Source organism: Bubalus bubalis, chromosome 14, assembly GCF_019923935.1.
Source record: "Bubalus bubalis isolate 160015118507 breed Murrah chromosome 14, NDDB_SH_1, whole genome shotgun sequence".
Classification (NCBI taxonomy): domain Eukaryota; kingdom Metazoa; phylum Chordata; class Mammalia; order Artiodactyla; family Bovidae; genus Bubalus; species Bubalus bubalis.
The window spans coordinates 78,151,708-78,223,796 of record NC_059170.1 but is presented as its reverse complement, the minus strand read 5'-3'; the positions used below and the strand labels follow the sequence as shown (position 1 = coordinate 78,223,796).

The 72,089-nt window shown below is 42.5% G+C and overlaps 2 long non-coding RNA genes and 1 pseudogene across 4 annotated transcripts; 2 read left to right on the top strand and 1 right to left on the bottom strand.

Annotated features, from left to right (window-relative positions):
• Positions 1-32,496: 32,496 nt before the first annotated feature.
• LOC123329097 lies at positions 32,497-36,314 on the bottom strand. The gene is made up of 3 exons (XR_006544244.2): positions 36,111-36,314; positions 35,503-35,659; positions 32,497-32,801 (listed from the first exon to the last, which is right to left on the bottom strand). It is a non-coding gene; the product is annotated as an uncharacterized LOC123329097 (long non-coding RNA).
• An 85-nt stretch (positions 36,315-36,399) lies between these two features.
• LOC123329291 lies at positions 36,400-58,174 on the top strand. 3 transcript variants are annotated; one of them, XR_006544706.2, is made up of 4 exons: positions 36,400-36,455; positions 38,271-38,464; positions 53,057-53,153; positions 53,811-58,174. It is a non-coding gene; the product is annotated as an uncharacterized LOC123329291 (long non-coding RNA). The 3 variants fall into 3 exon arrangements; XR_006544707.2 differs by having other exon boundaries at positions 36,405-36,455; positions 38,317-38,464; XR_006544705.2 differs by lacking the exon at positions 36,400-36,455 and adding an exon at positions 36,471-36,911.
• A 9,429-nt stretch (positions 58,175-67,603) lies between these two features.
• Positions 67,604-67,729, top strand: LOC112578935 (annotated as a pseudogene).
• The last annotated feature ends 4,360 nt before the right edge of the window (positions 67,730-72,089 follow it).

The window sequence follows — 72,089 nt, the reverse complement described above, 5'->3', positions numbered from 1 at the left end:
AAAACAATACCAGACTCATCTAAGTAACTGTTTTGAGAGTAAAATGAGATTGTCAGCATTAAAAAAAAAAAAAGCACAAGACCCTAGTTCTTTGAAAGACACCATAAAGGAAACTAAAAGGCAAGCCACAAGCTGGAGAAAAATTTGCTCACCATAGGTAACAAAGGACTTGAATCTAGAATTATAAAGAACTCTTACAGATCAATAATTTTAAAAAATCTAACTTTTAAATGAGTAAAAGACTTGAATAGACACTTCACAAAAGAATATATATGGATGGCCTGTAATCACATGAAAAGATGTTCAACAACATTAATCACAATAAAATATAAATTAAATCCATAATGAAATACTAGTATAAATCAGTCAATCCTAAAGGAAATCACCCCTGAATATTCATTGGAAGGACTGATGCTAAAGCTGAAGCTCTAATACATTGACTACCTGATGCTAAGAGCCAACTCATTGGAAAAGACCTTAATGCTAGGAAAGACTGAAGACAAAAGGAGAAGGGCATGACAGAGGATGAGATGATTGGATGGCATCATGGATCCATTGGACATGAGTTTGAGCAAACTCTGGGAGACAGTGAAGGACAATGAAGTCTGGTGTGCTGCAGTCCATGGGGTTGCATAGAGTCAAATGTGACTTAGCGACTGAACAACAATAGCATACTAATTAGAATGTCTAAAATAAGAAAGGAAAAAAGACTTGACAGTATTAAGTGTTGGCAATGATATGGAGCAACAGGAACTCTCATGCCTGCTGGTGGGAAGGTAAAGTCAAGCAACTACTTTAGGAAACAGTTTGACAGTTTCTTATATTGTTAAATGTGCATTTATCATATGACCCAACCATTCCATTCATAGGTATTTACTCAAAAAGGTGAAGCTCTTTAACAAAAAGCTTTATATGAATGTTGAGAACGGCTTTATTCATATTTACTCAAAACTGGAAACAACCTGAATGTTCATCAACTGTTGAATAGATAAACTAATAATGGCATCTTCATGCAACCAGATACTGCACAGTGATGAAAAGGGAAGCCTGAAAACTCTCTCTAGATGGTAAGCTGGGGCAATCATAGGTTCACTTTGTTTGTTTTCCTTCTCTTTGGGACCATTGCCCTGCTCTGTTTGTTGTAGAATCTCTGAAAACCATCGGATTGGATCAGTCGCTCAGTCATGTCCAACCCTTTGCGACCCCATGAATCACAGCATTCCAGGCCTCCCTGTCCATCACCAACTCCTGGAGTTCACTGAGACTCACATCCATCGAGTCAGTGATGCCATCCAGCCATCTCATCCTCTGTCGTCCCCTTCTCCTCTTGCCCCCAATCCCTCCCAGCATCAGAGTCTTTTCCAATGAGTCAACTCTTTGCATGAGGTGGCCAAAGTACTGGAGTTTCAGCTTTAGCATCATTCCTTCCAAAGAAATCCCAGGGCTGATCTCCTTCAGAATGGACTGGTTGGATCTCCTTGAAGTCCAAGGGACTCTAGTTGATGAGGGGGCATTCCAGTCCTTGTTACTCCATTGCACCTAGAAGCTGAAATTCCAAATGGGTGCATTTTACTTCATGTACATTGTACTTCAATAGAGGTCACCATGCATTCTCATTCATGAGGCTGCACCATAGGCTATTCATTCAGGGTAGCTTTGTAAGATTTGCCATTGCTGTGTGTGGGCTGGACGATAACAGGGCAGACTGGCTACAAACTGCAGAGCAGTATATTATTTATCCATTTGCATGCTTGCATCTCCCATGCAGCCCTACAGCTCATATCATGGCAGAATTGGCTGGCTTTGTCTGGCTATGCTTCCAGTAGGTAGGAAGTGCTGGAGAATCAATTCCTCCCAGAGCAGCCTCAAGCAATGGCTTGTGGGAGCTGGTGCACAGATACTGTAGCTACTTCTCTCTTCAGGAAGGTGACTCATTCTACATTCTTCCCCAACTTATCCAGCAAGATCAGTCTCAGCTGCTCACAGTGGTCACTTGCTTGATGCTGTCCTATCCTGTGTTTAGTCACTCAGTTGTGTCAGACTTTTTGCAACCCCATGGACTCTAGCCTGCCAGGCTCCTCTGTCCATGAGGATTTTCCAGGCAAGAATACTGGAGTGGGTTGCCATGCCCTCCTTCAGGGGATCTTTCCAACTCAGGGATCAAACCCAGGTCTCCTGCATTGCAGGTGGATTCTTTACCCTCTGAGCCACCATAGACACCCAAGAATACTGGAGAGGGTATCCTACCCCATCTTCAGCGGATCTTCCTGACCCAGGAATTGAGCTGGGGTCTCCTGCATTGCAGGTGGATTCTTTACCAGCTGAGCTACCAGGGAAGCCCCATTTGCTTGATACAATATCCTTTATTCACTGCCTTTCATATCCTATCTTGCATTTTCCTTCCTCTCCTACACATAATATTTCCGGGGATCAATGCCCAAATAAGCACTTTTAATTGAATCCTTGTCTCAGGGTCTGCTTCTGGGGAATCCTTGACTATGAGAGCACCCAACTGTACCTAAAACAAAATCAGGCTTCCCAGTGGTCAGCTATTCCCCATTAGAGAAGACTCAGGGCCCCACAATTCTCTGCTTATCCTTGCCAGTGATCTCACACATGAATGATGTTGCACATGCCTTTGAGGGTGAAAGTACCAAATGGGCATCCTTTTCTAGAGGGCAATATTGGCAGTAAATACAGTTTTGAGGATGCTTATCATTCTTGGTTTACTTTCATTTCTAGAAATGCTTTTACGAGAATAGATGAGAGACTGTGCAGTATTTGATGCTTTGCAGTGAAGCTCTGTCTTTAATGTCAGAGAAATGGAAGCAACCTAGGTATCAACAACAGGGTAGGTGGAAATGAGAGCACACTCCTATAATGGCATATATTGTCATCATTAAATGCATGTTAAATATTAATATATTTTGATAAAAGAAGATGTTGTTGTGAGGTGCAAAGGCAAGTCATAAAGCAATCAACAGAGTATGGTCTTCTTTATTGTCAGTTTTGTAGTAGATAAAGGAAATTTCTGGTTCGGCTTAACCCCTGCATAACTCAATGCCTGCTTGACTCTTCAACACATCTTACTGGACCCATTTGAGACCCACATTCCAAGAGTAAACTACAAATGCAGATGGCATATTCCATACCATACTCTAGTGGTAATGACCCATCCCATAGTGATTTTTCAATCCCCTTCCGCCGCCAATCACAAGGAGCCTTTTGGTTCCTCCCTTATTTGGGGAAGACTTCCTCCTCATTGTGGTCTGTCTGGCTCTCACACTCTGCATCAGTAGAGACCAGCTGACCTCTGTCCTGATGCAGCTTTCTTTGCTCATTGGCCTAAACAGAGACCCTTCTGGGGTTTTAGTTATTCTGTGACATATTTGAATGTAATTTCTCATTAGTTGTAGTCAAACATATATTACCTACGAGTCTTCTCTGACTACCTTTTGCATGCCATACACATGTAAATATGTACCATTGAGTTACTGACCCCAGGGGACAGAGGACCTTGAGGAATTGATTTGAATTAGAGCGAAAATTCTTCTACCTCTGACCTTGTCTCCATCTGTTTGCTCTTTTACTTTTTTCCTTCCTGCATTAGGTCCCAGCTGAGCTATAGGTATGAGAGTGGAAGAGATGATTCAGCCATCTTCAAGGAGAGTCTTTTGAAAGTGGCAGGTCTGTGAGTAAGACTTGGGATATAAATAAAAACAAATAGTCCAGAGTTTATTCCATGACTGGGTATATGAGAGAGATATAGTCAGAAACATTTCAAGCCACCTAAGCTAAACTTGCCAATTAACAGCTGAGGGAGAAAGCCCAAGAAAGTGCTACATGATTTTCTAAAGTCTAGCAGTTAACAATAATGAATAAGAACCATAGAGTATTTGCATTAAGTGGAACCTCAAAACTTTTCTATTTATTTACTCGGGGGAGAAGCTCCCTGTCATTGCAACCTCTTGTTTATTTTTAAGGGGGAAAGAGTAGGTGGGTTTTCATTAAAGTCATTTGTGAGCTGGAGGAACCATTTTGAGAGGACTGAGTCTAAAACCAGGCTATGGCCTCCGATGACCTGCAAGACATTTGAAAAATACCAAGCCTCACAACTCACTTATTACAAGTTCTGATTACACAAGTTTGAGGCGGGGCTCAGGGAGATGTGGGCTTCCTTGGTGGCTCGGACAGTAAAGAGTCTGCCTGCAATGCAGGAGACCCAGGTTCCATCTGTGGGTCAGGAAGATCCCATGGAGAAGGGAATGGCTACCCACTCCAGAGATTCCTTGGACAAGGAATTCTGGTGGGATCCTGGTGAGCTACAGTCCATGAGGTTGCAAAGAATTTGACACAACTGAGCAACTAACACTTTCACTTTCAGGGAGATGTATTTTAAAGTTTTTACCCAGGTAATCCTCAAGGCAGCAAAATGTTAGACTCTGGCTGACAAAGCTTTGGGCCATCTGGGGCCTAGAGGACAAGAGAGGTGGGGAGGGAAAATAGGAGATTTACTCACAGAATATAGGCCACTTCTCCCTTCCAGAACAAATTCATTATCCACCCTGGTTGGGACATAACTCTCTTAAAGGAGGAAATAGAATCTACACCCTTGTAGAAATTTTGCCAGTTTGGGTGGAGATGAGTTTGGGGGCTGGTACACAGTCTTCCTGTTCTCTAATATGATAAACAGAAACAGACTCATACACAGAGAGAGCAAACTTCTGGTTACCAAAGAGGAAGGGAGGGGAGGGATGAATTAGGAGCTTGGGATTAGCAGATACACACTACTATATGTAATAGATAGTCAACTAGGACCCACTGTGTGGCACAGGAAGCTGTAGTCAATATCTTGTAATAACTTAGAATGCAAAATAATCTGAAAAGAATATTCATATAGAAGACCAAATCAGTCAGTTCTAAAGGAAATCAACCCTGAATATTCACTGGAAGGACTGATGCTGAAGCTCCAATACTTTGGCCACCTGATTTGAAGAGCAGAGTCATTGGAAAAGACCCTGATGCTAGGAAAGATTGAGGGCAGGAGGAGAAGGGGACAACAGAGGATGAGATGGTTGGATGGTATCATTGACTCAATAGGCATGAGTTTGAGCAAACTCTAGGAGATAGTGAAGGACAGGGAAGCCTGGAGTGCTGCAGTCCATGGATCGTAAAGAGTCAGACACAACTGAGTGACTGAACATCAGCAACATGTTTGTGGTTGATTCCCAAGTAGATCAAACAGTAAAGAGTCTGCCTGCAGTCCAGGAGACATGGGTTCATTCTCTGGACCAGGAAGACCTCTGGAGAGGGGCATGGCAACCCACTTCAGTATTCTTGCCTGGAGAATTCCATGGTCAGAGAAGCTTGGTATGCTACAGTCCATGGGGTCACAAAGAGCTGGACATGACTGAACAACTTTAACTTTCATATATATATATATGCATATATATATCTGAATCACCTTGCTGTACACCTGAAACATGGTAAATCAGCTATGCTGCTAAGTCACTTCAGTCGTGTCCGACTCTGTGGGACCCCATAGACGACAGCCCACCAGGCTCCCCCATCCCTGGGATTCTCCAGGCAAGAACACTGGAGTGGGTTGTCATTTCCTTCTCCAATGCATGAAAGTGAAAAGTGAAAGTGAAGTCACTCAGTTGTGTCCAACTCTTAGCGACCCCATGGACTGTAGCCCACCAGGCTCTTCTGTCCATGGGACTTTCCAGGCAAGAATACTGGAGTGGGTTGCCATTTCCTCCTCCAGGGGAATCATCCTGACCCAGGGATTGAACTGGTGTCTTTTGTGTCTCCTGCATTGGCAGGTGGATTCTTTACCACTGAGCCACCTGGGAAGCCCAGTGGGAAAGCAGCCATAGACAAATAATTGGCTGTATTCCAGTAAAACTTTATTTAAAAAAACAGGTGGCTGGATTGGGCCATGGTTCACTGACCTCTGGTATGGGACATTTGAAACATTCACGGTTAATGTACAGAGGAACAGAATAGTCAGTATGCTCACTAGACAGGTCTGGATTTGAATCCTAGATTGTCCACTAACCAGGAATGTGATCTTGGACTAGTTACTGACATTAGCAATAAAATGCTAATAAAATCACCACCTTGTGGGGTGGTGGAAAGAGGGCTGGTTCAAGTCCTGGATTGATCTTCAACCACTTGTAGTAATCTGGCCAAGGTATTTACATCCCTGTTTCTGAGATGAAACATGCCTGTTTTCTAGAATTTCTAGAAATTAGACTTCAGCTGTGGGGACCTGTGGGCCATGCTCAGCTAACTGATACATTTTTAATTGGCTTATATAGTTTTTTAAAGACATAAGCAGCACTGTGTATGAATGTTTTTTGATATATTGTATGTTTTCATTTATCTGAGATGACTACTGTGCTGTCTTTTGATTGAATAGTTTCACATTTTAAAATTTCCTACTTGTCATCTATAGGTGTTTAGATTTATGACCCCTTTATGGAAGGAGTCAAAAGTCTTGTCAGACTCGGAAAAGAATGTGGCTCTCCCACTCTCAGAGGATGACGTCAAATGTGTTTTTAGTGTATGTTTCTGTGGAACTAGCCCTACAAGACACAGTGGTTTGAAAAAAGTCATGCGTTACTTCTGAGTCTTGGAGTTAGCCAGGCTGCTCTGCTGATGCGGGTTGGGTTCGGCTGATCTCCCTGGGCTCTCTCTCATGCTTAGCTGGGGGAGGGCTGGGGTAGGTCTGCCTCAGTATCACTCTACTCTCCTGTATGTGTCTCATAATGCTCCCACAGAACAGTGGAGGCGTGTACTGAGGGAAGAGGGAAGGCAGATACTGTGCTTTTCAAGTGTCTGCTTGCGTCTGGTTTGCAGCTTTCACATTGGCCAAGACAAGTCAGATGGCCAAGTCCAGACTCAGTGTGTGAGGTCACTACCAAAGTCACAGGGAGGAGTGCAAAACTGGGGCTATTAATGCCATGAATCTTTCACAAACAGGAAGGCAATAGTTTGTATGAGGGGAATGGAGGCACCATTATTCTCTGTCAATTGCTGAAAAATGTGGTACCTTCCCCTAGTCAAAGACAACCGTGAGTGTGGGTGTTTGAGTACCTGGTGTGTATGGAAGAGATGATGTTTCATCTTTTCTCTCTCCCTCCTAAAACAAGAGTGAAGAGAGCTTTGGAGACCTTTGAGAAACTTTTCTATTAGTCCTTTTGGGAACTGTAAGACGATTTTTAAGGACACTGTCAACTGATATCTTTTGCCAAATAAACACAGCCTTCCTTTTTGACGTCTTGATTTTGACATCAAGAGCTGCCTGAATTCTTAACTTGGAATTCATTTTTAGAAAGTTGGCCATTTCTTTCTTCCTGGCACAAGCCAAGAGAATACACTTATTTTAAAGGTGAGAGTGAATTTTAAGAAGAAACATAGATTGGTTATGCTTGCAAAGTAGAAATTGTGTTTTTCAGAGACCTGTGTTCAAGTGGCGATAGTATAGTAAAAGATGTGGATCAATATTGAGTTTGTAAATCTTTTCCTTTGCACACAAGTGATGCTGATCGTGTCCCATAGGAAGCACTGAGATAACATTCTGAAGGCTGAAATGCTGAGACTACATATCACTTTATTTTTCAGAAGATAACTTAGGGTACATTAAGGAAAAAACACATTTTTTCCAAAGCATTGTGTCTGACTTTTTAATGGAGATAAACAGTGCCAGAGAACAGAACTCTCAGTCCATCTTTCAGCCACTGGGTTGGCTAAATGCTTAAGCTCACAGGAGAATAACGAGAAGGAGGCCACAGCTGAGAAAGCTGAGTCCACTTGATGTCAGAGCAGAGTCCACTGGCCTGATGATGAGTTCCTTGACATGCAAAGTGAGGTCCATGGATATCACATCACCTGAAAGCTGATCTCCACCCACCCTTGACTCCACCCGGACCTGCTAAATCAGTTTGCATTTTCTCAAGACTTCAGGGATTTGTGTGCACAGGAGTATTTGAGGAGCACTGGTTCATCATCAATCATAATATAAATTAGAGGCTACATCTGGCTTTAATAGAAACATTTCTAATAATGATCCTGGATCTATTATCATTGGGCCTCCTTTTTTACATCCATCTGAAATGGATCAAGACCTTATGCCTTATGGTCCTTCCCCCAGCCCACCCCACCCCATGTCCTCTCCCTGCCTTTTGTCTGTGGAAAAACTTTAGCCAGAGAATAAGTTTAATCAGAGAAGAGAGAAAATGCAGAAACAAAGGAAAGCACTCAAATAGGACAAAACAATAGTTTGGACAGTAGGCAAAGTCAGGGATCATTAGTTCCTCCTCAAGGGCTAGAGATAATATATTGAGCCATGTCCTGTGAGCTGTCTTGTAGATACTGAAACCCCCACCCAGGTGGAGAGGTTAACTACATGATGACCAGACTGTAGCCATGACATAAACTGCCGTAATTCCGAGAACTGGCCTCAAGGAAATGTGAACAAAATGACCCTGGAACTGAAGATTAACCGTACCTAAAACAATCAAGATGCCGCTGTTCAGACCACCAATGACCAATTTTAAGCTGACTGTCAGAGCTGCCTGTACTGTTTCTACATGTAGCCCCTTCCCTCAGCCTATAAAAACTTGCCCACTGGTTGTCAGGGGAAAGGAGTCAGCCTTTGGACAGGAGTCCCCCCGCTCTCCTCCAGTTGCTAGTATCCAAAATAAAACAAACTTTCCTTTCCGCCAACCTGACTCTTCTGGCTTTGGAGTGGCAAGCATCCAGACCCGACCTTCAGTTACATGTCTAACGGGGACTCATACCTCTCTTTTATGTTTTCCAAAGAGGGTGAGGCCACCAAGCTGTGGCTCTGGTAAGTACTTTGAAACAAGCGAAGAGACATAAATGTTGGGTCTAATTCTTTAAGGAAGTACTTGGATCTGAACATCTCAGTTCAAGTCTTAGATGCTGAGGAAGCTAATGGGACCGAGAAATGCTGTTCTACCTTCATGATGCCAGGTATATCCAACTGCCCACCCTGGGAACTGGTATTCTAGCCACTATGTCTAGAATCTGTTCCATCTGTCAGTGATGAACCCTCCCTTCAAAGGCGGATCTGAACACCTGTCACTTGATTCCCTCTGAGATTTTGTGAGTGATAATGTCCTCTGACAGGCAGCTTCAGCATCACCCAGGGGGTTGTTGGAAGTGCACTGCTTCTAGCTGGATGCCCATCTACTGAACTGGAACCTGCAATTTGGTGAGATCTTCCCTAATTCTTGGGTAAATTAGTGTTAGAACAACACTAATCTAAGTGAATATTTCTCAGCCTTGGCTGCATGTTAGAATTCACTGTTGTTGTTCAGTTGCTAAATCGTGTCTGACACTTTTGCAACTTGGACTGTAGCCAGGCTCTCTGTCCATGGAATTTTCCAGGCAAGAATACTGGAGTGGGTTGTTATTTCCTTCTCCAGGGTATTTTCCCAACTCAGAGATTGAACCTGAGTCTCCTGCATTGGCAGGTGGATTTTTTTTACCATTGAGCCACCCGAGAAACCCTAGGGTACAATGCATGTGTGTGTGCTCAGTCATGTCTGACTATTTGCAACATCATGGGCTGCAACCCACCAGGCCCTTATGTCCATGGAATTTTCCTGGAAAGAACACTGGACTGGGTTGCCATTTCCTCCTCTAGGGGATCTTCCCCATCCAGGGATCAAACCCAAGTCTCTTGTGTCTTCTGCATTGGCAGGTGGATTCTTTACTACTGGCACCCCCTGGGAAGCCAGGAATTCATTGGGGGTTTTAAATACCTGCTAAGTCACTTCAGTCATGTCCGACTCTGTGCGACCCCATAGACAGCAGCCCACCAGGCTCCCCCGTCCCCAGGATTCTCCAGGCAAGAACACTGGAGTGGGTTGCCATTTCCTTCTCCATTTAAATACCTAATATTCTAATATAATTGGCTTTAGAGTGGGATTGACCCCTGCCATCTGTATGTTTTAAAAACTTCTAGATGATACTTTGAGATTCTATTTGGGGGTGCAAAATGAGACCCAGATGAAGGCCAGGAAGAATAAAACAATACAAGGTTTAGAAATATTTGGCATTTGAAGTGAATTGGGGTTCAAATGTAAGAAGAGTAAGAAAAAGAAGTGATGGCAGACAAAGAAAGTGGAGGCAAGTGAAATCCAAATTGTGGTAATGGCAGAGGACCTTTGGGCAAATGCTAGACCTCACATTCAGTGTTAAGTTATATGTGCTGCTGTGATATTAACCATTCTATCATCTGGGAACTGTAGTAAAGGCTACAGGTGGTTGGCTTGATTTTTGGCAAATAAGGAATAAGAGCAGTGTCCAATGCCTGAGTTTATATAGAAACTATGCATTAAGACTGGTGTGATGATGTAGCTTACAGACTCAGGGTGCCTGATTAGATTTTTAATTTCAGATAAAGCATGAAAACCTTTTTAGTATAAGTGTACACCATGGAATATTTGAAATATCTGAAATTTAAATTTATATGCATGCCCTGTATTTTTATTTGCTCAAGCCAGCAACCTTATCATGAACTTGCAACTCATTCAAGAGAAGTAGGAGCTGAGGGCCAGAGGCCATCATGAGAATGTTAGTATTGACTTGGGCAGAGACTTTGGCAAAGACATTGGACTTAAAATGATCTGAGACATCTTACCTACATTTGGTTTGAATCAGAACCAGATGTATTCAAATCTTTATTCTCCATTTTTCAGTTTTATTGCATCTCTCCACTTTCCCCACTCCTGTTCACCTTTGCCTTTCTTTTGTTTGTTTTGTAAAGCGAACTTTTTCTTGACTTGCTGTATATTGTTTTTTCTCAGCTTCCTCCAGTTTTAGCTAAAGCACAGCTCTGATTCTTCCAGTCAATTCAAATTCCTTGGTATTTTCGGACTGGCTCTTATTTATTTACTGTCTTCTATGGCACTGCAACACTGGGGGTTGGGCCATAATTTTACATTTCTAAAGTTCTCTTGTTCTTCGCTATTTGGTGATAGACCCTAGTTTCCTGTGGGCAAGAAAAAGAGTCAGCTCAGGGTGGTGAGAAACATCTGGGGGTGGAGCGGAAAACAACAGCAAAATGAAAACAAGAATGCTGTCTGCAGCCAACTCCCACCAACAACCCTCTCTCCCCGTGCAGTCTACAAAGAGCTTTCTCAGATGGAGTGGTGAGCAGGCAGGGGACCTCTCTCGAAGCCACCAAGTCTGTTGATGTAGATTTTATTTTCTTTTGAAAACTACCTGAAGAATAGCCTTGTGAAACATCTTTCAAGAGTTACCCCAAACTGTGGGCAAGCTCAGGTGGTAACGGAGGTGCAGAGAGAACAGAGGCACCCTGGCATCTTCTTTCCTTGCTTGGCCCATGAGGAGGAAAGAGAAACAGAAAGGAGTGAAACAGCCAAGTGCTTCTGAAAATGTCTTGTTTAAACCAGCAGCAGCAGCAGCACCCTGAAACTTAACGAGAAATGCAGAATCTCTGGCCTACTAACTCAGAAACTCCGAGTGGGTCCAGCAATATGTTTTTAACAAGTCCTCCAGGTGATTCCAACATATACTAAAGATTGAGAACCACTAAGACAGACAGTTCTACCTCTTCACCCTCAATAAGAAAACCTCATCTCTGTTGCCAAGTGCCACTGACTTCGTCTTGGAGATGAGGATTGCCCAGATGTGCAGGGCTGGGCTAGGGAGATGAAGGCCAAGGCTTCCTTTTGCCTAGGGAAGCTTATTCTTTAGTTGAGTAATAATAAGAAAGAGTGGCCAGGTAAGGACAGAAGAAAGAGTGCAGCCTCATCTTCTGGGATCGGGATTTGATTGATCCAGGATGGGGCCCCACCGTTGTGTTGTTCTCGAGTGTAGCCAGGATGGGGGTCCCTGCTTGAGAGCAGAGGCAGGGAGGCAGCAAACCAACCAGCTAGCCTTGTAACTTGGCCCCAATACTGCTGAGAAAGTCCTCACCCAGAGTGAACCTGGCTTGTCTCCGCACAGCAGGAATCTTGCAGTTGAGTTCAGGATCACTGATGATTCAAATAAGTGCTGTGTTTGAGTATGTGTCTCTGTGCATGCATTGTTAAAGACAAACATGAATTAAACCTAAGAGGCCTAATTCCCCCTGGTGAAAATAAGGAGGCCGGGGGGACTTTTCTGCCCCTGTCAGAACATTTACCTTAGAAAATGACAGAATGTTTACTTTAGAAATGAAGTAAGTCTTTGCTAGCTTTAGAACCAGAAAGGGCTTCTTTGAGGGCCCAAGAACAAAATCTTTGATGGTAAAACTCAAGTGAGACAGCACCCTACCTCCTGGTCTCTGGGGAAGGGCAGGAGCCTAAGTCCCTTCAAGTTGCAAAACAGAGTCCTGTTTTCTGGGTAATTAGCAACACACAGGCGCTTCCCCGGTGGCTCAGTGGTAAAGAGTCCACCTGCCAATGCAGGAGATGCAAGAGACCCAGGTTCAATCCCTGGGTCGGGAAGGTCTCCTAGAGAAGGAAATGGCACCCCACTCCAGTATTCTTGCCTGGGAAATCCCATGGATGGAGGAGCCTGGTGGGCTACAGTCCAAGGGGTTGCAAAGAATCAGACACGACTGAGCACACACATTCAAAGCAACACACAGGTGGTCACCCCCATCCCCAAGTAAAGTTAGGGTGGACTATGTGTGAGCAGTAGTCCTGTCAAGTCCTCCACCTGGAGGGCTCGTTATTGTTTATCTTGAAAACATGTTTCCCTGGTTGTGTCACTGGGCTGAGAGAACGGGGCCAGCACGACTGCTTCCTGCCTCCGTGTCTCTTACTCAGCAGGTGGCCTGTGATGTGCTTCATGCTCTGGTTTAATGCTTACCTGGTAATAACTGACTTTGTGGGGAGGATTTCTGGATTGGGAAAAGACTTAAAAAAAATTATTTCCTTTGAAATAAAAAATAAAATTATTTTATGAAAATAAAAATATAATTTCACTTGAGTCTGTGTGTGTGTGTGTGTGTGCAGTCAAACACACATGCATGTGTGTTGAAGGTAAGGGGCTGAGCATATTAGGAATCGCCCCACCCTCACAAGGCCCCATTTCTGCTGCTTATATCAATTTTTCACTTTGGTTTTCCTTGCAAGGTTTACATGAGAAGAGGCTTTGCTCTACTTTAAAAACAGGTTGAACAGCAGTGAGCGTAGTGTTTTCTGGGTCACTGTGGCCCTGGCATTCTGGGAATCCAGGGCTCATGCTAGGACCACAGCCGTCATCCTGCTGGACTTCCCGATGCATCAGGGCACCGCCTGTATGCAAAGGGAGCTGGGAAGAGGCCCTGTACCACCCACAGGGAGGGAGGGGTCCTCCCGGGATTGCACTGTAACTATAGGGTGGGGACAGGCACAGGGCAGGGGGCTGCAGGGGGAAGGCTTGCAGAGAGGCAGTGATAAAAGGAGGGAATTGGGAAATGATCTTCCCTTTGGGAACAGTCCTGTTTCTTCTGGAGCCCAAGACCCGTGGTTCCAGCCTCATTTATGATAGTGTTTCCAGTAGTCCAAGACCACGACAGCCGACCACAACAATATCCGAGCCGCTGAGAATGCGGACTGGAGTTTGCCCTCGACTAAAGACATCGGTCAGGACAGTGGCCTCTGGAGTTCTTTCTGTTGTACCTCGTAGAATTACAAGATTACTGGATGTCACGGGTGGTCTATTTTCGCTTTTCTTTTCTACTTTCACTATTGCTACCGTAGTTTTAGTGACTCCTTGATCAGTGGACAGAGAGAACACCAGACTCCAGAACTCCCAGACTCTCTCTCCACCCTTCCACCCACCACTTCACAAAAGGCCTCATTGTGTTCCCTGACCTCTGGGGCCGTGAATGGCGCCTTTATTCCAGCCCCATTTCTGAGAGTGCAGCAAGTTTCCTTAAGCCCAGTGTTTTTGACGTCATTTACACAATTAGAAAACAGAAGAGCTAGGAGGAATTCATGAAATGGTTTGATCCAACTTCATTCCTTTCCTCTCTTTTTTTGTAACAGAAATGAGGAAAGGACCAGAAGAGTCAAGAGACTTGGCCAGGATAAAGCCGTTGGTTGTCCACGGAGCTGATCTGATACCCTGAAACACTTGGCCAAAACTCTGCAGATTCTTTTTTTCAATTTTGTCCTGTTAACATTGCCATGGGAAAGCTAATGGATATACAATCCCCTTACAAGATACATGGATTTTCTCCCATTTACGTGTCCGGGAAAATTTCAGAGCTGGAACTCAGCTCTTCTCTGGTCCCCTGTCTTACTTCTTCAAACGCTTAATTCAGGGTGAGGTTTGCTGTAGAATTTGTTTGTTCAGCTGATGAATTTCCAATTTGAAAAGTTTCTGCTGCTTTGTCACTGTCCTAGCAAATGGGGGGATGTTTGTGGGAACGAAGTTGGAGTCCAGGCTGGTTAGAGGCATGCATCCTTATCACTTGTGTCTTAGAGTTGGAGGCTTATGTTTTCCCTAATCTCTAGACTAAAGTATGGGACACTTTGCTGTTCAATAGCTTCTCTTTTTAGGGAGGAAGCTCTTTGTATTTTTGCTTGTCTTATCAAAGATTTTTTTTTTTTGATGTGGATCATTTTAAAAGTCCTTATTGAATTTGTTATGATATTGCTTCTGTTTTATGTTTTTTGGTGTTTTGGCCACAAGGCGTGTGGGATCTTAGCTTCCTGACCAGGGATCGAACCTGCACTCCCTGTACTGGAAAGCAAAGTCTTAACCACTGGACCACCAGGGAAGTCTGGAAGCTCTTTGCTTTAATGTCTCTTCATCCTTGGGAATTGATTCCTTCGTCTGTATGTTCATTCTTTACCTTAGGAGGCTGTGTTTGACTTTGTTGACCTGAGTCGCAGTTTTCTTCCTCTGAGAAGACTTCTGTGACCTGTTGGCAATGTTTGTGCTTGTCTCCATTGTTTCCTGAACATACCTTAGAATAGCCTTGACATAGTGCCCTGGAATTGTTAGCTAGACTATGAAAAAGTGAAATGGAAAATTTCACTCTTACATGCATTATTCCAAGTGAAAGACATCAGACTAAGAAGGAAAGATACTGTATGATTCCATTTGTATTATATTCTGGAAAAGGCAGAACCATAGGGATAGAAACTGGATTGATGGTTTCTTGTGAGTAGTATAGGGCTTGATTACAAAGGGGCATGGGGACATGTTTGCTCTGATGAAGCTGCTCTATGTCTTGATTGCAGTGGTAGTTACAGGATTGTATGTATTTGTTAATACTCATAGAACTGTATGCCAGAAAGGTAACTTTTATTGTATGTAATTTACACCTTAATAAGTGTGATTGCAGAGAAATAAACAAAGACACAAAGAGACCAAGTCTTCAAAAAAATAAGTTCCAAACCAGTCAAAATTGCCAACTCTCATAACTGAGTTAAAATAAATATAGCCTTCTTTGTTCTGGGAGTCCACTTTTTATACTTAGAAATAAACTTCACTTAGTCTCAGAAATTAAGTTTAACATGGAGGTTCCCTCCAAGATAAATATGCAGATGGTCCCTCTGAAGCCAGCTCTATCACCCTGGCCTAGAAGGGCCCTGCAAGGAGCTGCCTCTCTTCTTCCAGAAGGGTGACCCAAGGTCCAATTTATCTTGTCTAAATGGGGATACCATACACAGGTTGGGTGGCCTCGGAACCCAAGGGGTTTGCATCTATTGAGCGGGCCGTGCTGCTGCAAATGTCCAGGTATTATGTCTGTGCAGTTGGATGGAGGACCAGCTGGAAGCTGAGAATGATACATCATCAGGGCCATACATGGCAGGCCACTGCTCAATGCTCCAGACCCAACAGAGATGCAGTGACAGAGTGAAAACCAAGGGAATCAGGAGCACTTGATGTCAAGTCAGAGTAAACACGTCAGGGATCAGGTGGAGATGCAGCTGAGTAAGTCCTGGAGAGAGCTTGTGATTAGACCAGTTGAAGGATGTGATTTTCTGCCTGTGTTGGTCAAGATGGACTCACGGGTGAGACCAGATGCATCCAAGGGCTGAGGAACTCCTAACAGAAGCCAAGAGAGATGAGCCCTCTCAGTTGCCTCCCACCTCACCTCAGGAGGCCAGTTTCTCCAGATGCTGACTGCAGTGGTGAGGTTGTGAGGAGACTGGGTTTTTCAGAAATCTAACAGAAATTTAATACTGGTTTATTTCCCTTAATGATCATCTGGACTTCTTTCTCTTCCAGTGGCCAGTGCTGAGGGGCTGCTGCAGGCTGTTCTGGGTTGTATGTCTTTGGGAGGCTGAGAAAGCTCTGAGGACTGAATCCCTTCCCTTAAAGGGATCAATCACAGGGCCTGCGGGGCCGTCTGGCCAGCACGGTTGAGGAGTTTGCTCCGAGTGACGTCCAACCCCCCTGGCCTTGTCGTCATCCTCAAGCTGTCTTGGCTGCATCTGTCTGCTCTGCAAGGTTTTTCCCAGCTGTATCCAGGCCTGTGTTTGCGTTGGGCCTGTGGTTAAAATTACACTGCTTGCAATTATCTGGGAGAAAAACTTTATCCCAGTGCTGTGCTGGCCAGTGTTTAATAACTGGCTCTCTGGGAGGAAAGGCCTTGATTTGTAGCATTTGCTGAATATCCTGGTATAGATACTCCCACCATGACTGATTTCAAGCTACCAGCCTGATGTCAGGAGCCAAGAGCTAAGATCCACCACACAGATTCCATTGCTGCCAATAACCTCAAGAAGGAAGAGATTGGAAAATGCCCTTAAAGAATCAAAGGGATGAGTTTTGAGTATTTATTACTTTTGTTTCTATTATTATGTATTATTTAGTTTCTAGAATTAGATTTTACATAATGGCTGAAATCTAAAAAGAAATGATAGAAGTAAACTTACAAAACAGAAGGAGACTCACAGAGAGTTCTGATTATGAACAAATGGGGCCACATATCTCCCGAACGACCTCTGACCCTTGACCTCTTTTTGGGAGTTCTTGACTGTCAAGATCAAATCCAGGTGTATCCCAAGGGATGTTGGCAGCTCTGTAGCTTTTCTCTGGGTCATTGAATGTAAATGATGCAGCTGGCTTGTACAGAGCTTTGCATTTTAAGACTTGATATCTCTGCCTGCTAAAGGATCAAGCCAATGTTTGACTCCCTCTGGGTTGTTGTGATTTTGGTTATTTTTGTTACTCCCATGCCTCTCAATGATGCCATGTATCTCAACTCTTTCAGCCCCTTCACTCTATAGGAAAAAAGAGATCTCCTGCTGAGGTTTTCACAGATGCTTTGTAGAGTCTGTTTGGATTTTTTTGTTGCATTTTGTGGGCAATGCATTGAGTGTTCTTTCTTATATTTGTACTTTCCTATTTTCCTCTCCAACCCTTACCCCTATCTCCACCCCAAAATAGTTTCTTTTCTACTTTTATGAAACATGCATGATCAACTCTATAGCTGACAACACCTAAAAGGGTGCTTCCAAGAAGATCCAGATTTAAGAAAAAAAAAATTATCCCCTCTCCAACTGCCTTTCTGGGCTTCCCAGGTGGCTCAGTGGTAAAGAATCCCCATGCCAATGCAGGAGGCACAAGAGACATGGATGCAATCCCTGGGTTGGGAAGATTCCCTGGAGAAGGAAATGGTAAGCCACTCCAGTATTCTTGCCTGAACAAGTCCATGGACAGAGGAGTCAGGCAGGGCACTGTCCATGGGGTTGCAAAAAGTCAGACATGACTGACACACACACACACAGCACACACACACACACAGCACACACACACAGACACACACACACACATACTGCTTGCTTTCCCCAAGTATGCTGAGGCCTCCTGAAATAAACAGGACTCCGTTTGAGCTGTGTAGTTACCTTCACCAAGCAATTTGGGTCACCCTGAGCATGAGCAACCAATGTTTGCAAACAACTATGTATGCCAACGTTTCTCTAGAGTCTCTTGTGTTAATTTATGAGGTTTTTGGAATTCCTATACCCTATTAAAAGAAATCACTCTGAAAAAATGGAGTTACCTTTAGCAATTCTGACTTCAGCCAGGAATTGTTAAGGGCTTGGCAACACTAGAAATATTTCAGGGCTTGGAGATGGGACAAAACAGGGATATGAAAGAACAAGGGCCTTGGAAGATGAACTTCAGTCATTCATACTCCACTCCAGGCTGGCCAGTGGTCCTCACAGGATGGTCAGTCTAGTGGCAGCATCAACACCACTTGGGATTTTCACCCAAAGTGCAGAACCTCAAGCAGCTCCAGAGGTGTTTAATCTCTGGGAATGGGGTCCAGAAATTCTGTGTGTCAGTAAGCCTCCCAGGGAATCCTGATACGCAGGCAAGTTTGAGAAGCTCTAAACCACTGATTGGAGATCTTCCCTTGTGGCTCAGTGGTAAGGAATCTGCCTTCAGGGCAGGAGCTGCAGGAGAGGCCAGGTCAATCCTTGAATGGGGAAGATTCCCTGGAGAAGGGCATGGCAACCCACTCCAGTATTCTTTCCTGGAGAATCCCATGGACAGGGGAGGCTGGTGGGTTACTGTCTATAGGGTCACAAAGAGCTGGACACGACTCAAGCGACTTAGCACACTTGCACTGATTCAGACCCACTTTTCTTCAACTTTTCTACATAAGTATCAGGAATTTGGATTTTATAAAATATTAGAAGTCCTCTGGCATAAGGAGAATTTAATGAGTGTGTACCTACTCCTCAACATCCTTACAATGTTTGTGCTGAAAGCTTAGATTGTGAAGTAAGGCCAGCTCTCTCTCACTATGCTGCAGTGTTCTCCTTCCTTGTGATTCTTAAAAAAGAGTAAGTTTTGAGACAAATCTTGTAAATGATAACTGTGAGTGACAAAAATGGTGCATGCTCAGTTGTGTCCAACTCTTTGCAACCCCATGGACGATAGCCTGCAAGGTTCCTCTGTCCATGGAATTTTCCAGGCAAGAATACTGGAGTGGGTAGCCATTACTTCTTCAGAGGATCTTCCTGGCCCAGGGGTAGAACCTGCATCTCTTGCATCTCCTGCATTGATAGGCAGGTTCTTTACCACTGGCGCCAGGAGATAATTGTCCATAATCCTCTTTGATCCAGAAATCAGCCATGATTCAAAGAGAATCATGTGGACTCTCAAACCTGTCACTGGTTTGCACCCATAACTGAACACCTGTCTGAGTAGGAACATAGAATATGAAGAAAAAACATACAGTGGACTAAAAAGAGGAACAACTATTGAATACCTAAGAATTCTTTTAGCTATTTTGCTGCTAAGGTAACAGAAGAGCGATTTCCCCCACCCCCATGTCAGGTGGTATATCCTGTTTAATGTATTTTGGAACCAGGGGAAAGCAAACTGCACTTCTGAAAACCTCTTAGAGTAAGAAAATTACTGGAGTAGATGTCAGAACACTTGAACCCTTGTTCTGTTCTGTCCTGGTAACTCACTAGCTGTGTGACCTTGGAGAAGGAGACCGCTTCCTGAGCCTCTGTGCTCTCCTCTGTAAATCGGGGTTGCAGTCCACCCCCTCTCTATATTGCAGGTTGTTGGGAAGATAAAATAAGAAAATGTGTACAAGTCATAGAAATATGAAGCATTGGGTTGGACAAAAAGTTTGTTTGGGTTTTTCTGTAACATCATCTTATAGCAAAATCCAAACAAACTTTTTGGCCAAGCCAGTACATAGGCAATATGGTATCCTGGGGCCATGTGGCAGAATGCCTCTCTGTACTTCCACCCCTTCTGCTTCCTTTTTGTAAAAATAAAATAGGCTGAGAGTCAGAGGAAAATCTCTGAGGACACATTGTTTCTGAGCTTTACAGGGGAGCCAGTGGCAGCAGAAGCTAAGAAACCCACACAGAACTGGCTGGCTTCTTCCGGAGGCCTAGACTGAAGTCTATAGGTTTTACTGCTACCCAGGGAGTCTCATCCATGAGGGCCTTGGAGAAGGATGCATCTACTAATCTGGGACCTGTGAGCCTTAGAGGGATTCTCTGAACTTGTGACACTTGTAAGCCTAGAAAAGAAGCACCAGTGGGCTGGGCTGCTACTGGACCTCACGTGTGAAAGGATTAGCAAGTGCACTTGGATAGGTCAGCACTGCACTTCTCGTTAGTGAGCAATTTGGAGGGTTCTCTAACCCTATACCCAGCCGTAATATCATATGCCACGGCTGGAAACAGCATCTATTTTCAGAGTTCCAAAGTCTCAGAGAGTATTTCTAGAGAATAAAACTTTCTGAACCTTGAGGAAAGTATTCAAGGACACAGTTTAACAAATTAGAATTTATTCACAACATGGATCTTAAGACAGGAATGTGCAAAGTACAGAAAGGCAAGACCAGTAATGGCTCCTGCTTTTCCATATTTATAATCAAAAGGTAAAAGGAAAACAGCGTAACAGAGAGCAAACATAAAATAGTCTGGACACAAACCATACATCAGTTATTAAAATAAACATAAATCAGCTGAATTCTTCTTTCAGAGTAGATGATCAGATTGAACTGATGATAAAATATGCATCATAAAGAGTTTATCAAATATATACCAGGGAATAAAATCAAAATGAAGCAAAGTTGAGACTATTAACGCCAGATAAAATGACATACAAGAGCAAAACATCAAACAGGTAAAAGAAGAATAAATGATGGTGAAAGTTTTATTCAACAAAGAAGATATAATAGTTGCAAAATTGTCTGCATTAAATATCTCATCTGCCATATACAAATCAAAAATAAAATGGAAACAAAAGTACATTATAAGTTTAAGGAAACTTTGGAAAAGTACTAATACAGCTGTTGATAATTGATAAGTAGCTTTCTGAATTCCAAATAGCAAATAAATAGCAAATAAACAATTTACTGAAGAATAGACTCATTAAACTCAACTAACTAGAAACATGCTACCAAATGGATAAGGCCTTTCTCTTTGTAAACTAGAAACAGAAAGTGTACATTCTTCCCTGTTTTGATGGAGCAACTAATAGTATTGATCATGTATTTAGCCACATTGAAAATCTTATTAAAATAATCCAAGGCAAGATTTTTATAGACCACATTCTCAGATTAGACTCAGTTAAGCTAGAAATCAGCAATAAAAAGGCCATAAAGGACATTAACTACATGAAAGCTCAAAGTATTCTTCTAAATAATTATTATATCCATGAGAAAATTCAGCTAAATTCACACAGTATTTAAAATACTAGGGAGAGAGTGAAGTAAAAAGAACACTTAGTACAAAAATTATGGGATGTAGCTAAGAATATATTATGCAAAAATGTCTTTATTGTTTTATCATTTATAAAAGACTATAAAAAGCAAACTTCATTTTTCAAATGAAGATATTAGGACAAATATGATAAACCAAAAAAAAGAAAAGAGGAAAGATGCAATTGTAAACTCTCAAAAAAAGAATAGAATAGAAAAAGCACAGTAGGAAGGAAACATCAAACAAAAGCAATTTCACTGAAGAGATGAGTGAGATTGAGTGACAAGAATGACTAGTGAAAAAAAACAGAAATGTTCAGTGTGTTGCATGAAGAAGAAAAACTGCAGACCCATGAGAGAGTTAAATTTTTATTAGAAAATCATATCTATAGATATAGTATAAAAATTTTATTACCTTGATAAGTATAATCAAGTAAAATGGACTCAACAAGAATTAAAATATCTGGTTAGGCAACAACCAGTAAGTTGATATTAAAATAATTACATATCTACCATTTAAAAAAATCACTAAGCCCAGATAGTTTCATAGTCAACTTTAATCTAACTTTTAAAAATATAGGAATTTCTCGGCAATTGAAGTGATTGGAGACGGCATGTAAATGACAGAAAGTTATACATTTGTTTTATTAAAATTATATAAACTCTATACAAAATCTGATAAGGCTTATATAAAAAATAAAGCTCTGAGTCAATTTTCTAAAGTGTCAGCCAAAAATTTCAGTCAAATAGAATAACAATGCCACACTCAAATGTGGCAATCAAAGAAATCTTATTCAAAGAATTTAAGGAAATTTCAAATTTCGAAATATATCAACCTACTTCCTTACCTCAGTAAATTAAAGAGAGGAAAAGCCATATGATTATACCAAAAGAAACTGAAGTACTTTATAAATCCAGCATTCATTCTCCATAAAAATTCTAGGTAAAATTTAAATAGAAGGAAGCAGGATAAAGATATACTTAATAAAAAACATGAAGATGAATGGTTGAAAATTTCCTGGCAGTCTGGTGGTTAGGACTCAGCACTTTCACTGCAGGGGACCCAGGTTCAATTCCTGGTCCAGGAATTAATAACCTACAAGCTGCGCAGTCTAGCCAAAAAAAGTGAAAAAAAGATAGTAAAACCCTGAAATGAATCCCATTAAAATATAGAAAAGTTATGGATAACTTCTATTACTATTACAACTGAACACTGTTTAGCAAGTGCTAATTGATGTAATGCTGCTGCTGTTAAGTCATTTCAGTCGTGTCCGACTCTGTGCAACCCCATAGACGTAAGCCCACTAGGCTCCACTCTCCTGGGATTCTCCAGGCAAGGATACTGGAGTGGGTTGCCATTTCCTTCTCCAGTGCATGAAAGTGAAAAGTGAAAGTGAAGTCGCTCAGTCCTGCTGGACTCTTAGCAACCCCATGGACTGGAGTCCACCAGGCTCCTCCGTCCATGGGATTTTCCAGGCAAGAGTACTGGAGTGGGGTGCCATTGCCTTCTCTGAATTGATGTAATAAAACTGGTAAATAAAATAATTAATTATTGTGTCCTTACAAAATTCAAGAGACTCCACTGAAACAACTATTAAATTCATTAAGAGAACATGAAAGTTGGGTGGGAGAGGGATTGGATAAATGTACAAAATCAACAAATAGCCTTTCTCCATATTGAAATATCAACTTATAAATTATTATTTGTAATAATGAAAAAATATATTCAGGAATAAATGAGAAAATACACATTAGAAATGAAGAAAACTATGAAATCTTTCAAAAATAAATGAGAAAACAATCATACTCCTGGGTCGGAGGATGCACTTCATAAAAATACTGATTCATTCTCCTTTAATGGATAAATTTAATGAAATTTCAATCTGAATTGAATCTGGTCAGAATAATTAAAATTCCATTGGAAAACGAAATGATTTTTAAAAAGCCAAGAAATTTTTGAAAAAGAGTAATAATTAAAATATATGTGTATATATGTATTAAATATACAAAAAGTTACTCTGTTAGTGTCTTACTGGTGCCATAACACATTACTGCACACTTGGTAGCTTCAGACGGCAGACATGTCTCCTGTCAGAGCTCTGAGTCTGAAGTCCCGGGGTCTCAGGGACCCTGCCCCGCGGCAGCTCCAGGGGAAGCCGTGCCTCGTCTCTCTCCGCGTCTGGTGGCTGCGGCATGCCCGCTCCTGACAGCGCCTCCCCTGTCTCTGTCTCCGCGGTCACGTGGCCTCCTCTTCTGCCTTCTAAGAACATCAGTGATGGCACTAGGGTTCATCCTGAGGATCCAAGGTGATTTCCTCCTCTCAGAATTCTTAGCTGAATTACACTAGTAAAGACCCCTTTCCCCAAAACAGGTAGAATTTACCAGCTTCAGGGATTAAGTCATGGCTATCTTTTGGAAGGTCATTTTCCAAGCTACCACATGCATTCAAATCAAAACCTGTGGCTGTGAGAAGAAGCAAACAGACCAGTGGACGGAATGGTCAAGAAGTAGAGCCACATACAAAGGGGAGGGATACATAGGGCAAAGGTGGGATATTTCACGTCACCAGGAAAATATGCTTTATTTGATGATTGGGTATTTACAGATGAAAATAAAACTAGATCCCTATTTCATTACCATATAAAAATAAGTCCCAACTATATCAAATTTGTGAATGGAGTGGTGGTAAAGGCTATCGTGTATTTTTATAGCTAACTTGAAAGTCAATTTACTAACAATTAAGAGATCTGAGAATGTGTGTGTCCACATTAGAGAATGGGGGAGGGGAGTTGGGGGGGGGGGGCGGCACAGAGAATAAGGATCTACCCCAAACAAAAATTATTAGTTACATCTATTCTCAACTGACATGATGAAGAGAAAACACTTTCTTTCAAAATAAGTATTTCTAAATTTATCATTTAACCTCCAATCTTTTCTAAAGTCTTGAACTTTTTTGTTTTTTGCTTTACATTTATGTTCCTAGTTTCTGGATTTATCTTGCTGAAAGAGGTATTTTCTGAGTTACGTCAGTAAGACTATTGTGGGAATTTCTAAAGTGTTTAGTTAGGTTAAGAGGCCTTTGAATTACAAAAATCACATTTTTGCAAACCGATATCCATCATCAGTTAGGACACATTCAAATCTAGGAGAGTATCACTTCCCACTTCCCTGGTGGTTCAGGGGATAAAGAATCTGCCTGCAATACAAGGGACCTTGGTTCGATCCCTGGGTCAGGAAGATCCCCTGGAGAAGGAAATGACAATCCACTCCAGTATGTTTGCCTGGGAAATGCCATGGCTAGCATAGCCTGGCAGGCTATGGTCCACGGGATTGGAAGAGATGGACACGACATAGTGACTAAACCACAACCTCCTGGTTGTTTTTTTTTTTTTTTTTTTTTTAACAAGTGCCATCACTTTTGGCTCAGGTGGTAAAGAATCCACAGGAGACCTGGATTTGATCCCTGGGTCGGGAAGAGGCCTTGGAGAAGAGAATGGCTACCCACTCCAGTATTCTTGCCTGGAGAATCCCATGAACAGACAAGCCTGGCAGGCTACAGTCCATGGGGTTGCAAAGAGTTGGACATGACTGAGTGACTAATCACACATGCACTTGAATAATAAATTACCATCACTCTTAGAGAATAGGGGCTTCTCTGGTGGCTCAGATACTAAAGAATCTGCCTGCAGTGCAGGAGACCCCAGTTTGATCCCCGAGTCCAGAAAATCCCCTGGAGAAAGGAATGGCAACCCACTACAGTATTCTTGCCTGGAAAATTCCATAGACAGAGTAGCCTGGCAGGCTACAGTCATGGAGTTGCAAAGAGTTGGATAGGACTGAAAATTAGAGAATGGAGTTAAAGAGTTGAGGAATTCTTTAGTTTACTCACTCTCATCTCAGAGAAGAAGGAACCAACGCCAAGTAATGATCCAATTGACCTTCCAGTGTCACATAGATCAGGTGGGATAACACCAACATCTCCAAACTCCCAGCCCAGTGTACTCCAGGGCCTCCCACACCCGGCCCTGCCCAAAGACTGTGAGGATCAGATCAGATCAGATCAGCCGCTCAGTCATGTCAGACTCTTTGCAACCCCATGAATCGCAGCACGCCAGGCCTCCCTGTCCATCACCAACTCCCGGAGTTCACTGAGACTTACGTCCATGGAGTCAGTGATGCCATCCAGCCATCTCATCCTCCGTCATCCCCTTTTCCTCCTGCCCCCAAGCCCTCCCAGCATCAGAGTCTTTTCCAATGAGTCAACTCTTCGCATGAGGTGGCCAAAGTACTGGAGTTTCAGCTTTTTGGGCTCCCGCAAATGGTCTATTGTCTCTACCTCTTGGGGCCTTGAATGGTTACTCTTTTCCTCTATGAAGGAGACTAGAAGTGCATTATCCACCTCCAACACCCTACTGTGATTCTTTTCAGTCTAATTCCATGGACATCACAAAGAGTTCCAAATACTCCCAAATACTAATGAAAGGCCTTAGGTAGGAATCCACTGACTATGCTGATGGATGATCAAATGGGCACAGAGGCCTGATAGGCAGGCTAATGGGGACAGGAATGGGAGACTATATCCCGAGAGATGGAATAAATAACTCACCTCATACTGGCATGCCATACACCTGTTCCTAAGTAGGGTTACCACTGTGGGGACATTTTTCCTTGTACACATAGTAGAGGGAAAATAGTCTCCCTAATCTTTCTGAACTTAATATCAGATAACCAGACCATCCCCCACTGTAACCAGATTGCCAGTAGAGAGGTCTCCCTTTCTGTGGACACTGGAGGCTAGGGTTGGGGTGCAAGTCATGTGGGTTTTGCAGGAGGTACTCACAGGGTAGTGAAGTTGAGACAGTGAACAGAAAGAAGCATGGTGTGTGTTAATGACATGTGTTAAAGAGAAGAGGTGGCAAGAATACACAGAAGAACTGTACAAAAAAGATTTTCATGACCAAGATAATAACGATGGTATGATCACTCACCTAGAGCCAGACATCCTGGAATGTGAAATCAAGTGGGCCTTAGAAAGCATCACTATGAACAAAGCTAGTGGAGGTGATGGAATTTCAGTTGAGCTATTTGAAATCCTGAAAGATGATGCTGTGAAAGTGCTGCACTCAATATGCCAGCAAATTTGGAAAACTCAGCAGTGGTCACAGGACTGGAAAAGGTCAGTTTTCATTCCAATCCCAAAGAAAGGCAATTCCAAAGAATGCTCAAACTACCACCTGATTGCACTCATCTCACATGCTAGTAAAGTAATGCTCAAAATTCTCCAAGCCAGGCTTCAGCAATACATGAACCGAGAACTTCCAGATGTTCAAGCTGGTTTTAGAAAAGGCACAGGAACCAGAGATCAAATTGCCAACATCTGCTGGATCATGGAAAAAGCAAGAGAGTTCCAGAAAAACATCTATTTCTGCTTTATTGACTATGCCAAAACCTTTGAGTGTGTGGATCACAATAAACTGTGGAAAATTCTGAAAGAGATGGGAATACCAGACCACCTGACCTGCCTCTTGAAAAACCTATATGCAGGTCAGGAAGCAACAGTTAGAACTGGACATAGAACAACAGACTGGTTCCAAATAGGAAAAAGGAATACGTCCAGGCTGTATATTGTCATCCTGCTTATTTAACTTATATGCAGAATACATCATGAGAAACACTGGGCTGGATGAAGCACAAGCTTGAATCAAGATGTCCGGGAGAAACATCAATAACCTCAGATAGGCAGATGACAGCACCCTTATGGCAGAAAGTGAAGAGGAAATAAAAAGCCTCTTGATGAAAGTGAAAGTGGAGAGTGAAAAAGTTGGCTTAAAGCTCAACATGCAGAAAACGAAGATCATGGCATCTGGTCCCATCACTTCATGGGAAATAGATGGGGAAACAGTGGAAACTTTATTTTTTGGGGGCTCCAAAATCACTGCAGATGGTGACTACAGCCATGAAATTAAAAGACGCTTATTCCTTGGAAGGAAAGTTATGACCAACCTAGATAGCATATTGAAAAGCAGAGACATTACTTTGCCAACAAAGGTCCGTCTAGTCAAGGCTATGGTTTTTCCTGTGGTCGTGTATGGATGCGAGAGTTGGACTGTGAAGAAAGCTGAGTGCCAAAGAATTGATGCTTTTGAACTGTGGTGTTGGAAAAGACTCTTGAGAGTCCCTTGGACTGCAAGGAGATCCAACCAGTTCATCCTAAATGAGATCAGCCGTGGGTGTTCTTTGGAAGGAATGATGCTAAAGCTGAAACTCCAGTACTTTGGCCACCTCATGCAAAGTGTTGACTCATTCGAAAAGACTCTAATGCTGGGAGTGATTGGGGGCTGGAGGAAAAGGGGACAACAGAGGATGAGATGGCTGGATGGCATCACCGACTTGATGGACATGAGTTTGGGTGAACTCCGGGAGTTGGTGATGGACAGGGCGGCCTGGTGTGCTGCAATTCATGGGGTCACAAAGAGTCGGATACGACTGAGCCAATGAACTGAACTGAAACAAAAGAGAGATTACGCCCAGGGCAATAGTAGCTCAATACCACTGGGGGCCTCTAGGGGCAGTGTAGAACCCAGTCCAAGAGTTGTCCTGACTACACCGCCAGAAGCAGGGGACCCACCAGTTCCCACCCCTCATCCGCTCATCGGCTGAGGCCAGCTTCAGGGGAATTGACTCCCCACTTCTTGTGACCACCCCTGTGTGGGGAGCAGAGAGTGAACCTTCAGCTGGCAGCTGCATGCAGCCGGCCACCTTTACTTGAGGACTAACGCATCTGCTACAATGACCTAGAAAGAGAGTTCACATCTTAATTTTCAACAACTTTATTTCATAAATAGGTTAGGGCTTCTAACTTGGCCTTATAAAGGTAATTTAGTCTATATTCTTAGGGAAAGTGCAAACAGTAAATTCATTCACTAATGGGCATTTGAGTTTTCTGCTCTAATATAAAGGAAAATTATATTTTTAAATTAAGGTTCTAAATTTTTTTTTTGCTATTACCTGTATTGGGAGTGGCTGGGTCCTGACCTAGAAGCTAAAGATCCATGCAGTTCACTCCCATTGTGACATTTAAGCCCCTATAATCTCATTAACAGGCAATGAGGCTCCCACAAACATTCATTTTTTAAACTGTTGAGCAATTAGAGCTGACAGAGACATATACATTAAAATTTTCAGTGCATTTGCATTGGGACTGAAAACCACCATAGTTATCCTGCTCACAAAATCTGGCCAGGAGGTCAGACAAACTCCCTTGGGTATGTGCTTCTCTAGATTTTTCTCTCTTCCTTTGTCTGTGCTTCTTACCTTTCTAGGGGCTAGACCCAAGAATGGAGGCATTAAAATCAATCTAGTTTTACTTTGTATCAGAATATTCCCTTACAATGACATACTTTTCTTTCTCTTTTTTTTAAAATTTGATGATTTTCTTCAAATCTAGACTTGCTCTTATATTATCAAGGCTGGCACATGCTTGTCACAATGCCATCTGAGGCTTGTCTTATTGCCAGGAGGTCTTAAATCCTAGTTTTCTGTCTTAGATGTAAGGGCGGAAATGTTATTTATGGGTAATTACAAAATCACCTTGCTCCATTTGATTTATTGGAGAAATTTCAATCAAGGTTTCATGCTCATCTCAAGCAGAAAACTATGCTGATAGTATTTAATGATTTTTAAATTCTGCCAACTCCAGATCTTTCTTGCTTTTAGATTTTAGATGGTGGATTTGGGGAATGTATCAAATGCACTCCATGCTATGGAGATATTTGGTAGGTCCAGAAATAAAGCCCCACCCTTCCTCTTCCCAGCAGTTGATTTGATTGGTTGTGTTTTCTGCCTGTGTGCTAGCTGGGAGGGGCCTGAGGTATCACCAAAGTTGGCCTGGCTCCTGATTATAGTATCTACTGCCAAGGTGTTGGGATGTGAATTTAACTAGAGGTGACAGGGGCAATCAAGGTCACTGAGTTAGTGATGAATTTAGTGTTTAACAAGGTAGACATTTATAGTGAGTATATATTCCATTTGTGTTATGTTTTCCAGATATGCCAAAATTATATTTTAATTAAATCTTTTTGATAATTGAGGCATATTTTCCACAGAGTGAAATGCATGGCTATTAAGTACATGGATGAGTGAGTGCATATACTCATGTAACATACACCCCAATCAAGATACTGAACATTTTCATCACCCCAGAAACTTCCTTGTAACTGTTTGCACTCAGCTCCCCCACCTTCAATCACACTTGAAGCTTCCTGTCAGTATAGGACAGTTTTGCTTGTTCTTGAATTTCATGTTAACTAGAATCATATAGCAGAAGGAAATGGCAACCCACTCCAGTATTCTTGCCTGGAGAATCCCATGGACAGAGGAGCCTGGTGGGCTGCTGCCCATGGGGTCGCACAGAGTCGGACACGGCTGAAGTGACTTAGCAGCAGCAGCAGCAGAATCATATAGGATGCACTTTTTGGTATCTAGTTTCTTTCATCTTGTGTTTGGTTTTTGAAATTCATCTTTGTAGTTGTATAAATCAAGTTTGTTTCTTTTTATTGCTGAATAGAGTTCTATTGTATGAATATACAATAAGGTCTTTCTCAAATCTCTTGTTGATGGATATTTGGATTATTTCCAATTTTTGGCTAGTATGAGTAAGGCTGCTATAAGTATTACTATACAAGACTTTTGTGGACATATGTTTTCATTACTATTTAATAAAACCTCAGAGTGAAATTGCTGGATCGTAGAAAAGGTCTATGTGTAAATTCACATCATTTTTATGATTTAGGACTTTTCCCTTAAGGTTCCATGATGAAATGTAATAATAAAAGCACTCCTAAAATTTAGAGTGAATTTTACCTATATATAGTATCCCAGCCATTTCTGTCTCTGACCAACATGCTGTTCAGTAACCCGAGGTATATCGTGCTTTTTTGGCACGTGAGGATGTCACCCAGAGGCCATTTTAAGGAGTATATTCAGCCCCTGACTTCACCCCAGTAGGATTACACCCTTGGGCAAGACAGGAGCCCAGGACATCAATGAATCCTTGTTGTGATGTCTCAATTGCATATTCAGCCTTTTCCCTGGAAGAGGCACTCTTGAGACTGGGTTCTGCATGAGCCAGAAAAAGTGATGATTGCTACGATGGCCCACAAAAGATGTATGTGAAGGGGTGCTGGTCAAAGACCTTGTAAATAGCAAAGGGGAATGTGAAGTCAAAGAATCTTTCGGAGGAGCAACTAAGGATGGAGTCAGGATTGCTTTAGAGACAAGGGTGATAGGATTTTAAAACTAGACATTGTTCATTATTTAATCTGTTGTGGTGCCCCTCCTCCCCTGTTTTCTCTGCAGCAATTTATCAGAGTTAAGCACATAATCTTCTTGATAGGGTGAGAGTAGGAGTCTTCTGGAGAAACCTTTTTTCATGCTGGGTGCTGGAAAGACATTCTATGGGGCAGAGTAGATTGTAACAGAAAGGGAACCAGCCTCTGTGACCTTAGGAATTTGAGGTCTGTAGGCTGATGGCACCCCACTCCAGCACTCTTGCCTGGAAAATCCCATGGATGGAGAAGCCTGGTAGGCTGCATGCAGTTCATGGGGTCGATAAGAGTCGGGCACGACAGAGCGACTTCACTTTCACTTTTCACTTTCATGCATTGGAGAAGGAAATGGCAACCCACTCCAGTGTTCTTGGCTGGAGAATCCCAGGGACAGGGGAGCCTGGTGGGCTTCCGTCTATGGGATCGCAGAGTTGGACACGACTGTAGTGACTTAGCAGAAGCAGCAGCAGCAGCAGGCTGATGGAAGGAGGTGTCCTTCAGTGCCTGGAGGCTCCAATACTGTTAAATTTTCATCCATTACTATGAATTGACCAACTTATAGCCTTGTGCTGGTCCAATGAATCTGTGCAGCTGTGTTCCGACTAAGGCATTGTGTGACCTTGACAAATCCATGTGACATTGCGTTTTGGCAGATTTCCTTGGGCAGTTGTGCTGGGTGAGGGTAATACTGGAGTTTGCTGCTGCTATCCAGGCAAAGGTGACGTAATTCCTTAATTAAATGGTCGAATTTCATTTTAGGCTCCCTTTTAGCCTGTGAATTTCCTGCATAAAGATCACCTAATTTGATGATGTGGGAATTTTGTTTCTTGGCCCAAATCCTTGTTGGCAATTCAACATGATTAAAGTGTCTGGAGAGCATCTTCAAGTAGAGCACCTTTGGTGTCCCATTGTCATCTGGTCCTTGAAGAGGTGTGTTTCTCTTGGCCCTCTTACTCAAACTTTTGATTGTTTATAAAACACTGCCAGTTGAGAAAGTAGCCTCTTGGTGGAGATTTTGAGAGATTAATCCATGCTTTAGTTATTTGGAGGCTAGAGGGCTATGACTTTCTGCTTTCAGGATCATGGCAGGTTACCCAAGAACAGATCTCCATGTTCTGAGAAAGTATTAGATGTCAAGATGCCCTGAGACTTACCTGGTGGTCCAGTGGTTAAGGCTCTGCTCTTTCACTGCAGGGAGCATGGGTTCAAACCCTGGTCCAAGAACTAAGAGCCTGCATGCCATGTGGCAAGGCTAAAAAGAAAAAAAGAGAAAGACTCTCCCTCCTCCACTGATGGGAATTGCAGTTTAAAAAAATTTGATATTGGATTCTAAGTTTAGTTAACTATTTTTTTTGTTTGTTTTTTTAACCAGGAACTGGACTGAATATATTTGCTCAATCTTTTGTCACCATATGTCCCCAGTCACCTGCTGAGAGTGGAAGCAGCAGGCAATTTAATCTGTTCACAGTATCATCTTGGGTCCCTTTGAATAAGAGCTTTCAGCAGCTCTGCTCCCTAATTGTGGAATTTACTACCAGTTTCTAGTCACAGTGCCCTGACTGTCTCTGCTTAAATAAGCCAAGGCTTTCTGCATTCCCAGAAGCATCTGAAACCCTCCAGTGGTGGGAGTGGGGGTGGTGGTGAAAGGGCATCTGAAAGAGCTGGGGAGAAATGAATGTTTATTGTTCAGTGCTCAGGTTTTCCCCTGGAAAGAGAGATGCACAGATTCATACTCACATTATTCTTATTTCTGTTTCAGGAAGACTGTGTAAGGAAAATAAGAGTAATGATAGTTAAATCAAGGAAAACAGTAGAGGGGAGGTGTGGAGAAGTGCAAGAGGCAAGAATGGAGAGGTGAGCAGAGCTTTTGGAAGAGCCAAGGAGGGAATGAATCAACCTCTTCTCTTATGTCCTTTCCTCACACTTCTTTGTAATTGCAGTGAATTTAGTGGCTTTCTTAAATCAGTGACATTCACATATATCATAGGCCTGTTCTTTTTGCTGAAATATTTATTTGCTTTGAGTTGGACTGTATGAAACATTAACCACAGACTTAGTAACGGACACTTAATGTTCTCTTGTTTTGCCGGAAGCCACTGCCCAAGGATTAAAGACCTCTGGGGTGGGTAGAGCCCCTTCTGATGCCTTGAACATTCCCAGAGATGCTGCAGCCAGACCCCAGACTCTGGTGGTGGCTGGCTCAAGTTCCCTTCGACAACTATCACACCCGTAAGCCTCTGAGATGTGCTCTGAGATCCAGCATTTTTCCTTTGTTTCTTCTTCATTTAATTTATTAACTGTAAGATTAAGAGAGCACACTTATAAAAATTCTGGTAAAAGAAAAGTGGTGGAAAGAGTGAGCAGATTTATAAATATGATTTCATCATAAGCTTCCCAGGGGAGTTGGAAATCCTTTGCTATTGCTCTATAAGGAGTCTATAGAAGGGCTCACGGGAAAGATGTCTCATCAGAGGGTGCAAGAAATGGTGTGAATCCCAAGGCTCCTAATGACCTGTACTAGGGACATAAATGACATTGGACAAGTAAAGATTTCAGTTTTCAAATGGTTAAACACACACAGGCACACCATCTGGACCTCAATAAGATAAGTGCTGCCATCTTGGCAGAATGAGAAGAAATGTTACTCAGGAGGCCTAGCAGAGAGCTGGGACTCTGAGACTCTCACCCAGTTTTTAATGGAATCAGATTACTTATGAGACTTTGGGCATTAAAGGCAGCATCTCTTTTCACTGCTGAGCTTGGAGCCCTTTTGTCCCTGTTATGACATGTGAAGAAAATCTGCTACAGGGCTCTCCACTCTGCACAGGGAGCCACAGTGCATCCATGGTGATGGAGTTTCCTTATTTATAATCAGATTCAGGAACCAAAATTATGTTTTCTAAGAGAAAGCAGTGTCCTTTATGCTGGGAAAATGTAACCATCTGCCTCTGTTATGAGTCAGTGTCCTTTCGAAGGAGAGCTGTTCCAGGTGAGGTGGGCAAGGGTCTGAGAACTGGACAGACTTGAAGGATAGGCTGGTCACAGGGGTCATAAAGGTTCCTGTCAGAGGAAGCAGTGAACTGAGTCAAAGCCAGGTAGGACCAGAGGCTGGGAGGAGGGCGGGGATCCCCAGCATCTCTGGTCTGGGCTGGAGGTAGAACTTGAGTTCCTGAGTTAGATGATAACTTCAAAGAGAATGGATGCTTTTACTGTTTTACTTCCTGACACCACCGCCAAGCTTAGCCCACAGTCCAGCCCATAGTGGATGCTCAGTATATATTTACTGGGAGGATGAATGAGTAAATGGATGAGGTTCTGCAGGAACTGAACAATAAATTAGGATATGTTTGTGGGTGGGGGGCAGGGAATAAGACAATGATACTACTAGTCGAGCAGGGACATTGTATCCCTTCTGGTTCCAGGCATAAGAAAGGAGGTTTTTGGAAGCAGACATGAGTTCTAATCTAATGGGTTGCTATTCTGGGTATTTATCCAGAAGAATTGAAATCAGGATCTCAAAGAGATATCTGCACCTCTATGTTCACTGAAACTTAATTTCTAACAGCCAAGATATGGAAACAACCTAGATGTCCATCAGCAGATGAATGGGTCAAGGAAGTGTGGTACATACACAGTGGAATATTATTCAGCCTGGAAAAGGGAAATCCTGCTATATGCAAAAAATTCGTGGATGAACCTGGAGAATGTTATGCTAAATGAGAGAAGCCAAACACATAAAAGCAAATACTGTATGATCTCAGTACTTAGACTGAGTATTCAGACTTACAGTAGGAGTCTAAAATAGTCAACAGAGAAGGCAATGGCACCCCACTCCAGTACTCTTGCCTGGAAAATAGTCAAAGGCATAGAACCAGAGAGTAACACAGTGGTTGCTAGGGACTGGCATGGGGAATGAGAAGTTGCTGTTCAAAGGATATAAAATTTCAATGATAAAAGATGAATAAGTTCTATGTGTCAATAGTTCACAATACTCTATTGTGCACATCAAATTTTGTTAAGAGGATAGGTCTCTTGTTAAGTGTTCTTACAATAATAATAATAAAGAATTTGTTGCAAGGATGGTTTGATATTAAACGGTCCATCTTCAGGCCCATGGGCTTTACTTTCCTGCTGGGCAGACAGAGGGCAGTGATCTGGGACTGGTTTGGAGGTAGTCATGAAAGGTCTTAGCTACGTAGATCTGAAAGGTATAGAAGCCACTTTCCTTGATTCAACTGACTCTGGAAAACTCCCATTTAAGGGCCATGTTTAAGGGTGCAGACAGAAAAGGAGCGCTGGTGTGGAAGTTTGTGCCTCCAAATCTTAGGTGGTATGTGCATGCATGCGTGTGTGTGCGTGTGTTGCCTTTAAAAGAGAATTTGAGGTTGAGTACACAAAAGGAGGTATCAGAGAAACACTTACCCCCGGAGATACACAGAGCTATCAAGAGAGAGCGTGAAACAGAGATACTGAGATATATGGACACAGAAAGGGAGCAAGAGAAACAAAGGTAATAGAAAGAGTCACCAGTAGGCCTGTTGGAATTTCTTTCCCCCCATTATTTACAACAGTTGGCATGATTGAGGATGACATGGTTCTTATCATTAATGAAAAGTCTTTAGGTCTGTTTTCTGTTAGATCTTAGAAGGTTTAGAAAAGTTAAGGTTAAAAAAGAAGACCATCATCTTCAAAATGGAGAAGAGGAACTCTAAGAAAGAGAGTCGTGTCATTATGAAATAATAAAATTATTTAAGTTCAAAAACACAGAAAATGCATCGTGATGGAGCCCAGTTCCCCAGGATCCCAGTTCCCCACCTGCTGGGTGCAGGTGATGGGACTCACCAGCAAGCCATCGTGTGGGGTGTTTTGGTTGTGAGCTCTCCCCTGAGAGTCCCTCCTATGTCTGTATCCACGTAGATGCCTGGCAGTGTGGTGACTAAAAAATATTTATGGATCAAAACATTAATGAGCAGTGCTCTTTTCTTTGTTCTTACTCACATTCAGGTGAACTCCAGGCCAGTTTTCCTCTTGGCATCTCTGCCCCACCTCGTGTGTAAACAGAAATAATTATAAATTATACTGCAGGTTAGTCAATAGGAAGTCTTCCAAACCCGGGCTCTAATTCTTCACGGGTGATAGTTCATTTCACACGGCCCTGCCAGACAGGAATAACTTATTTTAATTGGCCATCACTTGTGAACTGCAGTGTGGTCTACTTTCGAAATGACATAGGCACTTTATTGTGACTATATTTCTCTGACTCACGGTGCTCTAACTGAAGGGAGTGGGTCAGTGTTTCATCAATCATAAAAATAGAAAAGTAAAGTGGATTTCTTTCCCCAGCCCTCTCTAGCCCTCTACACAATACTCCCAGAGAATAGGTCATCACATTCAATGTCCATCCAGCTATTTTTGTAATCCCCCCAATGGAGATAGCTTAGGAGGAAAAAGCCAGAGAGACAATGATTAGGAAAGGGAAGAAGGTGAGTTCTTTTCCAAGTTTCTTTGGCCTTTTGTTAACTGCAATGGCTCAATCAAGATTCTCATAGAGTCTTGGTTCTTTATCAGAGAACATTTTGTTTTGGGGGGCTAGGATGATCATTTACCTAATGGCATTCAGACTCCTAGACCCTTCAGATGCCAGGAAGGTAGCAAAGATATGACCAAGTGTGGGCAGATGGAGCATGGGAGCGGGAAGTCCGTGTGTTCCCACTGGAAGCCTCTGTAACCACATCACCATGTGGACAGGAGACCTTGCCCTGAACCCCAGTGTCATTCTTTCTCTCCTTTAACCAAAGTCCTTTGGTTGGGAGGGGGTGGAAGGCACTCCCACTCTGCTGTTAAGAATTGCCACCTTAATAAAGACAACCTGGATGGTCAGGTGAATCCAAGTAGAGGCAGTGGAATCATGGGAATTCCTCCCACGATCACTCTGGATGCCCCCAAGATGGGTGAGGTCTTCCCTCTGGGGTTCCTATGCTACCCTTTTCCTGGGTCTCTTTGCAAATAGCTCTGTGCCACACCTTCTCTCCATAGAAAGCAGCCAAATTCTCTTCTTGGACAACATGGTTTCCAAGAAGGAGGAGTATAATTGTAAAGGAGATGTAGATATGTTTGTGGGTATAGATGTGTGTGGTTCTATCCTATCCAGAATATAAGTTATGAATATTTCGAAGATAAAATTTTAAACAATGCCCAAGAACCATTAAGGATCTAACACATAATGTAGTTGAGTAAGTGTATCTGGAGGTCCTAAGTCACTTCTCGGAGGCACCTGGTCTCCTCTTCCCTTTCCTGCAGCTTTTCTGAGCGATCGAAACCTCCACTCCCTCCCTAGCCAACCCACAGTTCTCACTACCTTAGCTGATACATTAGGGAATAAATGGAGGCTCTCATGTAAGTCTAAGGTTAGTGCCAAAATTGGTTGTATTTTGAGGCACCTTTTCATATATTTGCATAAAACTGACTCCTGTATGTGTATGTACATGTACATCATTACACATGTATGCATTTTGTGGCTGTAGATAAACAGTATAGCTGTCATTTATAAATGTCCACGAATAATCATTCTTATGTAAAACTGATATACTTTTATTTGACGTACTTTAGCAGGCAAATTTTCTTACAGATTATCATAAGACTTGTAAATATTGCCTGATGTAATTCAGTGATGTATTTCAAGTATGTTTGCTTCTTCCATATTCCTCCTAATAAATGTTACAGTTTGGTAATGAATAATTGATTCATTGAAGCATATGGGGTGGGGGCTTCTTCATTCTAGTTTTATAAAAAGTTGTTTGGGCTATTTGCCCAAGTCTCACAGATCTAGAACTGCTGGTTTAGTATTTTGGAATCATTGCTTTGGTGGCTTTCCCTGCTAATATACCTTTGGGTGACGTCTGTAAATAAAATAACTCTGAGTCACTTTTGTAACGTCCGTCTTTCAGGGTTTGAATTTAGCTTTTAAATGCTGCTCTGTGAGCATACCTTTAAAAAATGAGTTGCCCATAGACAGACATAGTACAAAGACAGAATTACCCAGTAAGAAATGCCAGGAGACATCTCTGAGCAGTTATGGAGATGAAGATGTCTGGAAAGTTTATTGCCCTTAATTTGATGGCACTTCCTCCCCTGCCCCTTCCCTCATCTGTAGGTGTTAGATCTTTAAGGGAGCTTGACATTTAGCTTGGAAATGAATATACTTTTTTGGGTTCTTCTTAACAACCAGGGTAAGTTTTCATAGGTAATTTAGCAAATGTCAAACTTTTCTAATAATGTAGGTTTGATTTATACAGCTAAGCTTGTTAATCTCACTACCTAAAGGCCTCAGAGCTTGGGCAGCTTTCAAACCAAGTTTCAGCACTGGCCTCAGATGCCCACAGCCTCCTAAAGAGACATGTGTCTTTCTCCATTTTAGCAGTTCAGCTGCTGCCTCTTTCTTGCCTACTCTGATTTTTAACCTTATTAGTCAAGATGCCAGTAGTTACAACTGCTTCTTTTTCTTCCTGATTCCTCCTTAACACAAGAGAACACATTAAAAAAAAAAAAATCACTTCTCTTGATAATCACACAATTTCCTGTCTTTCAATGATGAGACCAGGTGAACAATTTTGGTTTGTGACCAATCAGTCAAGACTTACTTGTTGAATGACATTGCATGCAGCATCCTCTATACACACAATTCTCATTTGCTTACTGAGCATCCTTTTCCATTTTTTCCGGTAACCCTTCTTTGTTCGTGTTTCATGTAACTTGGTTCATGTCAGCGTCCTCCCCAGGTGAAAGTGATTCTGCCCTCCCTCCCTTGTCAAGTGAGCCTGCCTGGCCTATTGGAACCGAACCTCCCCCTGCCCCTGTGATTGGCGGAAGATTGGCACGTGGTCTAATGAAAACCAACCGGAGCTGAGAATGACCTGAGTAAGAACCTCTTTTCCCACCTGGGCTGCTGAAGAAAGAATTGGTAAGCCCGAAACTGCACGTGTCCATCTGTGGACTGAGAATGAAGCTCCCTCAGGGAAAATCGGAGTCAGGAGATGGAGAGAGAGGCACACTTTGAGCCCTTGGATTGCTGCACCTCAAGGCAGAGTCTGCTTTTAGCCGGTTCTTCACTTTCTTTAAACCATTTTGAGTTGATTTATTTGTTGTTTACTACTGAATGAGACATGAGACATGTCCCTCTCCTGCAAGAGCTGGTGTGGGAGCTAACACTGCCAGGCTAGGTTTGACATGTGGGGAAGGAGACCTCCCTGTGAGGGAGGAGGGTTGGTGAAGGCTTCACATTTAGGATTCAGCCCTTTAGCCAGACCTTGAAGGGTGGGGAGGATTTGGAGTGCCAGAAAGGGTCCTGGTTGAGTATATTTTCCTTCTTCAACTGCACATCCCTCGTCTCTGCTGAATGTCTTCTCTCTCCATAGATACTGTACACAAATGTGTTTTATTTACTTATTTTTGGCTGTGCTGGTCTTTGTTGCCACACATGGGCAGTTCCTCTCTGTTGCCTTTTGCCTGCTTCTCATTGCTGTGACTTCTCTTGTCTTGAAGCACGGACTTAGGGCACACGGGCTTCAGTGGCTGAGGCACTCCAGCTTAGTTGCTCCATGGCGTGTAGGACCTTCCTAGATCCGGGACCAAGCCCATGTCCCCTGCATTGGCTGGACCACTAGACCTCAGGGAAATTCCCACTGATCCGTTAATGCTCCTTTTCCTGAGGATTCTGTGCTTGGATGACTTTTCATCATGCTTGGTAGCTCTCAGTTCAATCAACGCTCAGAGTTTTTGATTACCATCTTTGTACGCAGATGATTCCCAAATGCATTTCTCCAACCAAGATGTGAGTTTTGAATTCTAGCCCACATTTACAACTGGCAACAATTTTCACCTTTTAAGTCCTAGAGGATGCTCATACTTAACATATTGAACTTAAACTCATCACCTTCCTCATTCCCACCTTTTTCCTTTTTTCCAGGTTTTAATCCTAATTTTGGCTAATGTGACGCATCATGACAATAAACCCTGAGTTCAACCCAGATTCCCCCCTCTCTAAACTTAAAATAATCAAAAATTTCTTCTATTCACTCAATATCTTAGAACGTTATACCCCTGCCTTTAGTCAAGTATCTATGCAGATTTTTGCAAGAGTTTTAAATGGGTTACCTTATAACCTTTGCCTTTAATGTCAGAAAGATTTGTTTTTCCGAATCTCTTTTTATCATGTACTCAGTCATGTCCAACTCTTTGTGATCCCAGGTACCGTAGCCTGCTAGGCTCCTCTGCCCATGGGGATTTTTCAGGAAAGAATACTGGAGTGGGTTGCCATTGCCTCTCCAGGGGCTCTTCCTGACCCAGGAATCAAAAATCAAATCAGTGTCTCCTGAAATGCTCATGGATTCTTTACCGCTGAGCCATTGGGGAAATCTCCACCCCTCCCCCCCCCCACCCCCCGGCTAGTTTAAAAATATTCTTAGACCTGTATCTTGAATTCCCTGTTGCCTGACAAGATTATATTCATGGTCTGGCCACTGAATTCCTTTTCTTGCACTGTCTTTCACAAATACCAATGTATTCCCAGCTATATCAAACTAATTGTAGTTTTGAAAGAGTCAACTCCTAGGCAGATTGATAAGAAGTCCAGGGTCCCCAAGGAAGGTCTGGGGCTTTCGAAGCAGAGATAGGGGTCTAGAATTCTCAAGGAGGAGGAAAGGACAAACATCTTTTTTTCTCTACATTCCTTAGTCTTAGTCACATAAAACGTTTCTTTGTTTAAGCCTGGAATTGATGATCACATAACAAACAACTCATTTTAGACTCTGTACTAAGGATTATATAACAATGTATCCAGTTTGAGGATGGGTTTCTCCTTCCTGAAAACCTTCTGGCTAATCCTGTTATCTTAAAATGTAAATTATGACAGTGGGTCTAGTAAGATCTTTACAACCTTGAGACATTCTTTTGACTTATTGTAGTGACTAATTTAAAAAGTATCTAACTCCCTTGCTAACACTAGCAAGAGGGGCACTCTCCATCCCCCTCCTGATGTCTGAGTCAGAAGCTTTCTCTGTCCGTTTTCACTTTAATAAAACTCTGCTACACAAAAGCTCTTGAGCGATCAAGGCTGGTCCCTGGTCCCGAAGCTCTATCTTCTTCAGAGATCAAGAATCCAGCACCGTTCACTGTAAACTATCAATTTCCTAAACACAGTGTGTTCTCTGCACAATTGGTAAATTGGCAAATGATTTTTTGGCTTAGATGGGCAGCAAGATCATGCACCTGTACTCTTGTTGGTAAATCGAGGCTATAAAGCAAAGTCAAGCACACTCAGCACTCAGGACAGACAGATTAGCCATCTTCTCCAAGATGGATGGAGATTCATCTTGTGGGCTACACGGTCTTCACCAAGGGGCAGCTCAGCAGAAGACAGTCATGTATGGATACGGGGGATCTCAAGGTAGACCTTCAGGAGGATTCATGACTAGTTCTTCCTCTTAGTTGGATATATGTCAGGAATCATCTCACCTGGGCCAGGTGCCCCACGTACATCTTAGGGTTACACTGTATCTTGTAAAACAATCAGATGTGAACACAAAATCACTCTCATGAATAGGTTAATGCTGCCTTGCTCAAAATCATTCCTGAACTTGGGTTGACTGTCCAGTCACCTCTGGGGCGGTGCCAGTCAGTCTTTAGACCAGCTATAGAGATCCCGCTGCAAAGCACAGTGGTCCCCATCTTTGGGCCTTTGAATGTTCCCTATGTCTGATCTGCTCTTTTTCTCCTTCTTTACCTGGAAACTGCTACTCACCTGTTAAAACTCAGTAGGGATGCCACTGTTAGGGCCCACAAGGGGTCTCACTGATAAGATGTCCGCCTTGCAAATGAAGAATAAAATCACAGTGATCTGTGAGACTGAGCAAACTGCCCAAAGGGCATCCTGTTACCTCACTGGCACTTACCTTCTCAACTGAAGACCACCAGATTCCAGATCTCCAGCAAAGTGACCACCCCTTCAGAGAGTTTTTCATTGGTGGGGAATAAGAAGGACTCCATCAGAAAGGGAGGGCGCTGGTTCTCCGTAAGGGCCAGTCACCCTCTCTTTTCCCTCTAATAAACTTCCTTCTCTTGCCTGACTGCCCAGCTCGCCCTCTTTTTCTCTGCACTTGCCGTACAGTCACCACCTTTGTAAAGATGCCCCTGTCCTTTCAGTGTAATTAGAGAACCAGCTTTTATGTTCTTGACGAATGTTGTCCACCCCCTCTTCTAGAGCTCACTGCGTCCCTGCGATTGTCTCCCCCACCACGTTCTGTTTATCTTGGCGTCCTTGGGAGATACGTAATGTCTGGCATGTAGCAGGTGCCCATAAAGAGTTTTTGAACAAATGATCACATGAGGTGAAGGATGGAATGAGCAAGAGTAACAAATGCAGAGAGTCAAATACACACAGCTTGCTTGCGAGATCTTGTTGGGGAGATGGTGGAGAGTACGTTGCATACATAGATCGAAGAAGTCAGCTTTATTCTTGTAGTTAAATTTCTCTAAATGTACAACACTGTGAATTTGATAGGACAGAATAGCAATTATTTAAACAAGTGTGTGGATAGGTTCCCATTAAAAATGGTGTTGTAGAAATGTATTTGTTGATAGACATGGTCAACCTCAATTACAAGTATTGATATAGGACAAAATCTCACAGGGTTGATTCTGGGAATGAACTAGCTGTATTTGTCAGCATAGCTGTAACAAATACCTCTCAAATCCAATGTCTTGACCCAATAAAAGTTTAAGTGTTGTTCATGCTTAATGAAATGAGGATATTCTTGGTTGAGTGGCTTTGCTCTAGGCAGTGAACTAGGGACCAAATTGTTTCTATCTTGTGACTGTACCACCTCGTAGCTTCAAGATTGCTAACAGCAGGCAGAGGCCAGAGGGCAGGATAGTCCCCACAGGAACCTTTCCTTCTGTCTCCTTTTCTGGGGTGTGGCTGATTAGGATTACGAACCAAAACTCAGTTTCTTGGCCCTTCTGAAGTTCTAGGGGGCTAAGAAATGCGGCCTTCCTTTATGGCTAAGAGGGAAATGATGTGTTTTCATAACCACAGAACATTGTTCTTTCTGCCCTGGAAAAAGAATATGCATTTAAAATAAGCTATAGCTTAATGGAAATAATATTCACAGCTTTACGTCTGCCTTAAAAAGACCTGTAAAAAATTACAAAAGGCATGTGGCATTATTTTTCAACTGTGGAAATAGTTGCTTTGCACTCATTCAAGTGGACAGGATCATTTAGCAGCAGTGATTCTATCAGCATCACCACCACCACCATCATCATCATTATCACATCTTCATTGAAAGCTAATATGATGGATAGGTCACTACACTGGGTAATGGAGTTCTGAGGAGGTATAAAGGCCTTGAGGATCTTATAATCAAGTTGAGAAGTCAGAGTAACTACATCTATAAGGTAAATCATACTGCAAGACTGCATGTGCTTAGCGCTAAATGAATGGCAGTTGTATTTTGGAGAAATGGGCCTCCTTGAGATAGAGGCAATGGAAGCTAAGAAATACACGTGTAGAGCATTGTGGGCTGTAAAAAACCACAAAGATCTTTAGGGATGTGGGCCACCTCCTTCATTTAATAGGTGAGAGCATCAAGTCTTCTTTAAAGATGCCCCGCTTTCAGATCTTATAGAATCCTAACCCCACTCTTATCTAAGATCCTCTCTCTCCTTGAGTCTGGGCTGGCCCACTGACCTGGTTTTGGCCCAGAGAAAGTGGCAGATGTCACAATGAGCCAGCGGCAGGGCTAAACCTGGCAGCTTCTGCTTTGGTTTTCTTAGAACACATAGTCTGGGGGAAGCCTCCACCATGTACGTGAGCAAAGCCCCTGAGATGCCCATGCTGTGAGGAAGCCCAGGCTAGCCAGGCAGGGAGGCCATATGGAGAGAGAGGTACCCAGTCAGCCCTTAGCCAGCCTGGTTTACATGCCAGGTTCATGAGCCAAGCAGCCCCAGCCACACAGATGACTTCCACCCACCCGCCACTAAACACCAACCGCACAAGAGACCCCAGGTAAAAATTTGGCAGTAAGTCCGGCCAATTCATGGGCTTCCCTCGTAGCTCCGATGGTAAAGAATCCACCTGCAATGCAGGAGATGTGGGTTTGATCTCTGGGTAGGGAAGATCCCCTAGAGAAAGGAAGGACTATCCACTCTAGTATTCTTGCCTGGAGAATTTCATGGACAGAGGAGGCTGGCGGACTGCTGTTGATGGGGTCACAAAGAGTCGGGCACAAATGAGAGACTGGCACTTCCACTTTCCAGCCAACTCATAGAATCATTGTTGCTTTGAGCCTCTAGGTTTTGGAGTGGTGAGTCACACTGCCATTGACAATCAGAACAGCGAGGAAACTGGGATCACAGAGGCTGAGTGAGCTCCCCAAGGATGAGCACAGTGTGGGACAGAGGCCGGAGGATGGCCATGTTCCTCGACTGACTCACAGTCTAGTGGGTCTGGGACCAGGGCTTGACGGATGGTAGTTTGGGAAACTTGCTAAGGCTTAGATTCTGGCGCTTCACCCTCCAGTGTTCTGATTCAGTAGGGCTGAGAGTTTGCTTTCTAATGAGCTCCCAGGTGATGTTGATGCTACTGATCAGGATGCCACTGTCAGTAGCCCTGCCGTTGACCCGGCCAGAGCTGATCCCAGCACACGACTGGCAAACAGCATCTGCTTCTTTCTCACAGAGCTGCTTCACAATTGTCTGCTTGCTGCATTTCCAGGTAAATAATTGGAAAGTGCAAAGTGCCAGGCCCTGTCCAGGAAGGGCCTGATAGCAGCTGAGCTGGATTTTAGCTTTTCCAGCTGTAGGTTGAAGAAGCCCATATGGTCTGTGAGAGGAGCCCCAGTTTTTTGTGCTCTGCTTTCTCTCACTATGATACCCACGTCTCATAACCTTGTTACCCGAAGCAATTAGGGGCATCATCCAGATTTTCAGATCCATTTCCCATGGAGATACATGTTAGGCATCTCCCACAGTGAATTTAATTAGCAGAAACTCAGTTCAGCCAGCGACCTGCAGTGCAGATAACAGTCATGGCTGCCCGACAATCGCAGCTCCCTTTTCTTGAAAAATGACAAGTTTCCTAAAAGGTGGTGATGAGTCCCAGCCAGACGTCAGGTGGGGCTCTGTGCAGTCTGATTTCCTGTAACCAAGCAACTCACACATCCTGCTTCTATTCAATTTAAAGGACTCACCTAGACAGAGATGCCAGTGAAAGGGAATAATATATTGCAAACGATGGTGTTTCCTTAGCCGACCTGGGCTGAGGTTGGTGGACCTCTGCAGGTGTTTTGGATGTGATACACTGATCATATTTACTTCTGGACTTGTTAGTGGGGATTATCTAATGAGTATTTATATCTTACCTTAGTGATGGGTACACTGTGAATTTGCTTTAGCTATCTGCACAGAAAGTCAGAGGATTCTAGTCTTCTTTCCTCGTGTGTTGGAGATGAAAAGTGACCTTGTTAGGCATGAATGAAAGTCATGGGCAAACATTTGTAAGGCATCAGTGGGGGAATAAACCCCTCCTATGCAGAATATTCATGCCATTACAATACCTATTAGGTATGATGTGAAAAATTGATTGAATACGCTCCTTGTACTAGAATCCTATATGAGGATTAATGAATATATTAAGTACCAGATGGTGTAATTTGGCATTGACTAAAGTTACTGGTAAACTGAGAATTTTTAATGTCCCCAGTATTTCTGGTTTGGACTAATTGATTAATGATTAAAATTTAGCCAGGTTTTTGAACTAATGCGGCCCTGTGACTTAGGGTGGGTGTTCATGGCAGTGTGTAACTCCATCATGAGTTAGCTACAGAGGATTAGTTGTGGAAGGGGAGCTCTTGGCTCAGTTGGTGAGTGCCTCATTTTCAATTGTGTTACCAATTCACACTACCATAAGCAGCCATAGTTGAAGACATCATGCATTTCTCTTCATCATTTCCAAAGTGGAACAGTATTAAAACAAAAAAAACAAAAACAAAAACACCTCGGTCCATCTCACACATCTTAAAAATCACAACTATTTATTTTTATTTGCATTTATTTAATCACTGATGAAATATATATATTTTTCTTCTTATGTTTATGGGGTACCCACTTCTTTCTCTCTTTTTATGAATATTAAGTTTTTTTAATCCATTGGTATCTTTGTCATTCTTTCTCATTGATCAGAAAGATTTTATACAAGCGTATTGAGCCTTGAACCATGTCAATGGACATGGGCATTGAGGGAACTCAAGACTGCGCACAAACCGTGTGGCCAGACAAGTCAGTTGTGTGATGGGGTGATGGGTTTCTGTGAACCCCAACTAGGGGTTCACCCACAGAGCAAGGGAAGAATACTTGTAAAGGTGGGGCTAGCAGGTAGCTGTCTAAAGAAGCAGAAGTTTGGGGTAATGTATTACTTTAATTTACATGTACTTTATAGTCTGCGCACTTGAGAATTATTTGGAAGAGGTTTAATTTTACTAGCTGCTGAAAGCAGGAAGGTCACTAGCAACAGCAGAGAGAGCTAAGCATTTTGTTAATGCCCAGGGGCCGGGGCTATTGCAACAATGCAAGGCCAGGCTACCTGCTGGGGGAGACCATCCACGCGCTGTTTTCTGCCTTTGAGGGTTATTTGTTTTACTGCGCCAATATGTTTTTTCTAGTTAACATTTTCTGTAGAGTTATGTTTTTGCCTTAGTTTGAAAGGCTTGTAAATACAGCTTGAAGGTGCTATGCAAGGACAAGGTATTGCCAAATTCATCCTGGTGGATTAAACGTGCTACATTCACTTCTTCTCCCCTGAAACCCAAGCATACTGACCTTGTACATCTTTTGAAATATGGCAAAACTGAACTTAAAATCTGGACTTTTTCAAGTGAGTGGATCCTCATTTTGAGTAGTCCCCAAAGAACTCCTAAAATAGCCAGAAAATCTAATTTTGCTGTATCACAACCTACCTAACTTTGCCATATTTATTATGTTTGGAGTGACTTGAACGTTTAACCATTTTAATCAGTGGAAAAACTATATTTGGTTGAAAATTTAGTTTGTGATTACTGGGAAATTTGATTTATCTGTTTTAAACAACCATCTGGAGTAAGTTTATTTGTAATACGTGTCATGCATATATTTATGCTGCAAGATCAAAATCTTTAAATTGCATCCTTTTGAAATTATATATATTATATAATGACAATTGCCAACACCACAATGAAGTGATTACATGGCTTTCAAAAATGGAAACCTCATGCAGCAAAAAGATTACCATGTATAACGAACAAGTTCATTTACCAGAAATTAAGTGTGTGGTAAATGATGAGATGTGTACACTGTGAGCTGAGATGAATCTTCTATCATTAGAAATACAATGACAGCGTATTGAAATTTCCAAAGTCTAACAAAAGCAAATAGATATACTATTATCCAGCTGAAAACAGATTTAATTCATTTGTGAAAATTTTCCTTAATTATGCCATAAATATATTAAGTCATTTACAGTTAATAAAGACAGCCTGCCCCCTGGGAAGCCCCTGCAAAATACTGAAATGTGTATGTACATATGTGTATTTTTTTTTTTCAGCCAGAGAGCAGTGCTCATCTGGGTCTGCTCTGTGTACAATTTGAAGTCGTCCCAGGTAGCTTTCTGTATCTACACTCATCCCTTTACTCCACACCCTCCGTATCTTGCTGACAGCAACATTGCCTAGCCTGATGCCTTACACTTTCCCTATCAAAATAATTTCACAGGGAAAGATCTGAGGAACACAAGTCATACAAAAGAATGAGCTAATGGATACTAATTCTTCATGCATATGGCATGGCAGACCCTTCCTGTCACTGGAGTCATGACAATTTGGGTTGAAATTCCAAAACTGTCGCTTTCCACTTGACCTTAATTACTTAACCTCTTTTGAGTTTTCCTTTATGAAATAGGCTATCCATAACATTCTCATAAGGTTTTGGTGAGGATTAAGTGGTATATTTCATATAATGCTATTAATAGAGTGTGTTGCTCATGATGGGTTAATATGTTACTTCCTTCTACTATTAGTTCCTTTCTTTTGCTAATTGCAACGTGATCTTCTTGGTAATTAGCTTCTCACATCTTATTTCCTGGTGTGTCAGATAGGACAGTTCAGCTATAAGTAACATAACAGCCACCTAAAAGTAATTTGAACAATGTTTATTATTTCACATAGCAACAAGCATAACAAAAGGGGTTCAAGGGTTGGAACAGTGGCTCAGTGTTTGCATCAAGGATCTCTCTTTCTGCTTCCCACTTTCATCATATTAGATTGGTTCATTAGCTCTCCTCATGGTTGCAAGATGGTTGCTACTGTTCTAGGTATCACATGTAGCCATGACCATATCCAACTGAAGAAAAATCCTTGCAGCTCTTTTTATTGAGGTGAAAAAGTCTTCACTATTTCTAATCCCTCTCTCAGATGTTCTTCCTTTGCATTATGTCAGAATTCCCTTGCCCAAGGTATTTGCAGGGGAGATTGGGGGGTTATATTCTTTGTAGATGAAGATGGAGAAGCTCAATAGAGTCAGCAAAAATAAGACCAGGAGCTAACTGTGGCTCAGATCATCAACTCTTTATTGCCAAATTCAGACTTAAATTGAAGAAAGTAGGGAAAAACCACTAGACCATTCAGGCATGACCTAAATCAAATCCCTTACGATTATACAGTGGAAGTAACAAATAGATTCAAGGGATTAGATCTGACAGATAGAGTGCCTAAGGAACTATGGACAGAGGTTTGTAACATCTTATAGGAGGCTGTGATCAGAACCATCCCCAAGAAAAAGAAATGCAAAAAAGGCAAAATCGTTGTCTGAAGAGGCCTTACAAATAGCTGAGAAAAGAAGAGAAGTGAAAGGTAAAGGAGAAAATGAAGATAAATCCATCTGAATGCAGAGTTTCAAAGAATAGCAAGGAGAGATAAGAAAGCCTTCCTCAGTGATCAATGAAAAGTGGGAAAGACTAGACATCTCTAAAATTAGAGATACCAAGGGAACATTTCATTCAAAGATGGGCTCAACAAAGGACAGAAATGGTATGGACCTAAAAGAAGCAGAAGATATTAAGAAGAGGTGGCAAGAATACACAGAAGAACTATACAAAAAAGATCTTCATGACTCAGATAACCATGATGGTGTGGTTACTCACCTAGAGTCAGACATCCTGGAATGCAAAGTCAAGTGGGCCTTAGGAAGCATCACTACAAGCAAAGCTAGTGGAGGTGATGGAATTTCAACTGAACTATTTCAAATCCTGAAAGATGATGCTGTGAAAGTGTTGCACTCAATATGCCAGCAAATTTGGAAAACTCAGCAGTGGCCACAGGACTGGAAAAGGTCAGTTTTCATTCCAATCCCAAAGAAAAGCAATGCCAAAGAATGTTCAAACTACCACACAATTGCACTCATCTCACATGCTAGCAAAGTAATGCTCAAAATTCTCCAAGCCAGGCTTCAACAATACATGAACCATGAAATTCCAGATGTTCAAGCTGGTTTTAGAAAAGGCAGAGGAACCAGAGATCAAATTGCCAACATCTGTTGGATCGTAGAAAAAGCAAGAGAATTCCAGAAAAAGATCTAATACTGCTTCATTGACTACACTAAAGCCTTTGACTGTGTGGATCACAACAAAATGTGAAAAATTCTTAAAGAGATAGGAATACCAGACCATGTTACCTGCCTCCTGAAAAATCTGTATGCAGGTCAAGAAGCAGCAGTTAGAACCAGACATGGAACAACAGACTAGTTCCAAATTGGGAAAGGAGTACATCAAGGCTGTATATTGTCACCCTGCTTATTTAACTTATATGCAGAGTACATCATGTGAAATGCCAGACTGTATGAAGCATAAGCTGGAATCAAGATTGCCAGGAGAAATATCAATAACCTCAGATACACAGATGACACCACACTTATGGCAGAAAGCGAGAAAGAACTAAAGAGCCTCTTGATGAAAGTGGAAGAGGAGGGTGAAAGAGTTGGCTTAAAACTCAACATTCAAAAAATGAAGATCATGGCATCTAGTCTCATGACTTCATGGCAAATGATGGGGAAAAAATAGAAACAGTGAGAGAGTTTATTTTCTTGGGCTCCAAAATCACTGCAGATGGTGAATGCAGCCATGAAATTAAAAGACATTTGTTCCTTGGAAGAAAATCTATGACTAACCTAGACAGCATATTAAAAAAACAGAGATATTAGTTTACTGACAAAGGTCCATCTAGTCAAAGCTATGGTTTTTCTAGTAGTCATTGGACCATAAATAGCTGAGAGCTGAAGAATTGATGCTTTTGAACTGTGGTGTTGCAGAAGACTCTTGAGAGTCCCATGGACTGCAAAGAGATCAAACCAGTCAGTCCTAAAGAAGATCAGTCCTGAATATTTATTGGAAGGACTGATATTGAAGTTGAAGCTCCAATACTTTGACCACCTGATGTGAAGACCTGATTAATTGGAAAAGACCCTGATGTTGGTAAAGATTGAAGGCAGGAGGAGAAGGGGATGACAGAGGATGAGATGTGTGGATGTCATCACTGACTCAGTGGCCCTGAGTTTGAGCAAGCTCTGGGAGTTGATGATGGACAGGGAAGCCTGACATGCTGCAGTCCATGGGGTGGCAAAGAGCCAGACATGACTGAGAGACTGAACTGAACATGGTGGGTTATAGGAGCTGAGAGTTTGTCTTATCTTAGTTATGAGTAGGAAATATCCATACAGGGGTCCAAATTGATGAGTCCAGGATGGATAAGGAGCTGCAGAGAAAATGAAGAGCAGTGATACCTCTATTCCAGCCAGAGACCCAATTGTGAGATTTTGGGGGTTTGAGGAAAACACCAACCATTCTAGATTGGCCATGCCTGAATATTTATGCTTTGTTCATTGGTTGTACAAATATTCATTGAGAATCTTTTTTGAGCAGACATGGGGCTAGATGCTGAAAATTTAATGGGTGCCAAGATAGTCCCTGTCCTCGGGGAGCTCCTGTTCAAAGTGACTAAGGCAGCTCTGTGACAACTTTGCTCACTTCAGTTTATTGGGCTGTTTCAGTAACATGTTCCATGGTATACTAGTGGTGAGCATGGCTCCTGGAGCTTTGCATGGAAGAGGGGTTATCAGGAAGTGTCCATGTTGATGGATGTAGGTTTCAATGTTAGTAAAGGAGGAAGAGGGCAGAAGGCCGTTTTAAGTCATGAAACAATAAGTTATACCATCAGCATTGCGTTCCATGCATCATTACAGTCTTGTACATCATTACATCATTACATGTACATCATTACAGTCTTGACAGCAGCCAGGCAAGGAGGTGGCATCTCAAGGTGCTTTCCTCCATCTTACAGATTGGTTATCTGAGCCATGGAACTTCCCTGGTGGCTCAGATGGTAAAGAATCTGGATGCAATGAAGGAGACCCAGGTTCAATCCCTGAGTTGGGAAGACCCCAGGAGAAGGAAATGACCACTTACCCCAGCATCCTTGCCTGGAGAATTCTATGGACAGAGGAACCTCGTGGACTACAGTCCATGGGTCCGCAGAGTCGGAGTCGGACACAACTGAACAACTAACACTCTCACTTTATCTGAAGTATGGGGAGGTTAAGTGTCTGTCCAGAGTCCTATAATAAGTAGAGGAGTTGGTGTGGGACACCAGGCAGGTTTGAGGGAGAGTGTATGTTCTTTTTGAGAACAATACTGCCTTTTCATTGTCCCTGGGAGATACCCAGGGTTGAAGAAGTTGACATGGGTGTCGCATCATCCAGCTGCATAGAGAAATGCTCTACCCTACCACTCAATTTTTGTTTCACAGCAAGATTGCTATACAGTGGTACTGCAAGCCTACAAGTGGTACTGCAAGTCTACACATACATCACTGGTTAGGCACCCCCCCCCCCCACCAGAGCAACACCTGAGAAGACAGGTTGGAGAGAAAATGTACATCTTGCAAAGCTGGTAAGAAGAGCCCCAGGAATCCCCCTGGTATTTTGTGTGTTGATTACAGTATGAACCAATATGGAATCTGTGTAATGTGATATCTCAAGCTAAACATCTTGATTTAGCTCACGATATTCCGCTGTATATATATATATATATATATATATTCATTTGTATCACTTAGTTTCTGCATTTAGCAAATAAGTTACAGGTTTTCAATTAAGACCTGTAAATCCTGGCTCCACACTTGCTTAGTTTCCGTCATTGGTTAAGAGTCTACTGACAACACCTTTTCAGTGTTATTTGTAAAGTCCAATGAGCTAATATTTGTAATGTGCCTGACACATCCATCTGCCTTTCCTCCTCCTTTATACCTTTAAACAATCCACCAAGTTTCAACCAGGGAGACTTGACATTTCTGGGTCTGTTGGTTTAGCCAAGACCCTAGGTGCAGCTCAAGCTACATATTAGAATCACTGGGAAATTTTAGAAAAATACTGAGCCCAGGACTCACCCCAGATGAGTTAAATAAGGATCTTTTGGCATACTAGTTCTTTTGCAATAGATTCTCAAGTTATTCTAATATTTAGTCTGGGCCACAGCTGGCCCAAGAAACAAGAGGAACTTCAAGATAAGATTACCTTGTGGACAGGAATATTTTTTGCAATAAAGCAGGGGCAGCTGGATAATGTTCCTGAGCCCTGGTAGGTTACCTCTTATTTGGATTAAACGTTTAGGCAGTGGGCTGCATCGAAATGGCTCACAAATTTTGCCTCCTTTATGTCTTCATATTATAAAGCCATAGCAGTGAGGTTTGGGGCCATACACAGAGAATTTAGAGTTACAAGCATGGTTCAGTTCAGTTACTCAGTCATGTCTGACTCTTTGCAACCCCATGTACTGCAGTACTCCAGCTTTCCTGTCCATCACCAACTCCTGGAGCTTACTCAAACTCATGTCCATTGAGTCAGTGATGCCATCCAACCATCTCCTCCTCTGTCGTCCCTTTCTCCTCCCGTCTTCAATCTTTCCCAGCATCAGGGTCTTATCAAATGAGTCAATTATTCTCATCAGGTGCCCAAAGTATTGGAGTTTCAATGTCAGCACCAGTCCTTCCAATGAATATTCAGGACTGATTTCCTTTAGGATGGACTGGTTGGATCTCCTTGCTGTCCAAGGAGTCTTCTCCAACACCACAGTTCAAAAGCATCAATTCTTTGGCACTCAGCTTTCTTTACATCCATACATGACTACTGGTAAAACCATCACTTTGACTAGGTGGACCTTTGTTGGCAAAATAATGTCTCTGCTTTTTAATATGCTATCTAGGTTGGTCATAACGTTTCTTCCAAGGAGCAAGTGTCTTTTAATTTCATGGCTGCAGTCACCATCTGCAGTGATTTTGAAGCCCCCCAAAATGAAGTCTGTCACTGTTTCCACTGTTTCCCCATCTGTTTGCCATGAAGTGATGGGACCAGATGCCATCTTCGTTTTCTGAATGTTGAGTTTTAAGCCAATGTTTTCACTCTCCTCTTTCACTTTCAGAAGTTCAATTTCTGTTAATGAACTGATATTCCTGCTGGAGGACTGATGATGGCTTCCTGAGATTCTGTTCGAGGCTGGCACTCCAGAGGACCTTCAGGTTTGTATCAGGAAGTACCTTCACTCTTTAGTGTAGTTCAACACAGAGGGACCACTTAAGTCTCCGAAGACATTGCATTTCAGAGTTAACTTGCATAGGCTGGGTGTGGGAGTGGGCATTTGTTTAAACAGATTCCTACCCCAGAGTTTTCTCATCAGTAGGTGGGGCCTCAAAAATTTGCATCCTAACCAGCTTCTACGTGATGCTGTTGGTCTTGGCTACACTTTGGGAAGGACTCTTTGAAAAGCTAGCCAAAGAACACTTGACTGGGAGCTTCTCCACAGACTGTAGAGGTGGCATCAGAGCAAAACTTCTCCTATGTCATTTCCCTGGGCTCAAGCTTTGCTGAGAAAAGGTGCAAGGGTGGACCAACCAAGGGGAGGGAGACGTCATTTCTTCCCCATTCAGCCTCCAGAGGGGCAACGGAGAGTAGAATTCAGGGAGACACTACAGGATACTGGGGTGCAGGTGCATCACCAGCGGGCCTTCCTGAACATTTTCAGCTGTCAGCAGGAGGGCGATGGGTGACAGGCCTGCTGGTTTCCAGGCTGTAAGGATGCTCTCCTTTTGATGTCGGGACTGCCCCCGCCCCCTCCTGAAGGGCGGATTAGCCTACCCACTGCTTAGTTACCAACATGGAACCTTCTTACCTCACAGGGGAGCCTATGCCAGGAAGGCAGAGATACGAAGAAGCAACAGTCTCCCCTGGAACGGAAGAGGTTCCTGAAGTCCCTGTGAGGTGGACACACTGGGGGCAGAAACGCAGAACAACCTTTTATCTGCAATTGAAGTCAGCTCGCTCCCCAGCGTGCCCTCACCCGCGTCTAAGATGACTCTGGCCCTCAGGGTTCACATGTAACATCGGTGAGGCAAATAGGAAGGTGATTCCGACTCTTGAGGGCACTCCTTTCTCAGCAAGACTGTTGTCTGCAGCTACAGGGCTCCTTCCTCTCTTCATTTCGAGGCAGCTGCGCATCCGGAATGAGAAGAAGGGATGCAGTCCATGCTTCTCCTCGAGTGCCCACCGTCTGTCCCCACCTCCGCCCCACAGCCCAGGCCCTGGGGCCACTGTTCCTGTCCGTCCTGGGCACTTCTTCAGGGGAGCATCTGCCTTGTGCGCTTCGTTGGGGATTGGGGTCCTATTCCACTCTCAGAACTCTCTGGACCTCCTTGTGCCATATATAGGGGGAGTGGACATAGGTTGAGGTGGGAACTCTTGATCTTTCTGCCTGAACAGGGCTTGCCTGTCATCCCTGAGGATGCCCTACAAATTGTGGAGCCCCCTAGGAAAGCCTCATCCCATGCAGATGGGAACCCAGGCACCTCTCCTCTGCCTACAGGCTGCCTCTGGGTCCTCCACCCGCCCCCAGCCCAGGAAGGCTCCTTTCAGTCCAGGAAATGCCCCAAGTCACTCACACTGGATTCTGAATCCTCCCAATTCTCTAGCTTTTGCTTAGCAAAACAAACAAAAGTAAAAATACTCCTTTTTCTCCTTGAGCCTGCCAAGCTTATACACACACACACACACACACACACACACACACATAACTTCTCTGGGTTTGCAAATGAAAGCTTTGGTTTTAATAACTAATCTTTTTTTCTCTCTGAAATGGGCTTTCTGAGCCAACTTTGGCATCTGAACCTGAGGACTGAGTTCTTTATTCTTCCCTGGACTCTGCTCCACCCCAAGCAATGAAAGCCTCAGCATCAGTGGGAGGGAAGTTGGCAGGAGAGGGTGTGAGAGTCACTGGGAATGAAAATATATTGGATAATAATTCAAATGATGGCGCCAGAGCACTCCCTGGGCCCATGAAGCCCTGCACTGGCCCCTGCAAACATCCCTATTTGAATTCTTCCTCCTGTCACTCCCCTTTTTCCTCTTCCTTCCTCTCTTCCTCTGTTCTGAGTTCCCTGAGTTATTATAGCTCTGGCAGCGGGACCAATGTGATTGAGCACAATAAATAAAATCCAAAGTATTTCATCTTTTCTGTCCAAAATTCAAAGAAATGACAATTCTCAGAGAACCCATAATCTTTTTCAAATTGTCAATAGCATCTAAAAGTTTCTCTCTCTTAAAAAAAAAAAAATTTAAAGCTAAAGCAAAAGTAAAAAGCAAGCGAGTTTGCACTTCCTATGAAATAATTTCTCTTACATATATATGGCTTTAGATGTCAAGCTTGGGAGAATATTATTGTGACTTTAATGGAGCCTACTGATGTTTAAAGCTAGTATATGGTAGAAAGAAAAGTGTGCATGCATAGAGAATTATTCTCTGGAACTCAGCAGATAGGTATGTTTAATGATACAGCCAGAGGGAAGCTACATTTCAGCATGCTGACTGCCATTTCCAAATGTACACAGGTCTGCCTGTATTGAAACTCTCTCCACCAACAGCCAGGGAAAAGCACTGCAAATCTGAGAAGCAAACTGTACAAATTCAAGCATTTGGCCAGAGCCCCAGAAGGCTCAGGGGAGAGACCTCAGAAACCAGGGCTGGGAATGATCATCTAAAGAAATCTGGCTTCTTCTGAATAGTATATTCCATTTGGATTTTTTCCACTGACCAAGTTCGTATGGCCATAATTAAGTTGCTAGAAGTTAGTGTTAGATTTTAATGTTGAGATTACTTATCTTGATACAGCTTTTAATTATTCTCATCCCAAATGCTTTATATATCCACCTGGCTCTTTTTTAAACTTAATTTTGATGGTGGTTGGCATTGTTATTGTTTTCATTAGAAGCATAACCTCTGTTAGGCTACATACTGTTCCTTGTATGTAGTTCATAGATATTCTTTCACAGAATATAGTGGTCTGAGGCTCTGGGGTGCAGGTCAAGTTCTGGTTCTTCATTTGGATGGTGATAACACGGTTACATTTTGTGAAATTTTTAATTTGTCATTTTTCTGTTTGAATGTATTATTTCACTCAAATAGCTTTGGAAATTCGGAGAAATAGAGGCGTATCTATAAAATCTCTTTTATGTGATTTGTACATTAGAGCCCATTTTATTATTAATTTTGAACGTAGGAATGTCTCAGGGCAATTGGTAAAGGTGCCTGTAAGTGAAAGTGTTAGTCTCTGTCGTGTCCGACTCTTTGCGACTCCATGGACTGTCACCCGCCAGACTTCGCCATCCATGGGATTTTCCAGGCAAGGATACTGGAGTGGGCTGCCATTTCCTTCTCCAGGGGATCTTTCCAACCCAGGGGTTGAACCCTGGTCTCTTGCTTTGCAGGCAGATTCTTTACAATCTGATCCACCAGGGCCTGGGTGTATAAAATTTGTGAGATATAAATAATTTAAAAATATTATAACTCATCCCCTTCATTTTGCCAGTAAATAGAAGGGAAACCAGAGAGTCAAGAAACTTAACCAAGAAATCCTGACCCATAAGTGGAAGAGACAGAATCCAGAGCCATATTTCCAATTATGCCATTTGCATAGTAACATATGGACTCTGTACTAGATAATACGAGTCTATCCTTTATTGAATACTAAACATTATATATACAACATCTCATTTAATCCATAAAACCCTCTTGTTTGGAAATGGAATTTTTATTCCCATTTTTCAGATCAAGATTCTGAGGCTTCTTTAGATAAATGACTTAGCCAAGGTCACACAGTGAGTGTTGAATTTGAATTTGTCTATTAGTATCTCTCTCTTTTTTTGTGTGTACATTATTAGCATCAGCATGCTATTTACTTAAACGAGGCTTTTACCAACCACAGTATGTCTAATTATGACATGAAGCCGGTGAGCACAGGGGCTGCTAGAAAGGATTCAGTCAGTGAACAAAGACCTCTTCAGCCATTGAATGGAAATGAAAAATGTCTGTAGTGAAGTAAAAATAAACTCGGCTTGGCTGCCCACCCTACTAACATGTCCTGTAACCACATCAGTTTAGGGAAGCCAATTGTTGGCCTCAAGGATGCCAGCCACAGACTTGTACAAAAGCCAGGCACCTTCACTCCAGAATTAGGAGATGAGTCTAGCCCAGAGCTCTGTGAAACAAGTACTTTCTGGATGGCTCTGTCATTGCTCAGATGATGGTGTGTCCGCTAAATGCTATCATTAACTGAGCTATGATTGCTGGAAGTAATTTTCTTTCAGCATCAGGGACCACAGAGAACTTGTTCTGTGCCTGTTATGAGTCAACGTTGGAGAGAAATTCATTTGCTCAAAGAAAGTTATTAAAAAGCTCTAATTCAATATTTGTGTGAGAAATCATAAAATTGATAAATTACAGGTGAGCAAGATCAGTGAGCTCTTTTGTTTCTTCCTTCGGGGACCCACTGCAAATTTCCTGTGTTTACTGTGCTACAGCTTCTTAGATGAATGATTTGTCTATTTGAGCGTGGGATTAAAGACACATGTTCTTGGCAGAAAAGCCAAATGCAGCTGAAAGATCTACTCTGCTAGAATATCACCATTCGTAGTGCCATAAAAACCATCAGTGAGGGTATTTTATCCAAAAGTGACCACAGCCCTATTTAGTATAGGAAAGGCTTGATTTGTCAACAATATATAGATTATTCTAGGAGCTACTGACTCTAGATGTTACCATACCCCTAACTGGTCCCATCACTCAGAGTTTAACAGTTTATCAGAGGGCCGAAAATAAGTGCACACATCATTTTATCTTTTCTTGATTTTCACATTGAAATGCACCATAATTTTTCTCATGTTCCTTTGAAAGTCCTTCTATGGTGTTTTTATTGGGGGAGGCATGGTCTTTTGTTTGTTTTTTTCCTGCTTTTCAGCCCCTTAAAGGAATTGTCCAGTGTGCAAACTTTCTTTCCTTTCAGGTATATACTTTCTCCTTCCATGATCTCATCCACTCTTCTCATCCAGTGCTTTTCAAACTTTAGTGCATATAAAATCATCTGCAGAGTTTGCTAAAACACATCTCAGAGATTCTGACTCAGTGGATCTGAGGTACAGCTTAAGAAAGTGCATTTCTTGGGGAGGGGGGAGATGAATTATGAATTTGGGGTTAACATATTTACACCAGTATATGTAAGATAAAATAAGTAAACAACAAGGACCTACTGTAAAGCACAGGGAACGATACTCAATATCTTGTAACCCATAATGGAAAGTAATCTGAAAAAGGAGACATATATATGTGTGTGTATGTGTGTATATGTGTGTGTGTGTATATATATATATATATGTATATTTACACATGAATATATAACTGAATTACTTTGCTATATACCTAAAACTAACACAACTCTGTAAAATCAACTATAGTTCAATAAAAAAGAGAAAAAGTACATTTTTTATATTCTTCCAGATGCTGCCACTGGTCTGTTGACCATTCTTGAAGTCACCCTGCATTGGAACTCAGTTGATCACATCTAGGCAATGATACCCAGTTCGAGGCCTTTCCCACGATCTTGACACTGATTTTTCAAACTCCCTTCTGGAGGGTTCTCCTGAATACAGCTACCAGAGTCTTCTGTGTAGACTGCTCTCAGCACTGCCACCCGATCTTCCCTTCCTGTGTCTACTAACAGTGCTTTTATCCCAGGCAGCCAAGCTGGAGGCTCAATGGCCACTTGCTCTCATCTCTCACCCTTTGGCTTCTGTTCCATCAGGTACCAAGTCCAGCAAAACCTATCTGCTTAGTGACCCTCATAGCCATGCCACGGCACACACACCTGTAACTCTTACCTGCCCTGCTTGTACTCCCCCATTTAGCTACAGCCTTACCAAGCACTCCAATGCCTTCGTGTCTTTAAAAGTGCTTTTCGTTCAGGTTGTAGCCTCTGTTTCCTTCTTTTCCACCTGTGGCATGGCTACAGTTGATGGGTCATAGATGGATGGAGAGCAGGGTTCTATTATTTTAGAGACTATGATCATTTGGATTAGGGAGACCTAAGACAAACATTCAATTTAGACAGATAGTTGTTGGGGTAAGTTGGAGTAAGAATCTATTTCTTTTTCTATTTTTCTCAGTTCAACCCAACTGCTTCTGATTTCCTCACATCACCCACATTGACTGACCGAAGATGCAACCATATCTTTCTTGGTGACCTTGAAAAAGTGAAAAGTGAAAGTGAAGTCCCTCAGTTGTGTCTGACTCTTTGCAACCCCATGGGCTGTAGCCTACCAGGCTCCTCCATCCATGAAATTTTCCAGGCAAGAATACTGGAGTAGGTTGCTATTTCCTTCTTTTGGTGACTTTAGTTTTCCTCATATTGTATCTTTTGCTGCCCCTTCCACCTTGAGTAATGTGTTACTCTTAATAATTTTAGTCATCCTATCTTCCAAGCCAAAAAAAAAAAAAAAAACTAAAAAAAAAAAAAGATTTTCTGATGTGGACTATTTTTAGACTTTACTGAATTTGTTACAATATTGCTTCTGTTTTATATTTTGCTTTTTTGGTCCTGAGGTATGTGGGATCCTGGCTCCCCCACCAGGGATGAAACTCACACCACCTGCATTGAAAGGCGAAGTCTTCACCACTGGACTGCCACGGAAGTCCCCAAGTAAACTTCCTTAGTTCTAATAGAAAGTCTATGTGGGGAACACTTTTTCAGTTTAGGAGAAACCTAGGTCAGAGTACCCGAACTGGAAACTGACTCATAGATTCAAGGTAGCTCTAAACATTCATGAATATTTCAGATTTTCACAGCTTTAGGGCATGACAGATTTTTGAAACGTTTGTTGAAAGTCTTGCAAAAAACATATTACTCATTTCTGTGCCTTTCAACACAAAAATCCAGAACTAAACTTGTCTTTTCTTGATGATTCACAACTGCCATAACAAACAGCACTTTCTGTATCCTGCTGTGTTTTTCTCTTTTCTCTGGCTTCTGGTTTTGACTTTATAGGTAGCTAGCCTCCTGCAGCTCTCTTCCCTGAACAAAGTGCTGATTTTAATCTGTAGAGGCTGGTAAATTAGATAACCAAGGATGGAACAACCCTATGCAATATATGTCAATAGGCTCAGGGTGAACCGAGGACCCAGCTGTTAAACCATGACTTTCAGCATTTGTACTTTATCACAGTTGTTTCAACAACCTAGAGTGATTCCATCTTAACTTATTTTCCCCTCTTTCCTGACTCTCTTTCTTTACTTCATTTTATCTTTCCTCCCTCCCTTCTTCCCTGCCTCTATCCTTCCTTCCCCTGCTTTCCTCCTTTCCTCTCTCTCAATCTCTATCTTTTCGTAAACTGACTTTGGGCTGCTCACTGTATCTTCTGGTTTCCAAATAGCTGAGATTTCAGGTGGAAGACTGACCTTCAGATGAGTACAACTCAGTTACATTTTTACCCTTTCATTCATGTAACATGTCTTCATTTCTAATAAATGCACTTAAGTTTAAGGTTAAGATGCTCACTGAAATGTATTGTCATGATTTAAAATGTATAGCATGAAAATTGGGGGAAGAATTTAAAGCTCCCATTTGATATGTGGGCTCCATTTGTATATTTTGTTACTTGCAAAATTGAAATTGAAATTTTAAATCATTTTGCATAATGAAGGCTTAGAGTACATGGTCTAAAAATGGCCTTTACTGTAGCGGTATAAATCGTCTTAATTAAAAAAGATTTTGAATTTAATTGGGAAAGAGAAAGGAGAGTTATTACAATATTAGATTAAAATGATAGTGTTAACTACCAATCTCTATTGCTGTTTACATTCTGTATTGACAAACTTAACTTGCTAAGGGCTAAAAATTGATTTGTCCAGCCTCATTTCCATTACAGTTTAAGTCATTATGTGAAACAGCGGCAACTTTTGCAGGGGAGGAAAAAAAAAATGTATCTATCCTTACAATTAACTAGGAAATGGGCATTTTGGCATTTCCGACTATTGGGCTCTTATTGTACGGAATATAATTCTTAAAGATGTGATATTCTGAAATGGCAGCTCCCAACTATGTAGTTAACCTTCTCTATGCTCTGGTAGTAAGGTTAGATGCACACCTTGCTCTATGGAACATAAGTGTAATTGTAGATTTTTCATTTTTTAGCTAATCAGTTAATATATATCTGCAAAACAAGGTACTATGGCATATGAAGTTATAAGAAAGATACATTCCCTATAAGTGAGGACCTTCCGTTTTGCTGGAAAGACAAGATGAATGAATAAAACAAATGAAGAAGGCATATTTTGCGCTTAAAGCCAGTACATAGAGAGTTGTTTCAGGAGCGAAATGGCCTGCACAGACTTTAAGTGAATAAAAAGATGAAAAAGAGATCCATGTGGGCTGGAATTGGGGAGAAGTTTTTCTGGAGGAAATAGAGCTCCATTTTAACCTTGAGTGTTTTCTAGAAAAATGTGGAACAATAAGGCAGAGATGTTTCACCAGAGTTCTGCCCAAGATGGAGGTTTTCTGGGATGCATGAAGTCAGAGAAGGGTTAGTAGAAAAAGAGACCTTTTAAGGTGCTGAAGATAATGGCCATGCAGCACCATCCCTGCGACTTGATAAGCTAGTGTTCAGAGTGAGATATGTGACTTGAGAAGCTGATATTTAGAGTATAGATACTTGGAGCCAGTGGGAGGGAAGAGGGCTAGATGGTTATTGATAGCCCTTCTGATGGGCAGCTAGAGACTTTTCAGGGAAGCAGATGTATTTTTGAACTGTGGCATTGGAGAAGACTCTTGAGAGTCCCTTGGATTGCAAGGAGATCAAACCAGTCAACCCTAAAGGAAATCAAACTGAATATTCATTGAAAGGACTGATGCTGAAGCTGAAGCTCCAATATTTTGACCACTTGATGCTAAGAGTTGACTCACTGGGAAAGCCCCTGATGCTGGGAAAGATTCAAGGCAGGAGGAGAAGGGGATGACAGGGGATGAGATGGTTGGATGGCATCACTGACACAATGGACATGGGTTTGAGCAAACTCAGGGAGACAGTGAAGGGCCAGGAAGCCTGGCGTACTGCAGTCCATGGGGTCACAAAGAGTCTGACATGACTGAGCCAGTCAACAACAAGATGTTCTTTGGCTGGGATCCCTAGAAGCTGAGCTGAGACAAGGATTATGGGACAGGTGACTTGTTGAGGGAGAAAGAACAATGGGAGAAAGGAAGGATAAGGCAAGAGAAGTCATCGATACAGGCTTTTCATGAAGACCGAACCTCAGCTGACCCCAGGGGAGTTCCAGAAAGTAAACGGCCCGCGAGGGTTGTTTTGCCGGAAGAATCTTCTGGATCCTGTGTCATTAGCCAGCTGTGGGTTGCCCCAGGGTCAGAAGGGAACAGGCGCAAACTCTCAGGTATTTCTGGGCAGGTGGCTTCTGGCCGGTGCAGGTCATTCTCTGCCAAAGGGGGCAGGTGTGAGTCGCCGGCAGCCAACAGTGCCACAGCTGGGGAGGGGCACACCCGCCCAGGGAAGGGAGGCACCAAGGGATCTGCCACGTGGATCTTGTTGTCGTTCAGTCACTCAGTGTTGTCCGACTCTGCAACCCCATGGACTGCAGCACACCTGGGTCCCCTGTCCTTCACTATCTCCCAGAGTTTGCTCTGAGAAACTCATGTCCACTGAGTCGATGATGCCATCTTACTCAAATAAAATGCTCTCTATCAAGCTCCCTCCTCCCAGTTGGTCACATAATGTCACAAAGCAACTCTGTTATACATCCTTAATTAGAACATAAAAACCGTCTAACAGTCCCTCCCATATTCCCCAGTGATCTACCTTCCCTTTGAACCTCATTTTGCAAGATTCACAGCCTGATCTAAATATTAGGTACAATAGCAAAAATGTTTATATCTGTTTAAACCAGCTTCCAGAGGGAAGATAGGGGCTGCCTCTGGGGGTTGAATTCTCTCAACCATCCTATAAGTGATAGTCCTGGATACTGGACAAAAATCACTGTTTTCTTGCCTGTACAGACTGATGGACATGTAGAGGACCATTCTGCATGTAGGAAGAGATTTGCCTTGTTTTCAGTGATGCCATGTGCAAGAGCAAACACACTTTAGTATCATCCAGGCCCACGACAAGAAAGACCCACTCACCTAGATTTTTAATATTTGGAGAAGTCGGAGGAAGCACATTTCTAGCCAAGTTGTTTTGACTCTGGCTGCATATTAGAAATCCAAGAAACTTAAATAGAACAAAATAAAAAGAATATCTAGGTGGATTAAACAGAATTTCAGCATAAAGAGAAGTGATTGGTATATTTTAAAACTCTTGGGAGGCTCTTATGTACAGCCAAGAACTAGTCTTTATCAGAGAGTTATTACTACTCAACAGTCCACTTAAAGCTCAGTGGACTAAAACAAGACTTTTGTTACTAGACCTTCTGAGTCTGAGGATCAGCTGGATGGTATTTCTGATATAGGCTGGGCTTACTCATGCATCTGGGGGCCAGCTGTGTCTTGAGGTGGTTCTGATAATCTTGGCCAGGTTCTCACATGGCTGAGGGTCTGCTGGCTGCCGACTGATCTAAGGAAGCCAAGGCTGGACAATTGAGCTCTGCTCCATGGGGTCTCTCCTCCTCTGGTGTGTTCAGATCGTGGCTTGCCAGAGATCCAAGAAACAGAGCAGAAATACACAAATCCCTCGAGTTCTAGGCTCAGAACTAATACGAATTCACGCTAACACATCCTGTTGGCCAACACAACTCACAGAGCTGGCCTGGAGTCAGAGCAGGAAGAGACCTGAAGGTTCGAGGGCCATGTATGCTTCCTTGTAAAGAAGCCAATAATTGAGACCAAGAGTGCACTGGATCTGTTACTTAGATCGAACCCATAACTTTATGGGAGGACAACTGATTTGTCAAAGTGGTTAAGAGTTTGATATTTAATCACAGATCTGTCCATTCCCCCCACCCCCCCACCTCATTCTACACCTCTTCATTATAGTATTTGAAGTTTGGCCTATAGCTATGGTGTACATATATTTACATAAAATATGTACCTATCTCTACTTTTAAATGTCTAATTCACTTCTATTATATTTGTGCTCTGGACTCGAATTGCAGACAGTAGATCCATAAATAGATGGACAAGTGAAAGCACATACTTGAAATCAATTTTCTAAAGTATTAGCTGTGAAGTATTAATTATGAAGTATGAACATCTGGGGTATGTTCTAAGAAAGTGGACATTTGATCTCTTATGTTTTGACAATCCATTCTAATTACTGTAGTTTTGCAGGTTTCCTTACCCTTTGAAGAGGGCTTCCCTGGTGGCTCAGAGGTTAAAGCATCTGCCTGCAATGCAGGAAACCTGGGTTTGATCCCTGGGTCAGGAAGATCCCCTGGAGAAGGAAATGGCAACCCACTCCAGTATTCTTGCCTGGAGAATCCTATGGGCGGAGGAGCCTGGTGGGCTACAGTCCACGGGGTCGCAAAGAGTCGGACACGACTGAGCATCGTGTCAGTTCACTTTCACTTTTCACTTACCTGAAGAGGTGTTGCTCTGAAGAGGATGGAAAGATAATGGAAGAGTAATTTCCTGTATACCTTCAACCAGGATAGAAACACAGTGAAGGAGATTATACACCTGCAGAAGACCTGTCATTCACTCCCCAGCCAGTTTTCAAAGTGCATATTAAAGAAATTGTTTTCTCTTTGGGTTTTTCTATGACTGGTGCCTTCACCATCTGGCCCAACATTTTGCACTTAGTTTCAGTTTCTCTGATCTAAAATCTGGCTGGACTAGAATCATCCTTGGCCCATTAATCACACTCATGTTGTTCTTGTCTCTTCCTTCACCTCCTTGGCATGCCATCCGCTTTCTCTTCTCCCTATCTTTTGAATCCTACCATATTCTCAAGAAACTACTCTAAACTGTCCTTGGGGGGGGTCTCCTAAAACTGTTTTGGCTACATCAATCCTGCTATTCTTTGAACAGCCATAAAACTTATTATCTGAACCCACTGACACCATTCTGTCTTGAACAGCTGTCTAGCTTTTTAAAGTATCTAAGCTGGCCCATCTGATTGACTGTGAATCTGGTGTGTCAAGGCAGGTTGACCATTTTGGCTGCTCAGCTATTGCGGGACACAGTCATAGGCGTGTCAACTCCACAAGACCAGGGGTTCCATCTGCTTTGCTCACTCCTGTATCCACTCACTGAGCACATAGAAGATGCTCAGCCACATCTACTGAATGAATGAGAAAGAATGGGCAGTCAATAAATATTTAATAAATTGGTTTTCCAGCAATAAGAAACAACAAAAAATTAACATTTTTAGTGTGTCAGGAATCCAATGTCTGTCCACTTATCTATTACATATGATCCCCTACTGTGGGAAGGCACTGGGGAGTTGAGCATAAACAAAACCTAACTCTGCCATCAAAGATCTCACAGCCTTATGTGGGGAGGGTGCCATTATGTGTTGCCTTTTGTATACCAGGTGCTGATGCTGCATGATGTTGGAGTAACTGGCTTCTGCTATAAGCAACTGCAGTAATGTTAAAGGGCCCAAACTCTTAAGACTTAAACTGTATGACTATTGACCTCCAAACAGCTAAGGACCTTAACTAAGGCATTTATCTGTTCTGGGATTCAGGATTCTCACCTGTGAAATGAGGAGAACATCTAGAAGGGACCTTCTAGTTCTCACTTTCTTTGACTGGTTGTCTTAAGAAAGGATTAACATCCCTCTGATGAAATGATATGACCTCAAATTTATGGGAACAAATCCCAAGCTGAAATGTGTGTCATCCTTCTTCTAACTATCTGGCATGTCTTTCAGGGGCAGTATAACCTTCCTTCATGCCAGTGTGGTTGAGAATATTAAGGTTCTCAAGGCAACTCTCTAAGACATTTATCCAAAATACTATTCAGCATCTCACAAACTACCATTGGGTGAACTGGTTAACACAAAATAAAATGACAAGAACAGAAGTTATTTCTTCCTGACTAGCCTAATCTTAAGGGTGCTTTTGTTGAATCTTGTTGCTCATCCACCTACCCGAATGTTCCCTTTGAATCTGCCCAGGAACAGAACGTAATTTGTGGAAACTGATCACTCTTAGCAGTTGCCTCAAACTCAACAACTCAGTAGAAGAGAGTTTATTTTGGCTCATTCTGGACCTCAATAAAGAATCCTCAGCATTGCCCCAGGCTGGGCCAGCCAGGATCCTAGCCCCTGTGTGACTCAGGAGCGGTAGGCACACTGCCTCCAGACTCATTGTGGCTGCCATCATCGCGGGGTTTCACCTGCCCCATTTTGGGGAGGCTGGTCAATTTTACAAACTTACCAAACTGAGAAAGATTATAAAATCAGCCCCAAAGACAGCACATACTGCACCTCACATGGGTGCATTAAGCTGTCGAAGATATCAGCAAGGATGGATTCTTTTATGAAACTAACACAATATTGTAAATCAATTGTACTTCAGGTTTTTAAAAGAAGGATGGTTTCTTTCAGTGCTCATCTTTCTGAGCCTTTCAGCATTGAAAAATACTCTGTTGCTGGCACTGCATTTACCTGCCCTCCCACGTGATGAAGCAAATGTCTCCATGCCAGGTGGGCCACGCTGCAGTCCCCCAAAGTCAGCTGATGGAGAGGCTTATTGAGCCAGAGGGAGAACAACCTCCAGAAGCCACAGTGGGAAGCACTCTTTGTCTCAGCCCATTTGGGCACCTATGAGTCTAAGTTGGCTAAAACCTAAAGGGGTTTTGAGGTTGAAGTCTCTCAGTGACACGGAAGGTTGGTGCTTACCATAGAAGCAACTATTGCAATTTGTGACAGGAAATGGGAAGGTCAGATCCATCTCTGAGTGAGTTTGTCACTGTGAGTACAAAATATTGCCTGCAAAAGGAAGGCTCCTTCTCTTGGAAAGACTCTCTGTCCAAAGGAAGGAGCCGTGTATCCACTGGACATTGTCTTCTTGATGACATCAAGGACAGAGACAGTGACCAGCATCTGTGTATCAGCCTGGTGGCTTTCCCGTTAGAGTGAAAGGCAAAGCATTAGCCTTAGAGTGTATAAGGCCCCCAAAGACTGGCCCATTCCGTCCCTTAACCGTATCCTAATCCACTGCCTACTTCACTTGTTTTGGCCATCCAGCCCCCTGACTACCCCAAAACAGAATGGTTGAAAATGACAACAACCATTCAGCTTTCTCACAGCCCTGCAGTTTGCTCTGGGGTCCATGGAAAAGGTTCAGCGCTGTTGTTCACAGTGTTAGGTGAGGGGTTCGGCCCTGGGTCTGGAGCAGCTGCTTCTGCTCCTCACCTGGGCTGTGCTGTCCACTAGACGCTCAGCTTCCGGTGGCTGGGCTTCCTCCCACCATGGTGGCTGGAACTGTTTCCAGCATCCAAGAAAGAGAGCTCAGCAGAAGCTGTTCTGCCTTTTATGCCCAAGCCTGGAAGTCACCTAGCATCACTTCTATCAGACAAGCCATAAGCTATAAGTCAGGGCAATCACAAAAGCTCATTCGGGTTCAAGGGGAGGAGACACAGACTCTTAACAGAGGACAGAAATGTCAAGGCTCTGGAAGGTCTTAAGGGAAGGGACTATCACGGCGGCCATCTTTGGAATATCAAACCTGGGCTGTGGGGATGCTGTGTGCAATGGCTGCAAACAGCAGCCTTCTCGGTGGTATATTTTGCCTGTGCAGGTTGTGCTAAGGAACCCTGGAGACGGTTCTTTCCAGTGGATATTCACGACTGGCCTGCGACTAGCATGCTGTCTCCATTCTAGACTGGAGACAGGTTTGTGCAGTGCCTTTGGAAAGCCCCAGGGTCCACAGTGGTTGGTTAGTAACATCCATCCGCACCAAGCTGCAGAACAAGGAGCACGTGATTGAGTCCCTCTGCAGGGTCAACTTCAAGTTACCTGGCCACCAGAAGATCCACATCTCAAAGGTGTGGGGGATTACTGAGTTTAACGTGAAAGAATGTGAAAATATGGTGGCAGAGTGGTTCATCCCGGATGACTGTGGCGTCAAATACATCCCTAATCATGGCTCCTCCTTCATGGCAAATAGATGGCCCTGCGCTTGTGAGAGCCTTGGTGTTGGCCCCTCCCTACTGAGGCCCAGCAAACCTGGGCTGTTCCTGCACCACACCAGATGTGTTCTGTCTCAGCGCTTGACGTTTGCTTTCTGTTTATTAATATACTGCTCTTCCCCTGGATAAGCACATTCCTCACTTCATCAACAACTTGGGTGCTTGACCCAAATACTTTCTCCACTGCATGGTCTTCCCTGAGTGTCCTGTGCCAATGAAAACCCATGTCCTAATCCATCCCCTGCTTTCTATTTCTCAATAGAACACAACACCATTTATGTACTGTATGTTTTACTTATTGGAGAAGGAAATGGCAACCCACTCCAGTGTTCCTGCCTGGAGAATCCCAGGGGCAGCGGAGCCTGGTGGGCTGCCGTCTAAGGGGTCGCACAGAGTCGGACACGACTGTAGCGACTTAGCAGCAGTAGCAGCAGCAGTTTTCCTTATTTATTCGGTTTTTGTACTGTTCCTCTCCTTACACTTTAAACTTCCACTAAGGGAGGGGTTTCTGTCTGTTTTGTTCATTGCTCTTTTTTCCAAACTGGAAGAGTGCCTGGCACATAGTATGGACTCAGTAAATGTTTGTTTGAGTAAATTAGTGAACAACTACCCTCATAAAACATAAGACAAGGCAGTAGTGATTATTCTCATTTTCTTTGGTCTTGAGTACAGTGCCAGGAATCTCTCCTCATCTACAAAAGAACAATGCCAGCCAGTATTGATATTAAATCCTGTACTAACAGTGCTGCTCCTGCCTCCAATTAGAGCCAAGGAGTTATCAGAAGAGAAAGAGGAGAAATGGTGGGGGATGCCTAGGACAGGGCTCTGACAGTGAACCTCTGAGTGCCAGCCTGATCTTCCCTCTGTCATTTGTCATCTGAAGGGATTGACCTATAGGTTGGTGGAAAGTGGCTTTCCCCCAGCGTGGTTCAGTGCTCACAATTCAGATAATAGATGTCTTAAGAAATGGGAAGAAAGCAGGAAGACACGTACTTCATGTATTATCAGGCAGTCAATTGGGCACTTTTGTTGTCTTTGAGGAATGACCTCTCTTGTTTCACTGCCTTGTGCTTGTTAGCACATTCTCTGGAGATGCCTAGAGTATTAACATTTCAAAATGGATTAGTAAAGGATGCTGGGAGAAATATCAATAACCTCAGATATGCAGATGACACCACCCTTATGGCAGAAAGTGAAGAGGAACTAAAGAGCCTCTTGATGAAAGTGAAAGAGGAGAGTGAAAAAGTTGGCTTAAAGCTCAACATTCAGAAAACTAAGATCATGGCATCTGGTCCCATCACTTCATGGCAAATAGATGGGGAAACAGTGGAAACAGTGGCTGATTTTATTTTTCTGGGCTCCAAAATCACTGCAGATGGTGATTGCAGCCATGAAATTAAAAGATGCTTACTCCTTGGAAGGAAAGTTATAACCAAGCTAGACAGCAGAGACAGCAGAGACATTAAAAAGCAGAGACATTACTTTGCCAACAAAGGTCCTTCTAGTTAAGGCTATGGTTTTTCCAGTGGTCATGTATGGATGTGAGAGTTGGACTATAAAGAAAGCTAAGTGCCGAAGAATTGATGCTTTTGAACTGTGGTGTTGGAGAAGACTCTTGAGAGTCCCTTGGACTGCAAGGAGGTTCAACCAGTCCATCCTAAAGGACTGATTTAGTCCTGGGTGTTCATTGGAAGGACTGATGTTGAAGCTGAAACTCCAGTACTTTGGCCACCTAATGCAAAGAGCTGATTCATTGGAAAAGACCCTGATGCTGGGAAAGATTGAGGGCAGGAGGAGAAGGGGATGACAGAGGATGAGATGGTTGGATGGCATCACTGACTCAATGGACATGGGTTTGGGTGGACTCTGGGAGTTGGTGATGGACAGGGAGGCCTGGCATGCTGCAGTTCATGGGGTCACAAAGAGTCGGACACAACTGAGCTACTGAACTGAACTGAAAGGATGCTCTAAGTTGAATATATTCTTGAATTTTGCTCAAATAGCTTTCACTAAAGAATACAAGTTGGTATTAAGCTGGAATACCCTGGACTCCATCATCTAGTATACTATTCCAGGAGTTCAAAAGGAGTCCACTCTGAGATGGGTTGATGATGACATTTCAATGGACTTTGTGTTTATCAATTTTTCTTCTCTGCCAAAGAAAAGGGAAGCAATAAATATGGCCCCAAAGAGCTCTGCTTTGGTGGAGAGGATTGTGGTGGTGACCTAGATGTGTCCCCTGAGTCACACATTGCTCCCTCTTGAATCAGGATCTTGAATCTGGAAATGTACAGGAAAGAGGCAGACAGGGCCCTGTTTTCCTTATTGGGTGTGTATGAGACAAAGGGGAGCCCAGGGCCTGCCAGGGTGGCTTTCTCCCCAAGCAAAGGTTATAAGAATGAAAGGGTCAAACATGCCTTGAGCTCCTTCTCAGACAAGGTAAGGAGAATACAAACTATTAATGTAATTTATGGGCAGAGCACTTTGAATATAAATGAAGCAACCAATGGCCTCTTTGATTGGCATTTATATCTCATTTTATAGAGATCACATAGAGTAGTGTTATAATTCTTGACAGTTTTGATTGTAAAATACATGGGACTTTCAGCTCCGTGGAAGAAAGCAAAGATAATTAATATTAATAATGGATGACTAGATACAGAATAGAAATGAGTAATATGTTTTGTATTTATATAGCTATTGTTTTAACTCATTGGAAAACACTGTATAATTTATTGTCAGGGATGCAGTCATAATAAGACACTATATTATCTATGTCACATAAAAGAAGACATTCAAGCTAATCCCTAAATCCTATTAATTTTTTTACTCGCATTACAGAAAAACAAAAAACAAAACAATAGCCGTTTGACTACACTACTCAAATGAATGCATTCAAAGCAATGTGACTAATTAAAGATACAGATCAAAATTCAAATAACTTCATGCAAGTGTGGTCAGTCCCAGAATCATTTGGAAATGTTGATAGCCACAAGGAAGGCTATGGATCTCAGAAAAATAAATAAATAAGAGACTGGGCAAATCAAAGCATAGTGATGAATGTGGTGTGTGTGTGTGTGTGTGTGTGTGTATTCTTCTAAGTGCAGAATGCTGAGTGAAGCAACTCTGGGCTCTGTCAGCAAAATTACGGCTCTAATAAGAGTGTGCACTGTTACGGAGAAAACTATTTCAATGGAAAATGCACATCTCTTAGATTACATCTAGCACTTGGAAAATTGCAAAATGTTTTACCACCTCTATTTCCCACTTCCTCCTCCCTGCCCATGACTCGTTCCATCACCACGTGGGAAAAAGTAGAAAGAGAAAACAAAGATTGGATGTTGTGGTCACCTCAATTTAAGATGTGCCTCTGATTCAGAATAGAAATAATTCAATAAGTAAATGTTACATATGTCAAGTCTTCATTCAAAAGGCATTTGGAATGTTTTAAAGGCAAATATATTCTGGAAAAAGGTGAAAATGAGGTGGAATAGAAGTAAAAGTTTGTACAATATGTGGAAAATAAGCCCCACACCCGAATAAGTAAATGACCAGTACATTGAATTCTGGGAAGTCCTAGTCATTTCTTACAAGTAGGACCTAAACTTGATTCTGAATTTTTTTTTTTAAACCAAAGAGGAGGGAAAAAAACGATGGGCAGCCACATCGTTTACATAAGCAGAACTACTCTGCAGAAAAATACACCTGTTTCATTTTCTACTATTTGAGAGGAGCTATTATTTTGATTTCACTTTGTATTTTTTGTTGTTGTTTGTTTTATCTTCCTTTCCCTGTGGGCTTTTAAAATAAGATTCTGGTGACAGAGACAGAAATAAATCCTTCCATCCTATCCCCGTTACGATTTGCTGTGGTTTGGGAAGCTCATCTTATATGAGGAGATGTAATGGCTCCCCACTGCACCATTCACCTCTGACATCTGATATCTTGTTTTTAGTGATGTGTCCATTAGCGTTTGCTGCATAAATAAGCTATTCCA